This window comes from Esox lucius, chromosome 12 (assembly GCF_011004845.1).
Source record: "Esox lucius isolate fEsoLuc1 chromosome 12, fEsoLuc1.pri, whole genome shotgun sequence".
Taxonomy (NCBI): domain Eukaryota; kingdom Metazoa; phylum Chordata; class Actinopteri; order Esociformes; family Esocidae; genus Esox; species Esox lucius.
Genome location: NC_047580.1, coordinates 29484432 through 29546367, shown reverse-complemented (window position 1 = coordinate 29546367; position 61936 = coordinate 29484432). Strand labels below are relative to the sequence as shown.

Genomic DNA, 61936 nt, shown 5'->3' with positions numbered 1-61936 from the left:
CCTTATTGGTCTAGGCAGATTAACAGATGGTTTGAGTACCTAGTGATGCTCTGATATTATACAGACGTGTGTCACAACCACAGACCAGAGTTACATACCAGGTAATAGAAAACACATTTCTCAAATGAACCTTAGTTCAAGAATTTCTATAACATTGCAACTGTTAGACAGGCTACATTAGAGAAAACAAAGCTTTGTATGATAATCAAGGGAAATATGAAGCACTTTTCTTCCATGATTTATCTCAGTTGGAGTGGGAGAAGGTTTAACTTATTCCAGATGTAGAAAGCGCTCAAATAATTTTCTACAATGGTTTTATGGGAATTATTAATAAACATGCCCCCTATAGAAAATACAGGGTTAAAGTAATGACAATGCATGGCTTTAACCCTCATGTCTTCTTTACCGTGACCGTGAGTCAGACTGGCTGTCTTTTAGGAATAAATGCACTATATCTATTTGAAATGCCAAACCATTGCACTTTTTAAATGGAACTGCAAACAATCTAAATGATCCTAGAAAGTTTTGGAAAACCATTATATCTTTCGATGGTCATAACAATCCTTCCTCCATGCATTGTCAAAGACTCAATTCAGATCTCCGACAAAGTTCATAAGCTTGATTGATTTAATGAAAATGTTTAAACAATACCTGCCCAGTACTTGAATATGCTGCTACAGCACGGTTTATAATTAGGTGTAGCCTGGCCCGGGGGCGTGAAGGTGACCAGTAGGCTTGATACTGTCCACCCTTGCTGTCTTGCCAGGTGGGCTCTCGTCGCCACTGGGATGCCCTCCCTCCAATGCCCTTCGGGGGAAGAGTCACTGGCTTGTTGTTGACTCTCTATTGCGCACTTGTGCAGTTGGGCTGTACGCTGCTAGCAATACTCGGCCCTCATTCAGGGGGGTTGCGGTTGGTGGGTGTCCCTTTGGTTGATGCCTGGCAATGTGGTTGGATTGATTTCCTGCCTGTTGGGCCCTGTCCGGGGCCTCCCCCGGGTAGGGCCACAGTGTCACCGGACCCCCCCGTCTCAGTTTCCAAGGTGTTACGCTGCTATATTATTGTGCTGGGGGACATGAGGGATGTACTACTAACTTTTCTCAGTTTCCTCCAATTTAAAATTTTAGAAGGAGATGAGGTCCTGGTCCACACCTGCGGATTACCTGGTTTGGGGGGACCGTTGCTGTTCCTGTCCTTGTCCACCTGGTCATACTTCTGACCTAGTCTAAAATCGAATATACTCTGGATTTAGCCAAGAGAAATTTATTTATTATTCCAATTGGACTCTTAATATCTCACCCGGCACAGCCAGAAGAGGACTGGTCACCCCTCTGAGCCTGGGTCCTCTCTAGGTTTCTTCCTAAAATCCGACCTTCTTAGGGAGTTTTTCCTAGCCACTGAAATTCAACACTGCTGTTGTTTGCTCCTTGGGGTTTAAGGCCGGGTGTCTCTGTAAAGCACTTTGTGACAACTGCTGTTGTAAAAAGCGCTTTATAAATACATTTTGATTGATTTTGATGATCTTAGTGCAGCTTTTGACACTATTGATCACTCACTTCTCTTAGAGATACTGGAAACCCATATTGGGCTACATGGACGTTCTAGCCTGCTTTAAATTGTATTTATCTGAAAACTATCAGTTTGTATGTGTGGATGGCATATCTTCTGACAAATCAAAGGTATGTTTAGGTGTTCCTCAAGGCTCGGTTCTGGGCCCATTATGGTTCTCATATATGCTGCCTCACGTTGATGTTATCCGGAATCACAATGTCACTTTTCACTGTTATGCTGATGACACACAGTTATATATTTCAATGAAGCATGGAGAAGCTCCAAAATTTGCTACTTTGGAAGCATGTGTTTCAGATGTTAGGAAGTGGATCGCAGAGAACGTCTTGCTTTTAAACTCAAGACAAACAGAAATGCTTGTTTTAGGACCCAAGAAACAAAGAACTTTGTTTGCAGATCTCACTTTGAACGTTGACGGCTGCATGGTCGTATCCCAAAAAACTGTAAGAAACCTCAGCGTTACCCTTGACCCTGACCTCTCCTTTGATGAACATATAAAATATGTCTCAAGGGGTGCTTATTTTCATCTTCGAAACATTGCAAAAATCTCTGACTTTCTATCAAAAACGAATGCAGAAAAACAAATCCATGCTTTTGTGACTTATATTAGATTACTGCAATGCTCCTTTTTCCAGTTAACCGGATTAATCAATAAATAAACTTAAATTAGTGCTGCACACGGCTGCTAGAATCCTAACTAGAACAAAATAATTTTACTCCAGTACTAGCCTCTTTACACTGGCTGCCTGTTAGGATTAAGGCTGATTTTAAGGTTTTATTGTTAACCTATAAATCAATACATGGACTTGCTCCTATTAACCTCATTGAAATGATCCAGCCATACATACCTACACGTAACCTTAGATCGCAAGACGCAGGCCTTTTAACCAACAGCCGGAGGCAGGGCCTTCTCTCATAGAGCTCCACTACTGTGGAATGATTTGCCAATTAAGGTTAGAAATGCAAACTCAGTGTAAACTTTCAAGTGTCTACTAAAGACTCATCTCTACAGCATGGTCTATGATGTGTAGTCTGGCCCAGGGGCGTGAAGGTGACCAGAATGGCTTGATACTGCCCAACCTTGCTGTCTTGCCAGGTGGGCTCTCATCGCCACTGCGATGCCCTCCCTCCAATGCCATTCGTTGGGCAGAGTCACTGGCTTTTTGTTTTCTCTCTGTTGCGCACTTGTGCAATTGGGCTGTACTCTGCAGGAAATACTCTGCCCTCATTCAGGGTGGTTGTAGTTTGTGGGGGTGCCTTTGGTTGATGCTTGGCAATGTGGGTGGATTGATTTCCTGCCTGTTTGGCCCTGTCCAGGGCCTCCCCCGGATAGAGCCATAGTGTCACCGGACCCCCCTGTCTCAGCCCCAAGATCATACGCTGCTATATTATTGTGCTGGGGGAGTAGGGTCAGTTCTCCTTCTCCACTATAAATCCTTGTACATCTAAGGAATGCATTTTCTAAACTTTTTTAAACTTCGGAGGACATGAGGTCTTGGGTCAGACCCGAGGAGTACCAGCACCCCTGAGGAGTACCAGGCTTGAAAGACCCGTTGCGGTTCCTGTCCAAAGTCCTCCTGGTTGTGTTGCAGATCAAGATGATACATGACGATTTCAGCTGCCACTGTGCTGACAGCTCCCCCGTGTTGTCCCTGACTTTGTCCATCTGGTCATGCTTCCGACCTGAACTAGGTTTAAATAGATGCCCACAGGCATTTATTAACTATTACAATTTGTACCTTTAATATGTTCACCCAGCACAGCCAGAAGAGGACTCGTCAACCCTCTGAGCCTGGTTCCTCTTTAGGTTTCGTCCTACATTTCGGCCTTCTTAGGGAGTTTTTCCTAGCCACTGAAATTCAACACTACTGTTGTTTGCTCCTTGGGGTTTAAGGCCGGGTGTTTTGTAAAAGCACTTTGTGAAAACTGCTGATGTAAAAAGGGGTTTCTAAATAAATGTGATTGATTGATTGATTGAGCCTTTACACAGATAGAAACACAATTTTCACAATGAAAGTGACATTATACAGAAAGTGATCCTGAAATCTTTAAATGACAAATAAATCAGCCGCTTCCTGATCATTTACATCCATTCTTTTTAAGCTAGCTGCAGATTTTATTGCAACAATCTATCTTATCTTTTGAATCTTTCGTTAAGATTAAATTCCATTAATTTGGAAATCGGCCTTTGTTATTCCCCTGTTAAAAGGAGATCTGTGATGGCAATTTCATCAATCAGAACTTTTAAAGGAGGAAGTACAGAGACAAAATTCTCTTGGCACAATTTAACAGTTTATTTGCAAATAGAAAGATGCTTCTAACGCTTATAAACATAATCATCCAAGCAGTCTCTAACCAAGTACATGAACAGTTCGTATTTATAGAGGAAAAAGGGGTGTGGAAAGTTGCTGGCCATCTGTCTTGTATCACATAGGTTTTACCTATGGGTAACCTTTTGAACTCTGAAGAGCTCTTACAGCACCCGGACAGACAATAGATTGATGGATCATCCATTTCTTATTACATTGCATGGTAATGTAATTGATTCTGTATCTGTATAGAAATATCTTGGGATTTTAATTGATGACACTCCCTCTTTAGGATATATTTTACACTTTTTATTTATCCCACTTGTACATGCATTATACTTAATACTTGTACATTTTCTGCATTGCGTTGTACAGTACTTGTACTTGTTCAGTGACAATAAAGTTTAATCTAATCTAATGAAAACCTCTAGGGCTATTCACACAACATAAATGAAAGCGCAGTACCAGGGGACACGGCAGTGGAGTAGAGGCCTTAGGATTTTGTCCCGGGCCATGAGATTACTGTCAACAACACTGGCATATCCAAATCACAATGCTTCAGCACCACTGACTAATAGTCAAGATTCAATTGACCTTTTCATTGGTGTACCTCCTGTATAGACACGCTCAGTTTGCTCAGTGGTGAAGAGATAAGATACCTATCTTCATTTTGACTCCCATGACCATGTCATGCCACAGTGTGTTTGTCCAGTGACAAGGCATGTACATTTGAAACCACTGGTATCTACTCTCAATACATTACCCAAAGGTTCCCTTTGTCCTGGAAGGTTCTGGAATGAATATGAGTGGAAAAGCCTGCCTTTTGTTCACCAGCCCTGTTGTTCCCAAAGCGGCGGTACCAGCTGTATCAGGAGGGTCTGTCTGCATACAGGATGGTGTTTGGGGATAGGGTCGGAGCTTGGGGACACCTATCGATACCACCAGAGGCTCTCAGATTTGGTAATATTAATTGTTTTTGACAGCAGTGGTCAATGGTCGTCTTTTGGACAGCGTCAGAAGCGTCTCGCCCGGGCTAAAGACAAAAAGGACTGGACTGCTGCTGAGTTATGTTCTCTGATGAAAGTACATTTTGCATTTCCTTTGGAAATCAAGGTCCCAGAGTCTGGAGGTAGAGATGGAATGGAATTACTGAAATAAACTACTTTTTGATGATATTCAAATTTTATGACCAGCCCCTGTACTGTACCACTCAAAGGTTTCCGTAAACCTGAGAAAAGTTTTTAAAGCCTTTGGTCTACAATAAAAATAAATGATTCAATAAGAAATAATCATAATATACTGTGGTGTCAAAAAGGTAATCGATAACTTGTGAGATTGCTAGATATCAATAATTAATATATTTGGACCGCTACAATATGTTGTCTGCACCTGCTGACCTGTGCTTAAAATGCAATTTCACGTGGCAGAGAATTAATCCATTGCTTACTCAGCATCTGGCAGAGATGTTCAGCACCAGAGTCCATGCTGTCCCCAACTATTGTTTTAAACAATGTTTTCTGTGCTTACTCTGACAGACTTTAATGATTTGCCTAGAAACCAGAGTCACGTAAAACATCATGGACAAATTATTGTAGATGACAATGTATAGTGGTCACAACCTTAAGCCATTGTGAGGGCTTCCTGTCTTCACTGGCATTCTAGGAGGATTTTCCTGACATTTTCTTAGTTGTATCTCAGAGCAAAAGCCACGGTCCGCAGAGAGCTTCCTAAGCATCAGAGGGGTCTCATTATAAAAAAATATCAGTCAGGAGAAATGTACAAATTAATCTTCAAAGCATTAGATATACCATGGAAGACAGTCATCATCAAGTGGAGAAAATATGGTACAACAGAGAAATAACCAGAAACTGGACATCCCTCCAAAATTGATGAAAAGACAAGAAGAAAACTGGTCAGGGAGGCTTCTAAGAGGCCTAGAGCAACATTAAAGGAACTGCAGGAATTTCTGGCAAGTACTGGCTTTGTGTTACATGTGACAACAATCTCCCGTATTCTACATATGAATGGGCTAGGGGGTAGGGTGGCAAGACGGAATATCTCCCAAAAGCATGTGGGAAAATGTGTTATGGTCTGATGAAACCAAGGTTGAGCTTTTTTGGCCATCATTTCAAAAGGTAAGTTTAGTGCAAAATCAACACTGCACATGACCTAAAGAACACCATACCCACAGTGAAGCATGGTAATGGCAGCATCATGCTTTGGGGCTGGAACGGGGGCCTTAGTCAGGGTGGAGGGAATTATGAAAAGTTCCAAATACCAGGCAATTTTGACACAAAACCTTCAGGCGTCCGTTAGAAAGCTGAAGATGAAGAGGAAGTTCACCTTTCAGCATGACAACAACCCAAAACACACATCCAAATCCACAAAAGCATTGCTTCATCCACAAAAGCATCTGCTTGATCCACTGTATCAGGCACAGACATAAAGGTGCATTCATATATACACTCACCTAAAAGATTATTAGGAACACCATACTAATACTGTGTTTGACCCCCTTTCGCCTTCAGAACTGCCATAATTCTATGTGGCATTGATTCAACAAGGTGCTGAAAGCATTCTTTAGAAATGTTGGCCCATATTGATAGGATAGCATCTTGCAGTTGATGGAGATTTGTGGGATGCACATCCAGGGCACGAAGCTCCTGTTCCACTACATCCCAAAGATGCTCTATTGGTGACTGGTGACTGTGGGGGCCATTTCAGTACAGTGAACTCATTGTCATGTTCAAGAAACCAATTTGAAGTTATTCAAGCTTTGTGACATGGTGCATTATCCTGCTGGAAGTAGCCATCAGAGGATGGGTACATAGTGGTCATAAAGGGAGGGACATGGTCAGAAACAATGCTCAGGTAGGCCGTGGCATTTAAACGATGTCCAATTGGCACTAAGGGGCCTAAAGAAAACATCCCCCACACCATTACACCACCACCAGCCTGCACAGTGGTAACAAGGCATGATGGATCCATGTTCTCATTCTGTTTATGCCAAATTCTGAATGTACCATCTGAATGTCTCAACAGAAATCGAGACTCATCAGACCAGGGCCCATTCTTCCAGTCTTCAACTGTCCAATTTTGGTGAGCTCGTGCAAATTGTAGCCTCTTTTTCCTATTTGTAGTGGAGATGAGTGGTACCCGGTGGGGTCTTCTGCTGTTGTAGCCCATCCGCCTCAAGGTTGTGCATGTTGTGGCTTCACAAATGCTTTGCTGCATACCTCGGTTGTAACAAGTGGTTATTTCAGTCAAAGTTGCTCTTCTATCAGTTTGAATCAGTCGGCCCATTCTCCTCTGACCTCTAGCATCAACAAGGCATTTTCGCCCACAGGACTTCCACATACTGGATGTTTTTCCCTTTTCACACCATTCTTTGTAAACCCTAGAAATGGTTGTGCGTGAAAATCCCAGTAACTGAGCAGATTGTGAAATACTCAGACCGGCCCGTCTGGCACCAACAACCATGCCACGCTCAAAATTGCATAAATCACATTTCGTTCCCATTCTGACATTCAGTTTGGAGTTCAGGAGATTGTCTTGACCAGGACCACACCCCTAAATGCATTGAAGCAACTGCCATGTGATTGGTTGATTAGATAATTGCATTAATGAGAAATTGAACAGGTGTTCCTAATAATCCTTTAGGTGAGTGTAAGTATAGAACATATATATCCGGAACAGTCTACTTAGGTTAATGTACACAAAATACAGGGAGAAACCAAGAATTTAACTTTGAGGAAACATAGACATGCCTGTTGTGAAGGCCAATCTACCTAATTGATTCAGTTCATGCACCCTTTTGGCACCTGTTTCAACTTTCAAATCACCACTACTCAGCCTTTCTTCACTCCTTTTTAGAATTGAACCACCATGTCACCTCCTAGGACTGAAACTGGTTCTTATGGATATAAGAATGGCAGGGCTTTGCCACTCATTTGCATTGTGTTGTTTGGCCTCACTGCCACAGGGTTAATATGAAATCTGTTGTGAAACATTGTATGATTTTCTCAGTTTTCTAAAGGTGCTTTAACTTCAGCGTGTAAAAGGCCTGATCAACTGGATTCAAATCAATAACACTCTATTTTCACATCTTTGTAGCCCTGACATTTCTCAGTTGATTTTGTTACTTAATGTTTTGACGGCCTTTGATCGATTTATACTGCTTTATTTTGTGTCACGATTATATACATCTGAACTTGCACTCATGCTTATATGGTCCTCATTTTGTTAAACACTGCAACAGACTTGTCTCAGTTTTCTAAAGGTGCTTTAACTTCAGCGTGTAAAAGGCCTGATCAACTGGATTCAAATCAATACTCTATTTTCACATCTTTGTAGCCCAGACATTTCTCAGTTGATTTTGTTACTTAATGTTTTGACGGCCTTTGATCGATTTATACTGCTTTATTTTGTGTCACGATTATATACATCTGAACTTGCACTCATGCTTATATGGTCCTCATTTTGTTAAACACTGCAACAGACTTCTAAAGTAAATGCTAAGCTTAGAATCAATATTAGACATTATCTGCTCTCTTGTGCTTGTACAAACCCAACTGATAAGAAACACGTGGACAAACAATTGTGCAAATTAACCCCCTAAAAGGGTAGGGCTGTATGCAAAGCATGCTGTCAATTATTTCATCCAATATTTAGAAAATTCTCTAGAATTAAACATGACCGCCTGGCCTTTTTCCCCCAAAATCTTTCTTCCTTCAAAGTGTTTGTGAAACCCAATCCAACATATGTCCTGGCCCTGGTTGCAACAACCTTACAACGATAGTTCTAGTTGTATCACACACCAATGCAGTAGTGTCATTAGGCCTGGGCTTCTGCGGCATCATTTAGTAGACTTGTCTCAGGGCTATTGATTCAATTCCATAAATGGACATCTGGGTTTCATTTGTCTGGTGTGTTTGCATTGCCGCGTGCAGAACTGCGCAAAGATGTCTGCTTGTTTTGTAAGCTCATATCAACAGAGCTGTGGTGATGTTATGAAGCGAGCGGCCAGAGAGCAAACAAGTCATTCTTTTCATAGCCTGGGCTTTGTTCAATACAGGAAGGATTGTTTACAGTGGCATGGGCAGACCGATGGCAAAGGGTACTATATAGAAAAGGGGCATGTGCACCACCACACAGATTGAGCATTACCCGTTGTTATTATATTATTATTATTTGTGACTGATTGTGTGTACTATTACCTCTCAGCCCACTGCCAACAACCAGGGCCATTGTCAGGAATCCAGCGACCCCTGATAAGATATACAGTTGAAGTGGTCTCTGTTTTTTTTCTGGAGCTGTGAGCCAGGGCCCCCTTACTTAATGACAACATGTATTTTATTATGATCAGTGGGCCCTGCAAAGCATTGGGCCCTGTGAATCATACCCATCTTTCACCGCATTAGCTACGGCCATGCCCAAGATATCATTGCCTTTGCAAGTCTGGTGACGTCCCAGCTGGTTTTAGGAAATGGAAATGTTTTAAACGTAAACCAGGGTTCATCAACTCTGGTCTTCAAGGCCAGATCCACTCCATGTTTTCATTGTCACCCTCTAATCAGGGACTTATTCAGACCAGACCCACCAGGTGGGTCTAGTGAGGTAGACCAGAAAACCAGCAGGCTTGTAGGGTAAGTGTTGATGATCCCTGATGTAGAATGTACATCAACTGAACTTGGCTCTATATGTTACAGATATTAGTCAACATGCGCTTTTACTTGGATACATGTTTGGCCACTAAATGCCAGCCTAACAAAATAGGTTTCACATTTCTGTGAATAAGCGGAGAGCCTTAACCATCCACAACACTAAAGCATAATTACTAGAATGATATCGCATTTTTCTGCCTTGAGGAATCATGATGTGTGAAGTGATTACATGACATTTTACTGTTACTGTATACTGCACTGTTTTAGTTTAATTTGTCCAACTGTTATTAGGAGTACAGGGGTGGACAGAATTATGCAAATGCCACATATTACTTTGAAGTAACTAAATCACATTTTAAAAATCTTTGAATCTTTTCAGGAAGTTCTGGAGCACAGGGTCCAAAGTAGATTTCCCACCTCTTTCATCCCCCAAAGAACTGGAGGCTTTTCTTCATTAGAAATTGCTAAATTTCAAACTACACACACTTCAGGAATAGTCAGGGCTACATACACTCTTATGACAGCATTCCAAGAAGATGGTGATGTTTTGAAAACAAAGGCTTTCTTACTCCCTATTAGTTTCTTTATACATACTTTGACATAGTCATTCACTTGAATGGGTTTGTTCAAACGTTTGACTGGTAGTGTATATTTAATATATTTTTGTCCAGCCCCTTTATATGTCATCGTGTTTGTAATCTATTAGAAGAAAATCTATAAGAGAAGTACACGAGAGAACAATAGGACAAATGCTTGTATAAAAATGGTGTACATTCAGGAATTCATCAAACCTGCCTTCAGATCTTTAGCTAATATGGAGGGTGCGCTATTGAAACAGCCTTAGAAAAAGAAAAAGAGAAGCACAGTGTACAACCGGTGTACTCAGGAAAAGGAAGGCTATTGGCCAGATTTAGAAGGTTTATGTGCAGCTATTTGCTCACGATCGGTTTTGAAAGGTTGACAAAAAAAATTCAGCTTGCTTGCAATCATTGGACAGGACTGTATGACCGTCCCTTCGCAACCGATGCGCCAGAGGAGCGTGTGGCGTTTTTGGGCTCTGTTAAAGGCAAAAAAAATGCCGATACAATCAAAGGGTATTTACCTTGTTCTCTAATTTTCATCTGGTTTTACTTATATCACGTTCGTCTTCATGGGAACTTTTTGCAAGAGCTATGAACCACCCAGCTTCGAATATTTCACAGAAATTTAAGTTCATACAGGGAGTGGCAGATGATGATGATGATGATGATAAGCTGGCTGATCTCGACAGTGTGAAGTCTGTTCTTCCTCACCGTGTCACGCTGTTTACCTTATCCTGGCCATACCATTCTTGAAAATACAGCAGGTAACAGACCGGAACTGCACTACGCATATAATGGACTATTTTTGACAGGTACGTTTCTGCATAATATACATTATATTATTAGATTATAGGCTTACGCTTAAGCCTTAATTGCCAACTTTAAAAATATATTATTTTCCAACCTTGTTGTTGTCAGCTCAGCAAGTGTATATTATCTTGCAGCAATGAAATGTAATGACGATTTTGGACCTTTGAAGAACCGTGTTAATCAGCAGATGTGCATTGTCAAAAATGTGTACCTTTGATCTTGCAGACTATAACGCTACGCGTTTGTAAATTGTCTGTGTTGGAGAGTGACCTTAAAAACGAAAAATCAAACGTACTGTTTCACACAATGTAATTCCATGTAGCCCCAGTTAAATTACTTTGTACTTTTAAAGTCAGAAAATTTAGTAGTAGGCTACCCGTTGCTACTACGCAATCACATTTAAAACTTGAAACTTCAACTTTGACTGAAGTTGTATTTTGTTGCGTGACTACTATTTACTAGAGTCGTTTTCTTTAACTTTTATTTACTTTTACCTAGAAATCAATAATGTGTCATTCAGTGTGGGAGGAAACGTTGTCAGCTATACGTTTCACTTGAAATGCTCAACTGAACTAACTAGTATTTCTGGCTTTTCCCAATAGTACTAATAGCTTTCATTGAGATTAATGTGAAATGGTTTCTCGATCGTGTGTGTATCTATCTGTGTGAATACACATATAGTCTCTTTTAGTTTAAATACATTTGTATCTGTTTGTAATAGTATTCTGCACTTCTGTTTTCCGTGTTCAATCATGTCAATTTGACACCTCCAAGATGGCATCTTGCATGAGAATAAATAAGCTAAGGAGGAACACAATTAGAATTGCAAGCATTAGTTTGGTCACTGTTATTGTCAGGTGTCATGATTGTGAGATTATCACAAGAAATTATCATAAAATTATCACTTAAAACATTTTTTTTGGCAAGCTGAACAGATTGGCCACGTGCATTCAAAAAACGGTAACCAGGCTATGCTCTCAAGTATTTATAGTCAGTAAGTAGCATTGCACGAGCCTTGGTTGACAATAGTTGAACAAGGCCTATTTTTTATTTTGAACACATGGGCCTATTGTTTAAACAGGTTCGTTCAGAAGAATATTTTAGAAGTGGGGTTTAGTGTTATATTTATCAATACCTGAGACCACTGGTAAACTCTAAAGAGAAAATATGAAACTTATATTGAAATTAAAATGCATCCAAACGAAAACAAATACATGCAATCTGATATAAATCCAATTTCAAAGAGTGTTAAAGTATAATATAGTAGCCTAAGACTTCTGAATGTTAATATTTGAGTATTTAGTTTTTTGAAATAATATCTATTTGGTATTTGGAGACATTTTATTTTGTTTTTCAACCGGTCCGACTCTCATGATCTTCTAGTAGTGTTCACGTTTTGGACATCTCCATTTGCAGGTCCCCTGTGAGACAACATCTGTTGGTCCGTCTTGTCCTTTTTGTTGCATCAATCAGTGTGACTATCCAGAATGCGCTGCTTCTTACCGAAGAAAATATGGATTTTTATTTTCTTATCTGTCCTGTTACTGTTTTCCCTCATCCACTACTGGCCCCCAGAGGGAAACAGTACTGTTGATGTGGGACCGAGTCAGAGCCAAAAGGCATTTAATGTTCTAAAGGAGAGACTACAAGATGTGACGCGTAGTTATGAAAATATACCATATGTACCGAAGGAAAAAGTGGCAGGGTAAGTAACCATAGAGAAATGTTGGATAATTCCTGAATCCTTTCGTTTCAATGCATTACAGCCTTTAATATGATTGCAGTTGGGAGGGAATTACATTTAATCCCGGGAACTGAACAATTGTTCCTCAGTATGTTTCAACCCAGTTTACTGAACCAGCACTGCTTTCATTGAGCTACTGTACAGTAATAGTTACTTGTCCTATGTCTCATTATAAATCTCCTTCAGGCGACTGGCAGTGAATGGGTGTGTGTGTGAGGCAGATAAGAAGCCGGCTATCGACCTACCCTTTGCCCAGGTCCTTTTTCCCCGTGTCTGGGCCCAGGATGATTTTCACACAGCTTTCCAGAGGGCTGAGCTGGCCAAGGTGAAGAATCGCCGAAAGCAGGAGTTTAACAGCTTACTGCAGAGGTAACTGTACAAGTTAAACAACATGTTCTACTGTGCTGATTTGTGCTGGATACTGTGTAGGGGTTGAGAATATGTTTTTTTTTCAGAGCAAATACCAATCTTTAGTGATCAAGGAGGCCAATGACTGATGTTTAGGGCTGATATACTTTTGCTGTAAAAAAAAAAATGTTACCCTCAAAATGTAAAGTAGCACAAACACCAACACAACTTACTTTAAATTCACGTAAAAATATGTCTAATTAAATACTAGAAAACAGAACATTTTAAATACTATATACTGAAGAATAAAGTGCAGAACTGAACAGAATTTGTTTAGAGATGATATAGATTGCTCCCCAAAATAGGGACATTTTACAGTTTTTTTTACAAACAATCTTCTATGGAGGTACATTTGTGTCTAGGCCATCTTTATGTAGAGCAACAATTCTTTTTTCAGATCCCCAGAGAGTTATTTGCCATTAGGTACCATGTTGAACTTCCAGTGACCAGTATGAGGGAGTGTGCGAGCGATAACACCAAATCTAACACACCTGCTCCCCATTCACACCTGAGACCTTGTAACACTAACGAGTCACATGACACCGGGGAGGGAAAATGGCTAATTGGGCCCAATCTGGACATTTTCACTTAGGGGTCTACTCACTTTTGTTGCCAGCGGTTTAGACATTAATGGCTGTGTGTTGAGTTATTTTGAGGGAACAGCAAATTTACACTGTTTTAGAAGCTGTACACTCACTACTTTACATTGTAGAAAAGTGACATTTCCTCAGTGTTGTCACATGAAAGGATATACTCAAATATTTGCAAAAATGTGAGAGGTGTACTCACTTCTGTGAGATACTGTAGGTAGTCAGTTGAGTAAAGTGCAAAAGCTTGGCAACTGAATTTCATCGCAATGGAGGTGCAAGCTTTAACTATGACGTTACTTTTGCTAAACCTAGATACCATAATGTAAAAACATTAAAAAAATATGGGTAAGTAAACTGTTAGATATAAAATTATAATAATGGTGATGGCAAGAGGAAAGTGAAATAAAAGGTGTTGCCAGAGATCAACATCATAAGAGGCTTTCACACCAACAAGCACCAATGCAGCCACCTTAGTTGTTTCCAGTGAACACCTACAGCACTTAGGAAGCTTGCTGCACCTTCTGGGTTGCAAAGACCGAGAAGAGCTTTGATTGGGCTGAATAAAAGTTGGCCTCTTGTTGGGGTGAAAAACAAACACTACTGCCCAGATAAATAGATAGCTTCAAACAATTTTGGTTACACTTTATTTTGACCGTCCCAAATTCCGTCTGTAGACGTTATGGGTGGCTCAAACTTGTGATTGATACTGTTGTTGACAAAGCTACACAAGCCAAAAATAAGATCAGGATTTCTTTCATCACGTCAGATACTCGAGCCTTCATAAATAAGAAAAAAAATATTTTAGCTATTTGACAAGAATGTCGCTTTCAGCTGCCACTTAATGTACTAGGAAGGCTTTAGTGTGCTCGCTAATTTATACAACCCAGCTTAGGTGACTCCATCCAACAGTCGGCTAGCAGCAAGTTATGCTACGTCTTCAGTTCACGGTTAGGCTATTGGAAATATAGAAAGTCCTTTAGTAATGGGCCTAACTAGCAAACTGCGGTACTAGACACCAGTAGATTAGAACAGTAATGTACTTATCACTCCTTAGTAGAGCAGACGTCAGGCTATAAATGGATCACTGCATGAGAGGATGGAAATAGGGACTGCTTTTTTTTTTTATTATACATTAATCACATTTGCTAATTCATCCTGTTTATATGCAATTTTGATCTCATGTTATTTTCTTCATTCTGTAACAAGCTCCTAAAGAAATACCTGAAAATATCAACTGCATTCATTAAAATTTGATGTGTGTTGATAACTCAGTCAATATCCAAAACAACTGTACTGTAGCATCGAGCATCTTCATCCTTTGTCCACTTCACTCGAATTATGAACCCTTTTGAAACCATGCATTTTGATTGCAGGTATCGGACGCCTGCGGATGTCCTTGTCATTGCCGAGGCCAACAGTCCCTTGGAGTACCCAACCCAGGGAGTGGAGGTTCGCCCTCTCAAGACTGTCCTTATCCCTGGTAAGTGAGGATGGGGTACACCCAGCAAAACATTTAAAACTTACCAAGTCCAGTATTGATCCAATTAGTTGAAATAAAAGATCCCTGAAAATGTTTCATATAAAAAAAAAACACAATTTCTCAAATTGTGCAGTCCTCGAGCAATCCTCCTTCACCAAGACAATCGATCACTCAGTGAAGTCTTTGAAATTGTTGCATTCATATTTTTGTTCTGTATAGTTATTATGTAAAAAATACAGAAAAGTATTTACTCTCTGAACAGAAGGCATTTTTTTTTAGCTTTGGCTATAAATTGTTAAACAACTTCACCAACTTGTTGCCATTTTGCTAACCTTGTTATTGATGATCGAATCCTTTTCTGTATTCCAAGGGCTGGGTCTCAAAGAAAAGCCAAGACCGCTTTACACAGTAAGATTACCTACATCAAAGTCATTTGGTCATCAACTGTGAGAAGAATATATGCGTGTGTGTGTGTGTGTGTGTGTGTGTGTGTGTTTACAGCTCTGGAAAAGTGTCCTCTGCACCTTTTTCTTTCCTTTCCAAAGAAGTCGAAATGGAAGGTTTTTAGTGAGGAACAGAAGCGTTGAATTTGCAGTGGTCTCTTCATTTTAACCCTTCTGTTCCTCACTCAATACCTTCCTTTTCAACTTTTTGCCAGACTGCTTAAGCGGAGCCGGCTAAGAAGAGCGAATGTCTCTTACTGAGTGATTGACTGACTATCCCTTGTTAAGTAGCATAGTGGTTAGAGAAGCAGACCTGCAAACTGTAGGTCCCGAGTTCGTATCTCCTCGCAGGCGAAGCGAAGTACGTGTTATGAATTATTCCGTATAGAAGAAAACTTAGCTGGCTAAAACCTCCAGTGACTACATTGTGGAGGTAAACTTAATGATAAACGTTAGTCAGTTTAACACAGCGTTCAATAGTGTTTAGCAACTGGTAAAATGCGTAATGCCGTGTCGTTATGGTTAAAGGCAGTGCCTCTCAAGTGGAAGCCTCAAGTTCGAATATATTGTGAACAACGACATTTATTTATTTTATTTCTATGATTCTCTCGTCAGTTCACTTGATGAAAAAGTTAGTTATCGTCACCTTTCTTGATAGTTATTGTATCAAAGTCATTCACGAATGAAAGAAAAAAGTACATTGTTATGCCATGAAAGAAAAAAATAAGTTCTGATGCCATGAAATGAAATAGCGTTGGCAGACTGGCTAGCAACTGCTCAATTCCTATGACTGTTTCAGTAAGTTACTGGATACTGGTAAATCCTATTACTGGCTAATAAGCTCTTCAAACAGCCAGCGGCAAAAGCTAACAGTTAACCAATGTTATTTGTGGTGGAGGTAAACTTAGTAAGAAACGTTAGTCAGTTTAAATGTATCAATATCATTCACAAATGGCCAATTTGTTGTGTAAACGGCCAGTGACAAAAGAGGATTTGTTCATAGAAATGAGGCTATACTGACACCCATCCTACGTAGTGCTCTGTGGTGTAGTGCTTAACGACACAGCCTTTCATGTGGGCCACCCGGGTTTGAATCTCAAGAGGGCAGTACTTTTTATTGCGGTCCGGCTGAACTAGGCTTGCCTGGTTTCTTGTTTGGAAATGAATGAAAAAGGTGCAGTGGTCTCGTCATTTTTTCCGGAGCTGTGTGTGTTTGTATGTTGTAATGGGGAGAAGCACAGGGAAATGACCAGGGTTTAGGGCCCTCAAGGGCTTTGAATTAACAAAACTGATATAGTGTTATATATCTCATTATTTTATAAAAATGGGGGTAGAACTGAGATACATTTGGAATTAATACATTATAAATCAGTGCATTTACTCCTGCTATGAAGATCTGGTAGTGTTTTGTTGTTACGTACTATCATTTAGTAGGCCTTGATTGTAATCATATTACTGGACAATTTTAGCAGACATGACTGGTTTATTCCTGTTACTATGCAACAAGTTACCCATAGATCCTTGCTCGTGGTAAAAATCTGAGCTGAATGGCATTCTCCCTGTCATGTCTTCGTAGGTGAATCTGACTGCTACCCTCGGGACGTTTGATGTGTCGGCCACCGTGGATGGGGTCTCAGTAGGAGGAGAGGGAGAGATGCATTTGTACCTGTCTAGTGGTGTCCTGTCCGCTCTGAACAGACAGCTGCAGTTTGTCACTTACACCAACACCCTGTTCCACCCCAGGACGGCGGACACAGGTGGGTCAGTCCCTCGGAACGCTTTGATCTGGGTTAACCCCACTGTAGACCTGATACTGGGTTAACCCCACTGTAGACCTGATACTGGGTTAACCCCACTGTAGACCTGATACTGGGTTAACCCCACTGTAGACCTGATACTGGGTTAACCCCACTGTAGACCTGATACTGGGTTGACCCCACTGTAGACCTGATACTGGGTTGACCCCACTGTAGACCTGATACTGGGTTGACCCCACTGTAGACCTGATACTGGGTTAACCCCACTGTAGACCTGATACTGGGTTGACCCCACTGTAGACCTGATACTGGGTTAACCCCACTGTAGACCTGATACTGGGTTAACCCCACTGTAGACCTGATACTGGGTTAACCCCACTGTAGACCTGATACTGGGTTAACCCCACTGTAGACCTGATACTGGGTTAACCCCACTGTAGACCTGATACTGGGTTAACCCCACTGTAGACCTGATACTGGGTTAACCCCACTGTAGACCTGATACTGGGTTAACCCCACTGTAGACCTGATACTGGGTTAACCCCACTGTAGACCTGATACTGGGTTAACCCCACTGTAGACCTGATACTGGGTTAACCCCACTGTAGACCTGATACTGGGTTAACCCAACTGTAGACCTGATACTGGGTTAACCCCACTGTAGACCTGATACTGGGTTAACCCCACTGTAGACCTGATACTGGGTTAACCCCACTGTAGACCTGATACTGGGTTAACCCCACTGTAGACCTGATACTGGGTTAACCCCACTGTAGACCTGATACTGGGTTAACCCCACTGTAGACCTGATACTGAGTTGACCCCACCGAAGTCTTAATAATGTCCATTACCAGTTATAGTGTTAACAGTACCAACGTATCCTACTTTAAACCACTGTTACTAGGTCATATAACAGCGGCCTTTGACCCCTATTTATATACACATACAGCTTATGTGCAAACAGTATTTTCAGATGTTAAATGTGAAGTTTTAAAAATAACTTCAAGCATGTGATCACCTGTTCGACAACTTTGATCTGTTTGGAAAAATTGCTATGCAATTATATATTAGTTCAGTCAGGGCTGAAGCTGACGTGATGGTCAGAGTCTAGAGACAGTAACTAAAATGTTGCTGGTTTGAATCCAGCCAGCTAAAAAAACATGACTTTGTGCCCTTGAGTAAGGCACTTACCCTAATTGCTCATGAGCCGCTCTGGGTGACAGTGTTAAGTGACTGAAATGTAAAAGTAGTATGTGTTGAAATATGTTCCTCTGCCCTCTTCCAGTGCAGTTTGAGACTGATGGGCACCAGGCAGTTTTCACCATCAAGGTTGGACATGCTGTTACTCCCAAGCTCTATTACTCCGGAGTCACTGAAGGTGTGTGTGTGTGTGTGTGTGTGTGTGTGTGTGTGTGTGTGTGTGTGTGTGTGTGTGTGTGTGTGTGTCAAAGATCAAGACATGTTCTCCGTAGCACATCTCGCTAGCTATGTGCTTTTTATCACACTGCACAATTAACCACGGAGTAAATTCCAGCACCTATGCCAAAAATGTTTTGGTAATAAAATTAAAAAAAACAGCTTTTCCAATAGAGATCCCCTTTCACACTTGCAGGTAATGTTAATGTGACTATAGGACCAGCTTGCTGGAGCAGCCTGATCAGTTTGCTGTGAGTGCCTGTACCTATTGACTGAAGCTGACTCCATTGGGCTTCCAGTTCTGTCTACAGAACATAATGTTGAGGCATGTGAGCGGAACCCATAACCCTGGCATTACATGCTCCATGCACCACATACTGAGCTGCAGAGGATCACCATGTGCAACATTAACCTGATTAAGTTTTATGACCGACTCTGGCCTTGTTATGAAGATGTTATCTGAAGCTATTCCAGAGATGTGTATGTTTCAATGGCCACACGCAACATTTCAGCAGGGAACCGGCATAGAAAAGGTCTGTCCACAATGAAGGTCTGTCTTGAGCAGTGGCAGGGCATGCAATTTAACTACAACCCTAGGCAGGTGACTGACTGTCCGAAAGCACAATCAGATTAAAAGGGCAAGCCTTTTTCCACAAACCTTAGCTGGCTAAGCTCATGCACAGAATTTAGTCTAACTAAGCCTCCCTGGAAGTCTTGCAGTGTTGCACCTTCAGGTCTAGAATCTGGGCCTACACACTTGGAGGAGCACTCATTCACCAACCAACTACTGTAATTAAGTTGACAGGAGGCCAACCTACCAATTGGAGACACTTGAGGAGGATTTTTTCCGAAATCTGGATGGTGCAACGCTAATTTACACCTCAACTTGCGATGCCCCCATGGATTGTTAATGTGCCACAACAAAGAGAAACTGCTGGCTGCAACAATGCAGGAGTGCTACTAGGCTGCACCATTCAGGGAGCTCCAAAACTTTGTTCTGTCATTTTAAAAGAGGAAAGCTGCAAGTAATTACAGTGAATTATGTATGTGAATGTTTTTTTCTTCATCATGAATGCAGGTTTCTTTTTTCCTCAGAATACAACATAACTGCACTTGTCACCATAGCTACCAAGACATTTCTGCGTTATGACAAACTACAAGATCTGATTGACAGCATACGGGTGTTCTACCCCACGGTCACCATAGTGATTGCTGATGACAACGAGCACCCCGAGCCAGTGAAGGGACCACATATTGAGCACTACATCATGCCGTTTGCGAAGGTACGACAGCTTCACTTCGGGGAGTCTCATGTTTCATCAAAGCAGCTTTCATCCAAGTTTTTGGGGATCCACTAGCTTTGCTGGATTTTGTATACTCATCCGAGTATTTAATTAACTCATTTTTATGTTTTTTGTGGCAGCAGTGTAGCCTAGTGGTTAAGAACATTGGGCTAGTAAATAAAAGGGTTAGTTATTATCCCTGAGCGAGCTGACAAGGTGAAAAACCCTGTCCTTCTGTCTCTGAGCAAGACCGTTAACCCAATTTACTTCCATGTCATTGCTGCAAATACGAATCTGTTCCTCTTATAATTACTTGGTGAAATGACAGTTAAAAAACCAGTTCCCTTCTACCAGTTCCCAGTTTTCACGTTCAACAATGGCCGTCACACGTTTGGGTATTGACATACTGGTAATGGAGTCTTTGTCTTTTCTATCCACCTCCAGGGCTGGTTTGCAGGGAGAAATCTGGCGGTGTCCCAGGTCTCCACCAAGTATGTGCTATGGGTGGATGATGACTTCATCTTCACTTCCAACACCAGGCTAGAGAAGATGGTGGATGTCCTGGAGAAGACCACCCTGGACCTGGTGAGTGTGCAGACATGATCACAGGGCGTGTTGTCTCAGGAGGCGTGTGCGGACCTGGTACCGGGGGGCGTGTGCGGACCTGGTACCGGGGGGCGTGTGCGGACCTGGTACCGGGGGGCGTGTGCGGACCTGGTACCGGGGGGCGTGTGCGGACCTGGTACCGGGGGGCGCGTGCGGACCTGTTCCCGGGGAGTGATGGGGTGGCACCTGTAAGGGTAGATAATCAAAATAATGCATGCAAGTAATGCCAGAAGCTTTAAAAGCCTGGTGCATTGTGGTTAGTGTGCAAATACCGTAGGCAAATTTTGTACAGTGTCTACACAGCCTTTACCTGGTTTTCATATGTTTTGACAGGGCCCCAGAGTTTCATTTGTGACATTACTGGAAATTGCTTTTTATCAATTCTCCCCAATGAACCTGAAAGAGTGTGCTGTTTTTTGTAAATGGCATCGATCAAAGTTCCTATAAACATGCATGTATAATCGCAGCCAAAGGTGCTTCGACCAATTGTTGACTAGGAAGGATGGAAACCTATTCATAATTGTACCGTGGGAACGGAGAGATGCACAACCAGTTTGTGGCCAGATTGTCACAAGTTGAGACCTGAGAAAATCTACCACTTGATTTGTGTCAGAGCCAGGGCGTTTTTATTAACTGTTTCAGGTAACTCTATTTTTAACATTTATTATATGGCTCCTTAGCCTCCAGTGACAGAGGGCCTCTGATTCCCTCTGATGCTGTGTTGAATCCTAAGCTGGGAGGTGATCCAAGTCTTGATGTGTTGGCTCTGTACCCGAGAACTTTGGAATTGAAATGATACAAAAATTATGATTTCTAAACGATTCGATTCGAATGAACCCCCCACCCCAACCCCCAGCCCCGCCCACCAACTTCCTGCCACTAGTGAGTTGCTACACAGGAAAGACCAGCAGATGGACTGGGTAGGAAGTCACCGCCTTAAAACCAGAAAAGCTTGAAAATAACAAAATGCGTGCAGTGTTCTGGACAAAGGAATTGGGGGTGGTGTAGTAGAATTTAGCCAACTAGAACCCTTCTTAAGACCGATCAAAATACTCTTTAACACAATAACAGTTTATTATATTTGCAGATGGAGACAGAAAGACACTAACACAAGATTAGTGAAAGTCTGTCTGAGGTGCAGTTTAAAAAAATCATTTTTGTACAGGAAAACTCCTTCCTGGGTTTCACACACACATATGTTTCCCACCTGAAAGAGTGTGCTGTTTTTTGTAAATGGCATCGATCAAAGTTCCTATAAACATGCATGTATAATCGCAGCCAAAGGTGCTTCGACCAATTGTTGACTAGGAAGGATGGAAACCTATTCATAATTGTACCGTGGGAACGGAGAGATGCACAACCAGTTTGTGGCCAGATTGTCACAAGTTGAGACCTGAGAAAATCTACCACTTGATTTGTGTCAGAGCCAGGGCGTTTTTATTAACTGTTTCAGGTAACTCTATTTTTAACATTTATTATATGGCTCCTTAGCCTCCAGTGACAGAGGGCCTCTGATTCCCTCTGATGCTGTGTTGAATCCTAAGCTGGGAGGTGATCCAAGTCTTGATGTGTTGGCTCTGTACCCGAGAACTTTGGAATTGAAATGATACAAAAATTATGATTTCTAAACGATTCGATTCGAATGAACCCCCCACCCCAACCCCCAGCCCCGCCCACCAACTTCCTGCCACTAGTGAGTTGCTACACAGGAAAGACCAGCAGATGGACTGGGTAGGAAGTCACCGCCTTAAAACCAGAAAAGCTTGAAAATAACAAAATGCGTGCAGTGTTCTGGACAAAGGAATTGGGGGTGGTGTAGTAGAATTTAGCCAACTAGAACCCTTCTTAAGACCGATCAAAATACTCTTTAACACAATAACAGTTTATTATATTTGCAGATGGAGACAGAAAGACACTAACACAAGATTAGTGAAAGTCTGTCTGAGGTGCAGTTTAAAAAAATCATTTTTGTACAGGAAAACTCCTTCCTGGGTTTCACACACACATATGTTTCCCACCTGCATTTTACCTCTTGACTTTTGTTTTCTTGTTCCTCTCCTGATTATAGCCCCATTAATATATCTTAACATCTTCCTAATGTCTAAGAACAGGCTCAGTACCTTTCCAATCAGCCCAGCACTAAACTAGTAATTCTCTGCTCCCCTATACATTAGTAGAATTCATTCATACATCAGCTCAATACATTTCTACAACAGTGGATAAGGCAGAAGTTAAGATAAAGCAGAGTAATGCAAGAGCACCGTGCAGAGATAAAACAGGAAATAAGGCATGTTTTGTTCTGGGCATGCATGACTGCCAATGGAACTGACCAACCAATGGTGTTAAGAAACACTGGATGGAATTGAAGAATCCCTGTAACTGAACAGGAAGAACAATACAGCGATGGTAGGCAATGTCAGTTTTCACAGTGGTGTATTTTCAGCCCAATGGATGAGCACTGTATCTCAAAATCACTATCTCTGGGCATAGACGACATTCCATGCTCAGTTGTTTGAATAGGAGATCTGCAGGTGACAAATGGTGTAACATTCACAAAAACATGTTTGAACATTCTTAAATGTATTTGTTAATCATCCTTTGTTAACAATTCCACAATTGTTTGGGGATTTTGACATATGTTTTGTGAACCTATATTCATATATTTCTAGACAGTGATTTTTATTTGGCAGTTGCATTATGTTTTTGTGACTCGCTGTGTATATTTGTGACTCGCTGCTTACAAGTCAACAACATTTTGATAGAAATGTATCTCCTTAACCCTGCATGTTGTACTTTGTCAACCCTCCCATTGCCAAGATAACAGCACCAAGTCACATATAATGTCTGATGAGGGTGGAGAACACATGACAAGGGCTCTGAGACCATTCATCCATGCAGATTCTGTCTAGATCCCCTCGAGTGGTTGGTTTTTGCTTGTGGAACCTCCTCCTCAGCTCACTGCATAGCTTGTCAGTGAGCCATTTTTGTTGCGTGGATCTGGAGGAATACTATGAATCCTAACCAGGTTCTGAGTGCCTATTGAAGCAAAACAGCCCCACAACATTAAATCCGCCACCATACGTCATAGTGGGGAGTAGGGGTTTAAATCCACCACAACGCGTCACAGTGGGGAGTAGGGGTTTAAATCCACCACAACGCGTCACAGTGGGGAGTAGGGGTTTAAATCCGCCACAACAGGTCACAGTGGGGAGTAGGGGTTTAAATCCAACGCGTCACAGTGGGGAGTAGGGGTTTAAATCCACCACAACGCGTCACAGTGGGGAGTAGGGGTTTAAATCCAACGCGTCACAGTGGGGAGTAGGGGTTTAAATCCAACGCGTCACAGTGGGGAGTAGGGGTTTAAATCCACCACAACGCGTCACAGTGGGGAGTAGGGGTTTAAATCCACCACAACGCGTCACAGTGGGGAGTAGGGGTTTAAATCCGCCACAACAGGTCACAGTGGGGAGTAGGGGTTTAAATCCGCCACAACGCGTCACAGTGGGGAGTAGGGGTTTAAATCCACCACAACGCGTCACAGTGGGGAGTAGGGGTTTTCCTGCATGACCACCCTTAGTGGTACAACAAACCCACCTCTGGCTTCTGAGGGCTACGCACTCTATTCCTATGTGGGATAAGCGCACTATTCCTTTGTGGGCTAAGCTCTCTATTCCTTTGTGGGCTAAGCGCTCTATTCCATTGTGGGTTAAGCGCTCTATTCTTTTGGTAGTAGTATCTGTTCCTTTTCGGTGACCAGCACACGTGCATGGTGGCTTTTCCGTTACCTGCCCACTTACTTTGTTCCCCCCGTTTGCCCAGGTTGGCGGGGCTGTGAGAGAGGCCACGGGATACACGGCCAGCTATCGCCACACCCTGTCAGTGGAGGACGGAGGCGAGGAGGGGGACTGTCTGCACATCAGACAGGGATTCCATCACGCCGTCCAGGGATTCCCCAACTGTGTCGTGGCCGACGCCGTCATCAACTTCTTCATGGGGAGGACGGACAGGATGCAGCAGGTGGGATTCGACCCTCGTCTGTCCCGGGCAGCTCATCTAGGTCAGTGTTTTTGTCCCATCGCCAGGGCTTTTTTTTTACCATTGTAACGCAGACGGCCACTAAAGGCCAGTCTTCATCTGGACATCTGGTGGGGTGTGATGAAAGGAAACGTTGCAGCCCCTGCCACTTAAAGAGGGACAGCAGTTGTGATGTAAATGTCAACTTTTTTTTATTACGTTCTTGTAGAGTTCTTTATTGACGGGCTCGGATCCCTCCACATTGGTTCCTGTGATGACGTCATCGTAAACCACGCGTCCAAGATCAAGTTGCCATGGGGCAAGTCGGAAAAGGAGAAGGCCTACCAAAACTTCCGATACTACTCGCCGGGCTCTGGCCAAATCAGAAATAGCCTTTTTTTCTTCAAGAACCGATTACAGTGCTTGTCAAGTAACTAATTCAGGCTCTGCATAACTGTCGCTTGAGTGTTTCTCCAGTATTATCCATAAAAGAACACAGTTGTACATCCAACAGGGTGAACTTAAATCCATAATTTTTCAATGTTTAAATGATATCATGACTTTATCATGATACTAGTAACTTATATAAAATCACCAAAATCAATTATTTTGGTGTTTGTATTGTGGTGACCTTGCTCCGAGCGAAGCCCTGCGTCTAAAAATCGAACAACCAAACAGGGAAGCCCGTCAGACAGTGTGAGGCTCGGCTCAGATTTTGTGTTCTATTGCTGCACTGCTCAAAGGAAAATGTACGTCCTGTTGTAACATTTAAAAATAGGTTTGTGTTGAAAGCAACGTTGCACAACAGGTTTTGGTCAGTTTCACCCATCCGCCCAAGCTCTGTCTGATTGGGTGGGGTGCGTCAGTGAACTGCGATCTGCAGGTCTCGCCACAGTTGTTCACAGTTGTTGAGGTTTGGGTTTTGGCTGGGTCACTCAAGGACAACAGGCATTAATGAAGCTAATCCAGCATTATCTTGTTGGTGGGCTTCGTGTCCCAGTAGTGCAGAGTTTTCCTTGGTTGCACTGGGAGATAAGCGATACCTGACCTAGCATTCACCAAGAAGGCCCGATAGTAAAGAAAAAAAGGTTCTAAACTATAACATTAATTGGATCGTCTTCACTCAGTTTTGATCTGATTGTGTTGTAGAGGCAGGAAGTGCAGATCTGTTCTGTAACCGCCTACGCAGTATTTGTTGTGCTTGCACAATCCTCCCCCTCCACCAAATCAAAGTTCAACTGAATCTGGCACACTACTGAGTCTGGTGTTGTGCTCCTCTTCTGTATAGGGAGGAAAAGGCCACCGACTGAGACTGACTTTGCATTATGATGTTCTAGGTGTACAAGGATATACTGTTCGCACTCCCTTTGAACATAATCTTGATCTATGATTTGCATTTACTTGCTCCTCAATTTTCTATACAAGGAACTATGTAAATTATTTCATACAAATTTGTCTGGTTAGCAATAGGAATATAGACTTTAGAATTAGTTATGAATTCAGTAACTTGTACTTTTTTTCTAAATTTTATGTGTCAAATGCTATTTGTCCACAAGATGGAACCAGAGACTTGAAAATTATAACATTTTGGGATACTATTTTGTCCTCACTGTCAAGTTAATGTTTCAACATTTCAAAGATTTCAATCTGCATACACTTTTGATCTTTATAGTTGAATCAGATCATATTTTTCTGTTTCCATTTTATAGTCGCACACTGTATTTCTGCGTTCTTGAATAGTATCAACCGTCAGTGCTTTGCTGTTATTCACTGTTTATAAATAACCAAAACTATCACTTTGGCGTTGTTAGATCTATTTTATTTAAAGCCGTTAGGTTAATAGTTGCTCATGTAGATTGGGTTGTATAGGTGAAAGAATGAATCGTGGCTCGAGGCTCCTTCAGTATTCAGCAGTCATGGTGCATGTCTCCAGATATTACAGTCACAGCTCTCGCCAGTGTTAGCTACTCTGTCTCTGCTGATTCCCACCATCTAGCTGTTGACCTGGGGGTAGCTGCTGTTATAAAGCAATGTCCCAAGATGGTCTGTCGGGCACGTTACCTGTCTCCATGGAAATGGAGGAACAGATATATAGGTACGCCTAAACAAAGAATACCAAGCTCCTAGGAATAGTGACAGTCATAACATGCATACATATTGAACTAACATCCCTGGTCTCTCCACAGGTGCATCTCAAAAACAAATGATATTGTGGAAAAGTTCATTTCCTCCCGTAATTCAAATAAAAAGGTGACACCTTCATATATTCTATATTCATTACACATAAAGTGAAACATTTCAAGCATTTTTTGTTTGTCTTGATGATAATCTTGATGACAGAAATCCAGTGTCTCAAAATATTAGAATAAAAAAGGTTTAATACAGAAACGTAGACCAGAGAAGAGCTCTAATCAGCAATAATCAGTAATACCACGGGCAGCAAACCAGTTACCAGTTCTTTTTTTCCTTCGACCAGGTAAGACACTTCTGACCATGTCTCTGGTTCAGGAGTGGCTTGACACTAGGAATGTGACACTTTGTAGCCCATTTCCTAGACACATCTGTGCGTGGTGGCACTTGATGCACTGACTCACTTGTGAAGCTCCCCCAAGTTCTTGAATCGACTTTGCTTGACAATCCTCTCAAGGCTGCGGTCACCCCTGTTGCTTGTGCTCCTTTTGCTACCACACTTTTCCCTTCCAGTCAACTTTCTACGAATATGCTTTGATACAGCACTCTGCGAACAGCCAGCCCTCTCAGCAATGATCTTCTGTGGGTTACCCTCCTCATGGAGGGTACAACTGTCTTCTGGACAACTGTCAAGTCAGCAGTCTTCCCCATGATTGTGGTTGTGTTTACTAAACCAGACTGATAGACTGAAGGCTCTGGGAGTTAATTAGATTAGAGCTCTTCTCAGGTCGATATTTCTGTATTGTACATTTTTATTCTAATATTTTGAAATACTGGATTATTGATTTCCATGAGCTGTAAGCCGTAGTCATCAAGATTGAAACAAAAAAGGCTTGAAATGTTTCACTATGTTTAATGAATCTAGAATATATGAAGGTGTCACTTTTGAATTTGAATTACAGATTTTTTTTTTAACTTTTCCACGATATTACATTTTTTGAGATGCGTCTGTATGTAACAACTAAGAGTACACCCAGTTCCTACACCTCCCCCCTGTGGACAGGTGGACAGCATTCCAGTGATCACACTGTATTCTAAATAAGTACTGCTCAGAGAACTAGTCATCTTCATATATTAATGCTCCTTAATGTTGCAGCAGCCTACATCACACTGTTGTATATTTTCTTAAAGATGTATTTTATCTGTGCTGATTTTTGTTGTTATTCATGTTGTATGATGAATATTGTATGAACTGAACATTGTCTGATGTATATTGAATATTGATATATTGATGAATGGTTTGGTATGTCTGCTGTGTGATATTTGTTGTGTTTGAGTGAGCCTGCTGTGCATAACCTTTTAGATTAGTCTGATGTGTTCTCTAGTTGGTGTGATATTGCCGTGGTCTACTACAGCTACATCAGCCCTTTAAACACTTGGCCAGAGTGAGTCCTGTGTACCACTATGGACGCTTTAATTGAAGTGGGCTACTTCCTTCCTGCCAATTAGTAAAACACTCCTTGAGCTTTAAAGGAAGAACTGTCTAGAGGGCTCTTTGAAATATGCACAGGATAAAAAATAACCATCCACGGCGTCCAACTAACATCAAGCAAACAAATAATTAGTTCCCTAGGATTTTTTTTACCCCTGTTTTTGAAATCCCACCACAGAGTTTTATCAGGTCAAGGTAATGTGGTTTAGCTGGTAGGCCCTGTTGACCGCTGGCCAGCAGAGGGCAGCACACTATTACATTCAGTACAACTAGTGTCTCAGCAGTGTGATTGCTAAAACTTTATTTTTTGTTAAATAATTAGATTTTTCTTTATAAAAAAACACCAGCAAAATATACACTTTGTGTACACTAATATTATACTACTTTGTTTCAACAACAAAATGCCAGGCCTATTTTAGGCATATGGGTAGTAAACAGCCTTGGAATTGTGTATTGTTGAATTGAATTGTCCATTATTCAAATATTATTTTAAAAAGCAAAAAACGGGATTATTATATTAACCTCAAAATGATTCTTGCAAGATGGAAGTGTTTTTTTGTTTTGAACAAAGATATGTGATGGAGCATACGTGTGCATGGCTTTTTTATGTGGATTGATATATTAGCAACAATATATTACATAGGCCCTTCTGTATTTTTTGTGAACTTTATACCAACAATGTCTGACAGACTAACCTATTTAGTCCCCTGACCAAAATGACGGGAAATTATGGGTATTTCATTAGAGGTGTAGACTACGATTCCACTGCAATCTTACTTTTTTAATCCTTTTTATTTTTAAGTGAAAGAATAATACATATCTGTTTGCGTACAATGTTTGAAAATGAAATTGAAAGGTTGTAATAAATATATTCTCAAAACATTGTGTTGCTTATTTTAATACAATGTTAATTTAACTAATAGGTCATCCAATAGGCAGGGACATTGCTCATAAATGCCACTGCTTAATTACACCACTGTAAAGGTGATACTTCTGAGAATGTTTATTGTAAAATAACGCATTACAAAAACAAAAAAAAAGCTTTACAATTGCAGACAATACAAATATCTCCAGGTAGTATTTAATAATTTTCAGTACACAGAAATATCCATTAACAATACATAGCTATGGTAGTAATATGACAATTACTGTCATTTATTTAGGTAGATTTGTGGTTTAGGACAATGCCTCTGGTACAATGTGCTGCTGCCACATGGTTTCACAACAGGCCATATGGTTTTCTGAAACCATCCTCTCCACTGTCTTTACCTAATGTTTACCGACAGTGTACGAATGCCAGAAAATATCACTATATTCAAAAAAAGCGTTCAGTGCATTTTATTTATTGTAATAATATCCACTTTGGTATTACAGAATGTTGTAAAGAAATACCGGTTATGGTTGGGGTTTATCTCCAGCATTCGGACATGACAGGACGCTTTCCAACAAAAACATTCAATCATTTACATCTTTGGTGTGGGGTTACTGTAGTAGAGACGGCGATAAACGAGTCTCATACTTGGCTGATCGTTGCTACTTCCTAAATCTGGCGGAGGATAACAGGAGTGTTTTGTGTGTCATTTCTTCCACGGCCGCCATGATCATTTGTGCAAGTCTCTTAAGTGTTGTTTTTCAAAAACTTCTACAAAATACTGGGATTGCCACTTAACTTTATAGTGAAATGCTACAATACCGCTGTCCTGAATCCCTGTCATGGCTTACAAGGTACATATGCAATGTACAATGGGGAGAACAAGTATTTGATACACTGACGATTGTGCAGGTTTTCCTCCTTACAAAGCATGTAGAGGTCTGTCATTTTTATCATAGGTACACTTTGACTGTGAGGCGGAATCTAAAACAGAAATCCAGAAAATCACATTGTATGATTTTTAAGTAATTAATCAGAAAAGCAGAACTTAATATTTTTTTACTTAAAAATTAAGACCCTTAGGTATTTCAGAGGTCATTGTACCCAATACTGAATGGACCGTAGGACAATACGAACAAAATCTGTTTCGAACCAAAGACATCTATTGTGATTCATTGTATTGGTTTGGGTACCTGCGGGTACCGTACTCGCAGTGGTGGTGCATAGCATAGGAAGTATGTCACAATCTTCAACTCTCCCAAGCCCCTGGGGAGGAGCTGCAATAACAAAATGTCCTAACCAATCATTAGACACCATTAAAATTGATAGAAAATCTGGGTATAATGTTATACAGAAAAAAACGTGGACGTGTTTTGATTGGGCCAGGTCAGGTTTTGGGTATATAGAGTCCACTCCAAACCTGTAAAGACCTTTAAACTGTACAATCATTGTAGAGGCAAAGACGTTCCTCACTGGTCCTTGCATGTTACTGCATATCAGTTCATCTTGAGCTGTAAAGTGTCTGACCGTCCGTCTCACACCCATATAGTGGTATTGTTTTCTGGAGGTTTTTCCTGTCATGAACAAAAACAAGCAAGTTCACAGATTATGGTTTCTGCAATATGATATTAATACCATAAAATTGAGCTTTGCGATAACCGTTATGAAAAATTCAAATGCAATTATTATTTAGATTTTCTTTTCTGTATATTGACAGGTATGTATTTACTGAGACTAAATTGCACATTTTCAGCTACAACCTGGTTGTTACAGTTAACTGCCTTGCTCAGTGACAGAACGACTGATTTGTTTAAAGCCTTCCCGGCAAGGGGATTTGAGCTAGTAATCTTATTGTAACTAGACAGATGCTCTAACCACTGGGCTACCCTGCCGCCTGTAGTGTTTAAATAGTTCCTGCCAGACATATTACAATAACAGTATTAGTATAAATGGATGCCAGACATGGCTAGTGATTACATGTGATTTATAACAGTATTGGTATAAATGGATGCCAGTCATGGCTAGTGATTACATGTGATTTATAACAGTATTGGTATAAATGGATGCCAGTCATGGCTAGTGATTACATGTGATTTATAACAGTATTGGTATAAATGGATGCCAGTCATGGCTAATGATTACATGTGATTTGTACCGACCTTCTGTTGTTGAATGTACATCACAGCATCATGGACCGTCACAAAGATGTGTTGTGGGTTCATGTAGTTCATCAATCCACTTGAGGTTAGGATCTTTAGAACACTCTCTGTAGGTAAAATGAAATGTTCTGTTTAAAGTTCTAAAAAATGTATCAGTGTTCTAGGCCTGGGTTCCGCAATGAGCGTCCAGAGGTGATTGTATTATGCACCCAAAGTTTTCTTCTATAAAGGGCCAAAAGAGCAGTTTAGAATACTGATGAGAAATAAGTTAACAGAGATCGTTAGTTCTCATAGAGCATTAGTTCACAGAGATCCTTTAGATTGCAGAGATCATTAGCTCACAGAGATTGAATGTGTGTTGATGGATATGGGGGATTTTTTTTGTGCTGATCATGTTAATTGGTAAATTGTTTGCTCTCTGGGATCCTTTGAGAATGAGACACTGGTCTCAGTTGGCTTCCCCTGAATAAATAAAACTTCATAATAACATATCTGTTCCTAATTATTTACACAAAAACAGGGGCATGTGTGATGTTACCAATATTTTAGTGAATTTCCTCCCATCCCATGGTGTTTAATTCACCATTATGGTGTTGCCTCGTCTCCACAACCCCACAGCAGATGTGTGATTGTCAAATACAGAGATTCCCACCAAGCCGTTCTAAATCTTATCGCACTGCTTGCACAAAGGATGACGTTTCCTCTGGCTTGAGAGGGGAACGCATTCCCCAGCTGTAACCACGACTGAGCTTCCCAGCCCTTCCATAAGGAGTCGCTAGAGCGCAATGTGACAAGGACACCCTGTCCAACAATCCACCCCCCGGGGTTAATTTGGGTCCCTCTTTGCTGGACCCTTGAGCATGGTATGCCACAACTACCAATTATTTATAAGTATATACTGCCCCAGTAAATCCCCTCAAAGAAAAAAAACGTCCCACAGCTGATTGTAAACAGTGAGGCTGGTTGTAGAGCTGGCAGTATTCTAGATCTACAATCAAAATATGTAACATAACCTCAGGTCAGACTCCATACATTTACATTACTTATGCTATTTCTATTGAAATTACTGCAAAACATTACTTAGTTGAACTTACCATTGCAATTGGCCAAATATATGCAAACCCCAACTTTCTGGCATTCAATACACATCTGGAAGAAAAGGCATTGCTCATTACACAGATTTTTTTCTTTACAAGTAAGCATAACAGTCTAAGACAACGCATCTAGTAGAAGGTAGTTATACATCAAGTCTAGGAGACGGTACGGACCAGTCTAATAGAAGGTGCTATACAACAAATATAGAAGACGGTACTGTACAACCAAATACCGATATGATTTAATTTGCTCACTTGAATGAACAATCTGGCTCCAGCAACATCTACAAAAATCACACTGCTGCAATCCATTAGTACTGCTTGGACCTCACTCTCTGCCGTTTCTGAAGAGACCACAATACATGCATTAGTTCAGTGTATTTCTGGTGGAGTTCTGTTCTCCCCCTTTATATTTATAACAACTCACCGGATTTAAAGAAGTCATTTTCAGATGAAAACGACGTGTTTGCCACACCTCTCTCCTAAAATCAAAATTCATAACCAGTAAGTTACAGAAGATAACTGAGGACTGTTGTTTAATATATGGTATATATATATATATATATATATATATATATATATATATATATATATATATATACACAGGGACTGTGGGCATATCTATATATATATACAGTGGCAGGGGCGTTGGACTGGGGGGAAAAGGGGTACTAAGTATATAGGGCCCTAATGTGTAGAGGGGCCCTCAAAATTTTTTGCATCTTGAATAAAGTGGGGAGGGGCCCTCAGAGGGCCCAGAATTTTGTGCTACATCCATGTACAGTGGGGAGAACAAGTATTTGATACACTGTCGATTTTGCAGGTTTTCCTACTTACAAAGCATGTAGAGGTCTGTAATTTTCATCATAGGTACATTTAAAAAATCCAGAAAATCACATTGTGTGATTTTTAAATAATTGATTTGCATTTTATTGCATGACATAAGTATTCCAGCTCTCACAGGCCTGTTAGTTTTTCTTTTAGAAGCCCTCCTGTTCTCCACTCATTACCTGTATTAACTGCACCTGTTTGAACTCGTTACCTGTATAAAAGACACCTGTCCACACACTCAATCAAACAGACTCCAACCTCTCCACAATGGCCAAGACCAGAGAGCTGTGTAAGGACATCAGGGATAAAATTGTAGACCTGCACAAGGCTGGGATGGGCTACAGGACAATAGGCAAGCAGCTTGGTGAGAAGGCAACAACTGTTGGAACAATTACTAGAAAATGAAAGAAGTTCAAGATGACGGTCAATCTCCCTCGGTCTGGGGCTCCATGCAAGATCTCACCTCGTGGGGCATCAATGATCATGAGGAAGGTGAGGGATCAGCCCAGAACTACACAGCAGGACCTGGTCAATGACCTGAAGAGAGCTGAGACCACAGTCTCAAAGAAAACCATTAGTAACACACTACGCCGTCATGGATTAAAATCCTGCAGCACACGCAAGGTCCCCCTGCTCAAGCCAGCGCATGTCCAGGCCCGTCTGAAGTTTGCCAATGACCATCTGGATGATCCAGAGGAGGAATGGGAGAAGGTCATGTGTTCTGATGAGACTTTTTGGTCTAAACTCCATTCGCAGTGTTTTTGGAGGAAGAAGAAGATGAGTACAACCCCAAGAACAACATCCCAACCGTGAAGCATGGAGGTGGAAACATCATTCTTTGGGGATGATTTTCTGCAAAGGGGACAGGATGACTGCACCGTATTGAGGGGAGAATGGATGGGGCCATGTATCACGAGATCTTGGCCAACAACCTCCTTCCCTCAGTAAGAGCATTGAAGATGGGTCGTGGCTGGGTCTTCCAGCATGACAACGACCTGAAACACACAGCCAGGGCAACTAAGAAGTGGCTCCGTAAGAAGCATCTCAAGGTCCTGGAGTGGCCTAGCCAGTCTCCAGACCTGAACCCAATAGAAAATCTTTGGAGGGAGCTGAAAGTCCGTATTGCCCAGCGACAGCCTCGAAACCTGAAGGATCTGGAGATGGTCTGTATGGAGGAGTGGGCCAAAATCCCTGCTGCAGTGTGTGCAAACCTGGTCAAGAACTACAGGAAACGTATGATCTCTGTAATTGCAAACAAAGGTTTCTGGACCAAATATTAAGTTCTGCTTTTCTGATTAATTACTTAAAAATCATACAATGTGATTTTATGGATTTTTGTTATTAATTCCGTCATTCACAGTTGAAGAGTACCTCTGATAAAAATGACAGACTTCTACATGCTTTGTAAGTGGGAAAACCTGCAAAATCGGCATATATATATATATATATATGTGTATAGTAGTGTATATATATACATTTGTGCATTTTATGGTTTATCAGATGAAGACAATCATAGAGACGAAAGACTGAACTGAAGTAGCAGTGGGACCAATAAACCCAAAGGTGCTGCCTTACCACAGTGTCGACCGCTTCTCTCTCCCTCTTCGCCTGGGCCTTCCTGGCCTTCTCTCTGCTGCGGATCCTCTCCGGGGACAGGCCCAGCAGACGACTCATGTCTTCCCTGAAGAAGCTGCGGTTGCCATAGTAGATGGGCCCGTTGTAGGTCAGGATCTTCACCCCCGGCACCTCGGAGCACTACGGGTGGGTAGAGCAAGAGACACAGGTAGGTCAATAGGGCAGCCAGACTTCCCTTGACCCCTTTTTTCAGGGAGGGGGGGGGGTTTGGCACACGCGCGCTGGAAGAGAGTGTTTTCCCTAACCAAAAACCAACAGTGGACCTTACAAAAACTCAAATTAGGGTTTTCTCACAATTGCCTTCTTCTGACTCATTTTTTCTTTACATCTGCATTCACTGAAACAATTCACTGGAAGTAACAGTATTGCGATGTCTGGTGTCCTGTCACCTTGTTGTGGTTCTCCAGAGGTTTGTAGATCTCGGTGTTGCTCGCCCTGCCCAGCACCGAACACCCTGCCCTGGGTAAAACAACCACAGCACAGCCGGTATAACACCACATCATGTCATGCCCTTTATAAAGCCCCTTATCACATCAGCAGTTGCTTATAGAGACAATCTGCATGAAGCGCAAACACTAAAACACGGAAGTCTACCGCCATACTTATGTTTGCACACAGTTTATGGGAAGTTTACTTGGATTTATTGTGTGTGTGTGTGTGTGTGTGCCTGCGTGTGTGTGTGTTTATAGGCATCTATTTATGGCAGTGGTTATATCAGTTCTGTCTATCCCTTTGGTGAGTGCATCAAGGTTATATCATCCTACAGGACCAGCCATGCAATGAGGACTACTAATTCCTCCCCATGAGGGATGTAAATACACTGGTCTCTACACTGGGGGCCTTCATTCAGACTCACGGCGGTCTCCATGGTGTTACATCACACTGTTGGAATGTACAGAGCACAGCGATGTTGCTGGTAAATCTAGTAATATAATCAATTATTGATGAGTGCAAGAACATGTGACTAACGTACCTTTGCGTGCGACAGATGACTGTCATCATGGAGAAGACTACTCCGATGGCCAGACCCATGTCGACATTTAGGACCACAACAGACAACCAGGTCACCAGCCAGACTACCTGAACAACATGCAGAACAACCCTTCCAGTCACTAATACACAGCCCTTCGAGTCACTAATACACAGCCCTTACAGTCACTAATACACAGACCTTAAATTCACTAATACACAGCCCATACAGTCACTAATACACAGCCCTAACAGTCACTAATACACAGACCTTAAATTCACTAATACACAGTCCATACAGTCACTATTACATAGCCCATACCATCACTAACACACAGCCCTTACAATCACCAATACACAGCCCTTACAGTCAGTAAAACACAGTCCATACAGTCACTATTACACAGTCCATACCATCACTAATACACAGCCCTTACAGTCACTAATACACAGTCCATATATTCACTAATACACAGTCCATACATTCACTAATACACAGTCCATACATTCACTAATACACAGCCCTTACTGTCACTAATACACAGTCCATACAGTCAATAATACACAGTCCATACATTCATACAGTGATTTACGTTACATCTACTCATTGGACTGTGTGGTGATAGAAACATTGTTATCTCAGAGGAACTCACAAAGTCTATCCGGCTGACCCTCCAGAGGTCTGGCAGGTCCTGGAACTGTAGAAACATCTGCCTGAGGCTGGTGACATTGATGCAGGCTAGCACAGCCTAAGGGGAGGCACAGAGGAGGAGATAGACAGGGGTGGGTAGAACCACATCCAACCTACACACAGCATCCGGGTTTGTACTGCAATACGCCCTAATGAAGATGCCTGGCCTGTTGAGATGTTGGCGAAGGTAAGCACTGAGGTGGTGTGGTATATGGCAACATACCAAGGATGACCTGAATATAGCCCTTAGTCGTGGTATATTACCATGAACCCTGACATGTTATTGCTATTACAGACACACACACACACACTCACACACACACACACACTGCACCCCCATTCCTTCATGAAATACCCATCACTCACCTTGGGCAGGAAGTAGAACAGAGGTCCAATCAGTAGCAGGACGACCAGAACCACAAGGCTGGTGAACAAACCAGATAGCTGTACGGACAGAGACAAACAGAGTAAACCACAAGCCCTGTGTACACATATTCTTTGCACCTGTGAAGTTTATGAAGTTAATTTGGATCCCAAGTAGCTTGCGTTAAAAAAGACAGAGTCTCATCAGAGAATCAGAGTCAGCGAAACACACAGACATGACAACAGCAACACCACGTTTAAAAACAACAGTCTCATCAGAGAATTAGAGTCCACAACAAACAGACCAGAGACATGACACAACACATTTAAAAACGACAGAGTCTCAGCAGAGAATCAGAGTCCGCGAAACACACAGACATGACAGGAACAACATTACGTTTAAAAAACGACAGTCTCATCAGAGTCACAGCTGGATGTTGTGCATTCAGCCCTCTGCATCTGCAAAGAACAAGGATCGGGGAAATTGTGTGAGTGGCCTTGGGAGGTCCCATGGTCTGACCTATTGCCTACAGTCCATGTACTGCTGCAGTATGAATTCAGCTTATTTCTCTTTCATCTAAAACTCTCCTCTATATCTCACCGCTTTCCGGTTGAATAAAGCATGACGTGGCTGAAAACAAATCTATGAATCTTCGTCAAAGACATTGGTTAGGCATTTGGAAAGTGGAAGAGCAGGGAATGGATTTACCTGGGTAAACCCACCAGCACTCTCCAGGATGTTCGTGGTGGCGAGCGTGGCAGAGCTGGGGAAGCAGGTAAATAGAGAAGACACCGTGTTGGAGACACCGTGGGCGAGGAGCTCCTGCAGGGAAGCAGGAATGAAAACGTGCATAACTCAGCATAGCCTGGGCTGTGTCTCCTTCCATCAGCCCACGTCAGAGGACCAGGCAGGTGCCTGACGGACTCAACACTGAGGTCGCAGCGTGGAATCGTACTGTGGCGACTTTACCTGGTTGGGATGGATGGAGTATCCGTGTTTGTCTGCGTAGATCATCGCCAGAGAGACGGACACGGCGTAGCCCACGAACGTAATGGCAACGGTGTCTCCGGCCACCTCAGGCAACACGTGCAAGGATGGCGTGCGCGGACCAGGGAAGCTAAAATGACGTACACATGTGAACAGTCAGGTCCGCGGTGAAGTCGTTAAAAGCAAAGCGACCTCTGTGCCATCCAGTGATAATTGATCAAGTACAATAAAGTCAGTAAGATCCAGATATGATATCAGTCTAGAGGTGGCGGAGTCATATTTACCCAGCTGGGATGTGACCAACTATCTGAATGTCATAGGTGGAGTCCAGAGAGGAAGCATAGGTAACTCCTGTGGCTATAATAACCTGAGAAAGACAAATTGATCAGTACATACCTCTATAAACACTACTTTGGGCGTTGTAGCAGCTAATAACTGCTTGTGACTGACCATGAGGATCTCAACAGAAATCTGTGTGTGTGTTTTTTTTTTGTGACTGACCCACAGGATCACAAAAGGGATTGGTGTTTGTGAGCTTCCTTGTTTTCACTGCGACTGACCCACGGGATCACAAAAGGGATTGGTGTTTGTGCGCTTCCTTGTTTTCACTGCGACTGACCGTGAGGATTTCGACAGGGATCGGTGTGCGTAGGCGATGTCGGAACCTCATGTTGACCTCCTTGACCGGCACCAGGATGGCCAGGCACACCAGGGAGATCAGAAACTCCGCCATGTTGGTGTGAGGGAGATTTTCAATGACCGATGCCAGGGTCTGGGGGGGGGACACAGTGGAAAAGGCATTACAGTGAAGCGTAGAGCTGTGTCTTAAAACAGCCAAGTATCTATGATGGTCAAGTGGCTTTTTAACAGTTGGAATATAAGCTATTGGGTTGTGGAGAGCTCTCTCAGTCCAGTTTCATTTTAATCTTGTCCTCCCCGTCACAGAACCTGGCCTGTTATGACAGCTAACCATTTTATGCCAACCTTGTACTACCACAAAATGCCGTGTTTGTAAACTTTACACTGTATGCAGTGTAATGTTTTCCCCAACTGCTTTCCCCTACTGAATTTCATTACATTGCTGACCTTGAAAAGGGAGAAAGGGCCTGTGTGGCGGGGGAGCCGCAGTCCCAGCATGCTTTGCAGCTGGGAAATGGTGACGTGGAAGGCGGCAGCGCTGGTGAATGCCTTCACAATGGGCTCAGACAGGTATGTAGAGAGAAATCCCAGCTGTAGCCCAAACATGCAGAGCTGGGGAACAGACAACATTGAGACACGGCTATAAAGTCTCAGCATCATAGACATATGATCTAGATAGAGCACAGGCCCCTGGCTAGTTTGAGAGAACAAGCCCAATATATTTTCTGAATTATTATGAGATGGTAGATATTACAATGGACCTACATTCAAATAGAATACGATCAGGATTGGGTAAATTGTGTGAGTAGCACTAGCAATTGTCCAAACTATGGACAGATATTAATATGTTGCCAGCAAGACATTTTCAGTCAGGACCATGCTGAAGGAAAAATGTGGCTGTGAGGGAAAAATGAGTTTGATAATACTGATGTATTTAGGGTCATGACATCTTTTCCATCAATTCCTAGTGCCCTTTCTCTTTGGCTTCCTGTTTAAAGTGTCATAGAGTAGTGTGGATAGCAGCTTTTCAGATCATGTATTCCAATGTTCTGCCGCTTTCCTCTGTTGTGTTGTGATGGAGATGGGGGGGCAGGCATTAGTGAAGGGTAGGGGAAAGGCTTATTTTCTTTTCATTTCGGTTTTGTCTGTGCTGTTTTTATTAATCTTGTCTTGGGATTATTTTCTTGTCCTTTCTCTACAGTGGCTGTTCTATAGTGGCCACATTACTATTGTCTGGTGGTTTGCTTCCAAAGGAGCACACATCACATAATGTCAAGCTATGCATATATTCCTCACCATCATGATGCCCGAGAGCAGGGCAACAGCAGAGGCTACACCAATCCTCTGGGCCTCAAACTCGGCAGCCTCCGGACTGGACGTGTTGAGCTGTAAAGGTGTGGGCACCAGCTGCTCCACCACCGAGCCTGTCATCAGGCTGACCACGGCAAAGGTACCTGGGACACGCGGACACGGTAATGGGTCAATTCTATTTATAATTCCGGTCGACTCAAAAAGGTAAAACAAACTCCCAACCTAAGGTCCAACGTTTTCCTTGTCGAACAGCATTGTGGAATTTGAGGCTAATTTCTAATTGACTGGAATTTAATTGTAATTGGCTACTCAGACAGACAAAGGGGGTCCAGTCATTCACCACACAGCAACACAAAGCTTTAACGCCGCTGCTCAACAACAGTGTCAGCACAGGTGCAACATACGTAGTTTCGGTTAAAGCAACACACGTGATGAACGCATTTGCCTTCAACTCAGGAGGCTCTAAGAATGTTATCCACGCATAGAGGAGACCCTGGTTCAAAACCCAGTTTGTCACACATTCCTGGATTAACGACCGTTGGGTATTACCAGTTGAGACATGGCGTCCTGTGCCAAACAGCATGTAGAGGACCACAGGAAAGAAAGAGGTGTAGAGGCCATAGATGGGCGCCACTGATGTCAGTAATGCGAAGGCCATGCCTGTGCTCAGGAAGAGAAAACAATATTGGTTCCCATCACATGCATGGCTATAGTTGTAATTTCTACATTTTTTCAGTTAAAAACCTTTTATATTGCAGGAAATAATGCTGCTAAAAAATGCAATGGAATAACAGCTGTTATTTCTGTATTGCAACTTTCAGTACTGGTGTTTTCTTGACTATATTGTCCGAAAAGGTTTGAGGTACATTATATCCATTGAGAGTACATTTTTGCGTGCTTTTGTTCTGTCAAGGTCAGCAAAGAATCACTTTTTTATAAATGTTGTACATATTTTATATTACTGGTGGTTAAAATACAGGCTACATTCAATCTCAATATAAAGCTTGAATGGTCCGTGGTGTATATTTAGTTAACGTTACCAAAATAACTTTGCTGTCTTACATAACATAACCTAAATGACCATAACATCATTGAATAATAAAATTGAGAGAAAAAAACGTAATCACAGATAAAGGGTAAAGGTTAGTAGTAGCAAAATTATTTCTGAAGACAACAAGTCAATATCAGTAGGTAAAATCATATTAAATTAATTCACTTCTTAATACACTCACCTTGTGGAATGTGAAGAATTCCAACTGTTAGTCCTGCTACTGTATCTCCTAATATCCATTTTTTCAGCTTGTACTTCGGCAGCCAGTTGAGAATGGGCACACGTTGCTTCAACAGGTGGACGCATGCTGCGCCCGAACACCTGCACCGTTCCGCGAGCTTCTGGCGAAACCCTTCACCACGCCGACGGGGCTTGTCCTCAGTACCGAACGACTGCCTGAACCGGTCCTCGGTGTAAATATTCCGGTACACAGCCACTGAAGTGCTCATCACTTCTACCCAGGTGAGTTTTTATTGTCCGGTTAAAACTTTAAAATAAAGTTCAAGTAGTATCTCTTCAGACGAGGCTAAAATATGCTGCCTCTACCGCCTATCATATATATAGTACGATTCTGTCTCTGTAGTGTCATCACGAACCGTAGTATTTCCCTGTCTGGTCAGCCAATGACTCGATGCTCGATGACATTTTTTTGCTATTGCATTAATCTTTTTTTTTCTTCGCGTCTTGGCTCTGGCAGAGAATCCAATAGGTATGCTTGTGTCCCTGTACAACGTTTCTTAACTAATGGATGTGTGGTCCAGAACAATCCGCAGGGTCCTACTGCTGCAATTATTTTAATTTAGAGATAAATAAAAATATTACTAATAAACAGACATGCTAATCAACTCCTACACCCGCCCCCCACCACTCCCCCAATCATACGCACACACACACACACACACACACACACACACACACACACACACACACACACACACACACACACACACACACAGAGTAGTTGACTATTCATAAAAAAATATATATATTCCTCTCCTGATATCTCATACAAAGTACAGCTCTGTTTAAGCCCCCGCTGAGATCAAAGGCGGTATTGTTGCTGGAGTAGAGGTATAGTGTAACTTCTAACCATATCACTTAACAATTATTTAAGGTCATTTCCGTGATGGATGGATTTCTGTATAATAGCTCTTCTCTTCGTGTTTAAATCGACCCATAGGAAATAAGCCTGGTGATTGTCATTGCTCACAGAAAATTGGTCTTCAAGGTAAAAAGGAGAAATGAGAGATCTGTTCTCTAAAACGTAATCAGACACTCTGAGCTGCCTCGCTTCATTGATCAAAACACCCCTAGACTCCGAGGAAGAGTGAGAATTTCTGTCTTCTGATGTTCTTTTCTGAATCTCACAGGGAGAACAGAAGAGATTTTAGAAGGCGTGGGAACAGGTAGCAGGTCAAAGATCAAAGATATATAAACTGTAATTTTCACAAAAGTTTGTTTCCCATTTTCCCATAGTTCATTACACATTGCTGTTAAGTGAACAAGTCGTTGGCAGTTTTATGTGTATGAAGGTTAGAACCTATGGTTATGGTTTTCTAGCACGTGGAGATTGTTAATATTATATATTAATGATATATATTATATATTAATATTAATAACCTGATGTGGTTGAGTGATGGGAGGGGTTAGGCAGTTTTCTGCTGTCCAGTGGTCATAGAGAGGGAACCTGATGCTGGTCATTTTGTTTCTCAAAAGAAATATTACAACTGGCCTCTAAAATCCCACCAATTAGAGACTATTGTTTTCAATGAGGCAGCGGGAGATTGCAATCTAGTAAGAGGTTAAAATTAACAATGATACAATGCAAAACAAAGGGAGAATTTGTTTGGTTTCTAGTTGAGTGTTGGTCTCCATCAGTGCTCCGCCCTGCCCTGTGGTACGAAGCGGATCTGGGCCCCGTGCAGAGCTCCACGAGTCCAGGGCAGAACTGCAGACACACACCACGTCTTCCCCTGGGCCTACGTGCACACCGACCCGGCTGGCACGGCAAAAAAATACATCTTGGAAAAAAAAACTTTTGTCTTAGTGCTGGAAAGACGTTCAGCCGTGGTGGTTTGACCATGCTAACAAGCATGTTTGGGCAACCCAAGTCACACATCCGTAAAGTTTTTTTTAGATTTTATTAGATTAGTTTACATTCAACGTTAGTGTAATTGAACAGTATGAGTAGAGTACAAAGAAATGCAGTTAGCATCTAACATGCAAATAGAAGAGGGCAGGACATTTTAGTATTAAGTAAAGTGTGTGTTACAAGTTGAATGTATAGTTATGCAGTGAAGGCAAATAGAGTGCAAAATGACAATTCTAAATGAGCAATAGAGACAAATAGGGGAGGGCAGAAAATTGAAACATTTTATTACAGTACAGTGGGGAGAACAAGTATTTGATACACTGCCGAATTTGCAGGTTTTCCCACTTACAAAGCAAGTAGAAGTCTGTCATTTTTTATCATAGGTACACTTCAACTGTGAGTGACAGAATCTAAAACAAAAATCCAGAAAATCACATTGTATGATTTTTAAGTAATTAATTTGCATTTTATTGCATGACATAAGTATTGGATACATCAGAAAAGCAGAACTTATTATTTGGTACCGAAACCTTTGTTTGCAATTACAGAGATCATACGTTTCCTGTAGTTCTTGACCAGGTTTGCACACACTGCAGCAGGGATTTTGGCCCACTCCTCCATACAGACCATCTCCAGATCCTTCAGGTTTCGGGGCTGTCGCTGGGCAATATGGACTTTCAGCTCCCTCCAAAGATTTTCTATTGGGTTCAGGTCTGGAGACTGGCTAAGCCACTCCAGATGCTTCTTACGGAGCCACTCCTTAGTTTCCCTGGCTGTGTGTTTCGGGTCGTTGTCATGCTGGACCCAGCCACGACCCATCTTCAATGCTCTTACTGAGGGAAGGAGGTTGTTGGCCAAGATCTCGCGATACATGGCCCCATCCATCCTCCCCTCAATACAGTGCAGTCGTCCTGTCCCCTTTGCAGAAAATCATCCCCAAAGAATGATGTTTCCACCTCCATGCTTCACGGTTGGGATGTTGTTCTTGGGGTTGTACTCATCCTTCTTCTTCCTCCAAACACGGCGAGTGGAGTTTAGACCAAAAAGCTCTATTTTTGGTCTAAACTTTTCTTTCAGTTAACTTCAGGGACTACCAAGTGGCGCAGCGTTCTGAGACTGACCCAGAGGTGGATGGGGGCATTGGGCTCTGCCTCCCCAAAGAGAACGCTTTGCCCCCAGAAATAGTTTGGGTAAGGTGTTTCCCAATACTGTTCTTCACTAATTACTGTTGGGAATGTAGCTCTCTCGCCTTCATCTGCAAAGGCGATCGAAGATTTGTGCTTTGTTAAGTGATGTGTTCACTAAGCTACAAAGAATGTGTAACTACTGCAGTTAATAAAGGCTTTCCAATTTGATTGAAAACTGTTTATTTTGCTATTATGTAGCCTCAGTAAGCCATGCATGCTATCATTTTGTGCTCTCCGTCCCTCATGAAGTTATTATTCTACATTGGTATGTGCCCGTAGAAATGAAATGCCTGTCGAACATGTTTGTTCCGGCGACGGGCCCGGTCTGAGACACTCATCCATAATGCTAAGTTGACCACCTAGGTCTTGGTGTAACTGCACAACCCGCTGCCAAGTGGCTGGGAAGCCCCATGGGCAATGCGAGTTGACCAGCAGCGACTGAAGAGAGAGGACGGATCATCGTCAGAGATTTCCCGGTCTACTGAATTCTCATTCAGGTAAATCCCTGACATGGCATGGGTGGCTGCAGGACTAATCTAGGTTGTGTGAGGATGCTTTCCCAACTCCATTGGCGGTTGGTGCAACGATGCAAGGCAGAAATTGGGGAAGGGAGATTGAGGCGCTATAACATTTTAACAACAAGGCTTACAACCCATTCCCCAGTTCAAAAATATTGGTTGTTTTCTGGTAAACTTGGAAGGTTACCAGTTATATACTCTCCCTTCGCAATACAAAGCAATGCAGGAAACATAAACTCTGAAGCAAAAATGAAGACATTCACCGCTACACACTGATTGGGAAAGTCCAAGAGAGATATTTGAGAGATCCTCTGAGAGGTCAAATTTGGTGGTCCCCCAGAAACATCTCAATTTTTTTTTGCAGCGATGTTATTAACATTGATGCCTCATAAATGGAGCAAAAGACCATGTTATTTACTTTCCTCTACCTTGTTATCATTACATGGGTGAGACCAAATTGCTCAATAAGCTGAGTGGAGCTTTGGAGAGACATGGTGTGTGGGTGTCTCCACTTTAAATTAACCAAATAAACAGCAAAGTGGTGCCGTGAAGTAAAATTGTTGTTTTCATTTGTCGTGTGTGTGTGTGTGTGTGTGCAAGTGTGTGTGTGTGTGTGTGAGGAATGTGTCCATTGTGTAGATCAGCTCTAGAGAATTTGTGAACGCGCTGATGGCGTGGTGTTGTCTGGTGGCTGTTTAAACAAGATATTTATCAGCAGTGGAAAGGAACAATGCGATGAATGGAAGAGGAAACGGAGTCTGGTCTGGATATTAACCTTCAACGCCAGACTGCTTTCCAAGACACGGCTTGTAGACAGCTCACAATAAAACTTAAACAATGACAACGAAAATGCCAGGGTGAGCCTCAGGAATTCATATATGTCTTTTAATGAACAGTATGCTCAGTTGCTGATTGCCCGCTGTCAAGCGATGGAAAAGGAGACTGTGTTTTTTACTCAATGACAGGCTGTGTGAACGATGTGTAAAGCATTTGTTCTGGGGTTATAATCAGGGATTATGAATGGCATGTGTTCACGAAGCTCAGGTAGTGGATAGCTTGATTCCCGGGATCATCAATATATCTGAAAATCTACAGAGCGTGTATGGAAAGGATACACCCCTGAGACCCATACAGGCCTGAGTTGTGGAGTGCTTTGGACGTTTATCTCACGTGCACACTTTGATCAGTCTTGGACTTAAAGGTCTGTAGTTCGGTTGTAGTTGTCACTGGCTTCTTGGTAGCCTCTCCGGAGAGATGTCCTGGTCGAGGCCATCTTGTTCCCCTGCACGCCTCACTTCTTAATTATGGCCTAGACCATGTTCTAAGGGATATTCATAGCCTTTCAGATCGTTTTTTCCTTTGGTGCTCCTGGCTGGGTATTTGGATAACACACTGAAGGGCCCATGGCTGTGTATTTGTGTAAAACACTGAGGGGCCCATGGCTGGGTATTTGAATAACACACTGAGGGGCTGTTTTTCTCCTGAAATCAGGTGTGAAATCTCCTGAAATCAGGTGAAACGTGGTGTGTTTTTTAAGATAACTGGTTACAACTAAGGTGATTTAGGATAATTTCTATAATAATGAGATGGAACACTTGTACAATTGTGATATTTCAGTTCTGTATTTTTTATGTATAATACAATTTTTCAATAATAAAAATATAAAATATGGAGTTTAGATAAATGAGGGAAAGAAATTCTAAGTCCTTATCCTATAAATGCATGAAACCTTTTAGTTCAGTTACACAGCAAAATGTATAAGTTCAAAGCATGTGGACTACAGGCTCTGTAAAGGCCCTCATGGCTGTTAAGTTGCGTTAGATATAAGATTAGTTTTTTATGATATACTGAATCTAGACCTAAAATCAAAGAACCCAGATATTTTTCCATTTGCACAAAAAGCGTAATTCTCTGTATTCGTGTCCACAAATGTTTTTACATCCCTTTAAGGGTACATTTCTTGGCTTGATCATTATACAGGTTCACCATATGCCAGGGACGGTACAGAGCCAGTTCTGTCACACAAGACAATGTCACCGCTGTTCCAATTTGTCAGCGAGCATTGGAATTGGCATGCTAACTGCAGTAATTTCCACCAGAGCTGTTGCCAGACATCTGAACGTTCATTTCTCCCCCACAGCGCATCTCCAACGTGGTTTTAGAGATGTGGTCCGTACATCCACCTCCAGCGCAACAGCTGGCTACGTTTAGTTGGTCTGAGACCAGCGATCCCTTTTCACAGCTAAATAGTTTCTCGACAAACTTTCAGAAATGGCCTCAGGGAAACTCGTCCGGTTGGTGGTCATCCTCAGATCGTGGTCATCCTCAGCCAACGGCCAACTCCTGTGGTGGCGAGGTTCACCTTTGATGGCCCTTGGAATGCTGGGGAAGTGTGCTCTTCACAGATGAACCCTGATTCCATTTGTGCCTGGCAGGTTCTTTGTATAATCTTAGAAAATTGTTTGCGTGTTGGATTTGTATTTTTGTTCAGTACATATTATAATTGTATTGTTATTATTTGTATGAAACCAAGTCTAAGGACAGCAACAAAAAAGGCCTGGTGTGGGATGTTCTAAGGGTCGTACAAAAATAGTATCCGATGAGCAAATGTAGTTATGCTTGGCAGAGTCTCCTGTTATGATTCCACTTTACTTGTTGCATAAACATTAATTACATTATATAAATAACTTATTAAATATCTCATCCACCCCCTGTCTTCCTCATGCTTCATACATACTGTGGGTGGAGTGTGTATATGTATGTGCCCGTGTTATTGTGTGTCTGGGTCTACAGTATGCGTGTGTTGGTTCTGTACGTGTGAGCTTTTGAGTTAGTGTGTGCGTGCTCTTGAATCAGTTTGTGAGTGTGTGTTGGTTCTGTGTGTGCATGCTTTTGAATCAGTGTGTGTGTGTGTGTTGGTTGTATGTGTGTGCTTGTGTGTCCGTGAGTGTGTGTGTGTGTGTTGGTTGTGTGTGTGTGTGTGTGTGTCCGTGTGTGTGTGTGTTGGTTGTGTGTGTGTGTGCATGCTTGTGTATCAGTGTGTGTGTGCTTAGCGTGTCTCCTTATTCTTGGTCCACAGAGTGGACAGGGGATTGTTATTTGCCCTCGTTGTTCCATTCTCCTCTGCCTGGGAGTGGTTGCCAGGGATTCTGGGTGCTATAGTTCCTCCTATTGTTTCTTATCAGCTTTATGGGATGCTGCTCGTGACCCCCTGGTAACCCCCCTCCCAGTGGCTGTCCTTTGGATCTGACCTTGTCTATGGGGATGCTTGTCGGCGGATGTTGGGAGGGGACACACCTCTCTTCTCCTTGCACTCTTGTCCTCATCTCCTTGCATCCTGTCCTTACATCCTTGTCTCCTGTCCTTACCTTCTGTCCTGATCCTGTCACCTTGTCACCTTTTCTTCCTTTTGTTCTGTCCTTGTCTCGCCTGTTCCACGTACTGACTCCACAAGCAGTTGGGGTATTTCTTCACCCGTCATCTGACTGTACATCTTCATTGTTCTGCTGATTTCTGCTAATGTGTAACAGCAGAGATGGTTGAGGCTAAGGTTTACTACATTTGTTCATGGTTTAAATGATGTGCATTCAGTACTAGCAGTACATGCTGTTCGGGTGTTCCCCTAAAACCTGAAACATTGTCGATTCAAATAACAAGCCGTCTTGGCTTGTCAGTCCCACTATAACATTACACTCCTACCAGAGTGACATTTTAGCTGAATTGACCCAATTTACCAGCTTCTGCATCAGTTTAGTTCCAAGCTTGTTGTGTAAAGTACACCACACACAATGAGTCATTTTGAAAATGATTACACCACTTACCATTGTATAGAACATTTCACTGCGTGTGTAATGAGGTAGATATATTTTGTTACTTCTCATACAGATTTCAGTGAGTATCAGACATTATTATTATTTTTGTCTATCTAACGTGTGTGTATGTGTGTGTGTCTGAATGTAGGTGTTTCTTTGGTTAATTAAGCGTGTCTGTAGTTCCCCAGATGATCAGCCTGTGGTCTAATTACTCCTTGTCAGATCTCCTTGGAACCATTCCTCCCCAAATCCCTTACCCACCGCCTCCTACGACCTTCCAGTTAACAAGTAACATGTTGAGGTTTCCTTCCTCACTCACGCGTAGACATCTTCAAATGCCAACAAAAGTGATGCCTAAAAGTCAGGCCATTCACTTACAATGATTAATGTCTTTCCCCTAGTCCACACTAACCTTTCCCTAGTCCACCCTTATCTTCTCCCTAGTCCACCCCTAAACCTCTCTTAGTCCACCCTAACCTTCTCCATAGTCCACCCTAAACCTCTCTTAGTCCATCCTAACCCTCCGCTTGTCCACCCTAACCCTCCGCTAGTCCACCCTTATCTTCTCCCTAGTCCACCCTAAACCTCTCTTAGTCCACCCTAACCCTCCGCTTGTCCACCCTAACCCTCCGCTAGTCCACCCTTATCTTCTCCCTAGTCCACCCTAAACCTCTCTTAGTCCACCCTAATATTCCCCCTAGTCCACCCTAAACCTCTCTTAGTCCACCCTAACCTTCCCCCTTTTCTGCCATAAACCTCCCCTAGTCCACCCTAAACCTCCCCTAGTCCACCCTAACCCTCTCTTAGTCCACCCTAAACCTCCCCTAGTCCACCCTAGCCTCCCCACGCATCCACTGACCTTTGACCCTATCCTTTCTTCTTGTCCACTGTCAGAAATCCATGTTCCCTTTTCTCTGGCTCAGAACGTAACACTTAGCCTAACTCTAACCCTAACCTTAAAAACCTAATATGTGTGCCTGAACCTAACCCACCCTTACTCACAAACATTTACCCTAACCCTGACCACTATAACCTAACCATCATACCTAAACTTAACCTAACCCTAATGCCTATCCCTAATTGGAAGTTTCACCCTGAACCTAACCACTGAGCCACTGAACCAAACCACAAATCAAGTTTTTCCTAATGGGTTCATTTTTCATGTTTTACTCATCTTCTGTGGACTGTAGCTGACCTCCCCAGAAGGTAATTAAAGCTTGCCCCACATCTGCAAACACATATATAAAGTTTTATACACACACACTTTCCAGGGGAAAAAATGGTCAGCCCTGGTTCCTCTTCTTTCCTTGACCCCTGACCCCTACCCTCCTCTGTTCCATAATCCTCTAAAGAATGGTAATGGTGCCATTGATGGAACAATACCATACCATATGGTGCCACTTATGCTAGAAGATCCCAGCTGGGTTCAAATAGAATCGGTTTTCTTTAGAAGACCGAGTGAGAAAAGGGCGCTTTGGCTGTTCCTGTATTGGTGCCTTTTGGTTGCAGAAAAATTCCGTTACAGTTCTAACTAGGGTCTAGGTTCTACATTGAATCCAAAAGTGCTTTACCAAAAAACCAAATGTCTCTTCTCAAAACCAAAATTTTTAAGCTGAGACAAGAATGGGTTCCGCCTGGAATCTGTAAAGCGTTCTTCAACAAGGACTGGCAATGGCACGCTTTTGGAAGCCTTTTTGTTTTGTCCGTCGTGGGTCTCCTGCTGGTTTTGTCTTCATGTATGTGTCACATCCTGAACCGTGCCAGAGCATAGCGTGGCTGAAGTGCAGCGGGTGTCGTTGTCCGCTGTCTACCGACCCCACCTCCACCTCCGCTCCCATAACACACGGAGCCGGGGGCAAATCCACCGGCATCAGAAAAAGGAAGCACACACGGCCGCGTCACATGCAGTCAGGGCCATGGAATGTTTTTACACAGCAATAGTTTTGCTCAGATGAACAATACTTGTTGCCAGATTTGCATCAGTTATCTAAACAAAAGTGGGTGAACGTGTCAGTTGACTCACGTCACCATCCCGAGACAACATGGGGCTCTTACCCGACCGATACTTCCTGCATCAGTGGGTTCCAGTGTTGTATTTACACAACAGTAGTTTTATTTAGATTCACAAGATTCGATGCCAGATGTGTCTTGAGATATTTTTTTTATAGTGTAAACGGGTGAAATGGCCTTTGTTGCGCGGCACATTTTCACCGATATAACCCGTGTTGACTGAGGCCTAAAGACGACATCTCGCTCAGTGTGTATTGGAGTGGAATGAGTGGTGACGTTTGAACGTCTGGTTCTGTCCTGCCAGCTCTGTAAACAGAATCGGGGGGGGGGGGGGGAGCAGAAGCACGTATTTGATGTGCGGAGCCACGTTCTTTACCAGGTAAAGTCATCATGTTTATACTCCTGCCAGTCTTTCAACAGACCCGGATGCCTGCGAAGGCATGGCAACGAATTCTGCTTGTCGCCTCACACACCGCAGTTTCATGACAGATCTACACTGGCTGTTTGTGTTGTGTGTCTGTGAGAGGGTTTAGATCAACCCTGAAGTTGAAGGGCTCTTGGCTGGTGAATGGAGGAGAACTTACACCAATGGGAGTTGAGGTCAATGGAGCTTTCTGACTGAGGTTGCTTGTGTTGGTATGTTATTAAACTGCGGTTGTTGTTTGACCAGCTCTTCCAGACACACGTGTGTACATTAAAACGTCGTGTGGGTGACGTGGCGTCTAGAGGAGTGCTATGCCAGAACCTCTGTCTATGTTTTTCAATGGGGCAGAAATGGCGTGGGATAGCCTTGAGCAGCTTCGGCACTTTCTGCTGTCTTGTGCCCCAGGTTGTCGTTGAGTAGGCCCTTGACTTGCATCACTGCAGTCAGGTCTGCCTCACCTGCAGTTCAAGGCAGGTCAGGCCACAAACTTCACGCGGCGTTGTTGCTTTGACTGGACGTCTCATTCGAGCCCACTGGATTGTTAGCCAAGTATAGCCAAGCCCGTCAGCCACGCTCCTGCTAAAACGTCACGCAGGTCCCCCTGCGCTCCACGGCAGTGACGAGGGGCGGCCAAGCTTCAAAGCAATATTGTGTATGCCTCTGAGATATCCTCAGGAAATAAACGGCTGTGATCCCATCCATTGAGAATGTCCTATATAATCCCGAAGGCGTATGAATCAGTCACCGCTATGGTCTTTCTCCTTGAACCTCTCCCACTGCTAGGACCCAATGGACCTCCTTGGAGACTGGCTTTGGGCTGCGTGTCTTAGCTGGGCTCTCTCTGGCTTCCTGCCCCCTCATTCACGGAGCTGCTGAGTGCTGTGGAGGCCTTCTCCGGCACGTCTACAGGCTGACACCTCAGCAGGCCCAGGCCAGGGTGGCGGGCCGGAAGAGGGGAGCCCCGCGGCTTAGCACCACCACCAGAGAACCAAAGCCGGACTGGAAAACTATAGGCAAGCAAGTTTACTTATATAGAACAATTCATACATGGAAGCAATTGAATGTGCTTTACAAAGAAAAATTATATAAAAAATATATAATATGTCTTTGTCAACTGGTCAGCAAAAGAAACGTTTGCTCTCTGGTCTCTGGGGCCCCAAACACAAGCCGTTTCCATGAAAACCTGAACACACAGCGAATCACAGGGAGGAAGGGAGGCTAAAAATGAGCACGAGGCAGGAGGTGATTTTTATCAAGACAGGACGGTCGTCTGGGTTCTAGATCTGTTTTTGGATCAGGAGAGCACAGGGGGGACAACATGTCAGGACAATACGGGGCTGGAATGAATGTTCAGTCCTGTGCCAGCCTTCATCCCAGCCTTCATCCCAGCCCGGGCCGTTTCTGCCGCACCTTCAAAGGGGCATCCACAGCTCCAACTGGGTGGTCAGTCAAAGGGCTTCTCATTTCCTCTTTCTCCCTGGCTGTGCTCCCCTCTCCTTCCAACCATTCAGGCAGCCCGGCGTTGCGCTCCGCCGGGTCGGGGCTGAGCAGACCCTGGGGATCCCGATTCTGCCTGCTCTTCGCTCACCACCGACCTGCTACTTCCTGGCTCATTTCAGGGACCTCAGCTCGGAATGGAGCTCCATTGTCCTGCCCTGGCCGTTATCTGATGCCCCCACCACAAGCCCCCCCACCCTGTGCCTCCGCTCCCCCCCCCCAACCACCCCCCCGCCCTGCACCCCCCCTCCCCCCGCCCGCCCAGCCATGCTAATGAGTTGGCTGGGTTAAGGCTCTCTCTCACTCTCTCTCTGTGTTTTTACTTCTCTCTCATTTTTTGGTTTGACATAGCAGTGACCTTGCCAAAAGAAATGAAAACACAGATTGATGCGTTAAGGGGGAGATGTTGTTTCCGAATATTTACTTGGCAGTGGTGGAAGATTGCATAGAGGGACTTGATAAGAGCCTGATAAATACTTTCTATAGGCAGCGCGTTATAACATGGGCCCATTTGAGTGACTGATTTCTCACAAGTGCACAGTCTGTGGCTGTCTGTTATACAAGCAAATGCCTTGGCATCACCTAAGCAGTTAACCCGGTCTTGTGAAACACGGGAGACCTGAGTTGGGGGAACAGGTATGGATTGGGGCCAGTACCTGAAATGTTGCTGGGTTAAATCCCTGAGCCAAAAAAAGGGAAAATAAATCTATTGATGTGCCTTTGAGGAAGGCCCTTGATCCTAATAGCTGCCGTGTTGCTGTTGAGGTGGGATTTGTGATTGGGGAAGAATCGTGTTCACACATACACATGCATGTGACGGTGACACGGGTAATGCAGAGTCACCTACATAAGCCAAAAGCCCATGTTAAAAAAAAACTTATTATCAGAGAGCAAGCAGTGCCCCCTTGTGGCCAAGGAGAAGACCCATCCAGGAGGACATTAAAACCTTTATCCAAGTCCTCCTCACAATACCCACCTCACCCTGTCGTAACACCAGACTGTGTGTTTTTGGGGTTGTCTTTGCTAGTCTTGCACCTTAAAGGCTTGCCCACGGGTGCTCCAGACAAGGCCTGGTAAGATGAGGTGGTCAGACAAGGCCTGGTAAGATGAGGTGGTCAGACATGGCCTGGTAAGACGAGGTGGTCAGACATGGCCTGGTGAGACGAGGTGGTCAGACATGGCCTGGTAAGACAAGGTGGTCCAATGCGGCCTGGTAAGATGAGGTGGTCAGACATGGCCTGGTAAGACGAGGTGGTCAGACATGGCCTGGTAAGACGAGGTGGTCAGACATGGCCTGGTAAGACGAGGTGGTCAGATATGGCCTGGTAAGACGAGGTGGTCAGACATGGCCTGGTAAGACGAGGTGGTCAGACATGGCCTGGTAAGATGAGGTGGTCAGACATGGCCTGGTAAGACGAGAGAGTCAGACATGGCCTGGTAAGACGAGGGGGTCGATGCGGCACAGAGGCTGCATTGTGTGGCGCCACATGAAAGGGGGATTTGTTAAAGAGAGCTTTGCCGGGCTGCTGCTGTATCAGTCACATCAGTCAGAAGCTGGCTGTGCAGGTGCCTGCTCCGAGTCCGGGGGCTAGGCAGGTGGGGGTGGTCTGGCCTGCTCCTATTTCACACAGCTTTTCTGAGACTTCAGGTCAACCGCAGCACAGTTTTATTCCTGCAGGCTTAAGGGGCCGAGCTGTAGTTGGAATGAAGAATGAGTTGTGTTATGAGCTAGCCAGGTTGGAAGTAAGAAAACGTCTGATATGCATAACGAAATATATGGCAGTAATTTTTTGTTCAGTTACACTGTAAAATACATTATCATGTTCATTTGAATTAATTACAGTCTCACTGTTAACCAGACTATGGTGCATTGTTTTCCTATTTGAAATGAGTGAATTAATGTAAAAAGTAAATGTACTACTGAAATAACTAATGCTGTCCTGGTAGACCTATTGCAGTCTCGAGAGCTCCCCCTGGTGGTCAGAAATACTACGTTTAGATCCTCTTCCACAGAAACACTGCACTGAGGAGAAATCATTTAAATAACCTTACATCTGGACAAACATATTTAAATCTATACTCTTCTTCTGAGAGTCTGGTGTGCTGTATTATGTTTCAGTTCCTTATTTTTGTATTCTCAAAATAAAATAAGAATTAATAAAATGTAATGTTTGTGTATTACAAATGTGCTAAAATTTTATTTTGCTCAAGTTGAAGTAACGTAATATTTCCCATTATAAATTCAGATGAAAATGGTAACCTATGGAACTATAAATAAAATGCCCAAAAGATTAGTATCAGTGTCTTGGTATTTGGCTTTGACGGCTCACTCTCATTCAATACCCATATCCCCCACCTGCTGTCTAAATTTAAATCAAGAATTGGTTTCTGGTCCAATATAAGGCATCGTTCACTGCCAAATATCCACTTGTAGAAATTTCCATCCTGCCGATCCTTCGTTATTAGTCATTAGGTGTGTGGCTCAAAAGCTCCTACAGTGAATCATCACTGTGACCTTTGCCCTCTGGTTATTTCGCCCTTGCATCACACTCAACACCAGACTCATTGGTATCAACTTACTTATAAGTCACTTTGAGGTCAACGCCCTCTGTACCTCAGCTCACCTCGTCACATCTTCCACTGTAACAGTGATCTGCACTCCAGTCGATCAAGTTCATCCCTCGGGTCACTATGAAGTATAAAGCCTGGACTTTCTTTGGTTTTCATTTTAATCACTGGCAGCGGGGTCAACCAAAGGAAGTCCAGGCTTTATGCTGAACCCAGTCTCAGGTGCACCCTTAAGAATGACACTTGTTTCAGCATCAGAAAGTGAATCCTTGAGCTTGCTATTTGACAGCTGTATTTGCTGAATCCCCTATTCCTGTTTCTATATTTATCCCACTTTGTTTATTTTAATATTATATTTATCGGATTGCATGTGTACATATCTTCTGTATTTTTTTTTATTTGCACTGTCTTGAATTGCAGTGGAGTGCCTTTGTCCAGGGTGTCCTTGAAGATAATGTTAAATGTATACTCTGGTTAAGTAACGGTTATATAAAGGTACCTACTGGGAAATTGGCATTGGCATTAAACTAAAGGTGAATGATGTGTCTTGTCATGGAGCTCAGATTTTCTGGTATATAAAATGTAAATTTTGTATATACCCCCTCACTCAACTTGATGTCATGACGTTTGGTCTATAGGTCTGTCTCCTCACAAGGAACACGTGCCTCAGTGTCCACCATTTCTGAATTAATTTTTATTTTGTCCATGCTATTCCTCTGGCACTGAAGGACTAATCTGATCAAAACTTGATATGCATCTTGTATGGACAAAGGTCGCAATATTTTTCAGATTAGTTCCTAAAAGAAAATAGTTGCTATTGACCAATGAACATTTCCCTGGGCATGGTCTGACACAAATGTATGCAAATCAGTCAAGTGACACATTACTAACACTGTAATGACTCCACACATGCAAGAATATTTACATGAACCACATGGTGGCACTGTAACAGACACATATTTATAGCTATGCTTGACTAAGAGTGATGGTTTGGCACACATGCTCAGGGATTTGAGTCTCGTTTATCAACTTGATTTCTCTGACACAACTTGCATGGTTTGAATAATGTCGGATGAATGCATCTTGTCGAAGAGATTCAGTGTTTACAAAATAAACGTGATTGGCCCTGAGTTTTAGCACTTAACTCGAAGGGATGACACGTTTGCCCAGATATATTTGTTACTTTTCTTTTCAAAACTTTCTTCATGAGCCCTGTACAATGTGTCATGGTACGGTGAGCAGCAGCGCCACCGTTCCGTACATTCTCAGTTTCCATCATCACATGAATGCATCCCGGACTTGTTGTGTCACATGTCTACAATAATCGTTCACACCAGGTCCCTGTTTGCTAATTTGAATGTGTTTAAATGTTTCCCCTCTGCTCCCCACAGTGTGGATCATTGTTGTTGTCATTTTGTTTGTTGGCGAGTGTTACGTTATATTGACTGTTTGAATATTGTATGTGTAAGACGCGGTGTCGCACACTTTTATTTCTATCAGTTAATAGTTATAGTTTTCCGTTCGTTGTTCGGTTTGCTTTCATTGTTTAATAAACCCACGAACGTGAGATATGCCTGCGCCTGGTTCCTTGCTCATGCAACACCACACTAGTGACAGAATGAGCCACCAAAACCGGAACCAGCAGCCAGTCCCTCCAGAGAGGGTTTATACCTGGAGGGGCGATTGGGGGTCTGACTCCCTCTCCTCTGACGACGAGGAGACAGTGTACGGGAGAGTGGAGGAGGATCCCCTTGAGGAGCCCCAAGATGAGTTTGAGGGGTTGCTGTGGGGCATGGACCAGTGGGGTGTGGTCAAACCCCTTACCAAGCAGCAAGAGGAGCTGGTTATGGGCCTCCTGCAGGACTTGCAGGAGGCAGGAAGGACGAGACGCAGGAGGGGAGAACGGAGGAAGAGGAGGGCGAGGTGCCCAACGCCCGGTCCGCGGTCCCCTCCTGAACCGAGGTCCCCCCAGGAGATTTTTAGGGGGGGGGCTGAGTGGGTGCCCGAGGGAAGTCCCGACCGCGCCCCCTCTAAGTCCGGTGCCTGCGCCACGGCGCCGACTGTTCCCTGCTGCCCGGGAGCTGCAGCCAGCGCCCCCTGCTGCCAGAAGCGGCAGCCAGCGCCCCCTACCTGCCAGAAGCGGCAGCCCGCGCCTCCTGAGCCTGAGGAGGAGTGGCCTCAGCCGCCTGAGCCTGAGGAGGAGTGGCCTCAGCCGCCTGAGCCTGAGGAGGAGTGGCCTCAGCCGCCTGAGCCTGAGGAGGAGTGGCCTCAGCCGCCTGAGCCTGAGGAGGAGTGGCCTCAGCTGCCTGAGCCTGAGGAGGAGTGGCCTGCACCGCCTGAGCTTGCCGGGGTCTGGCTGCCCCGGAGCCCTCTACCGGCCCGGCCGCCCCAGCGCCCTCCACTAGCCCGGCAGCCCCGGCGCCCTCTCCAGTCCCGGTCGCCAAGGGGTCCTCTACTGGCCCGGCTCTCCCGGTTCCTGACCCCCCGCCGGCTACCGATTATTTCTATCAGTTAATAGTTATAGTTTTCCGTTCGTTGTTTGGTTTGCTTTCATTGTTTAATAAACCCACGAACCGGAGATATGCCTGCGCCTGGTTCCTTGCTCACGCAACACCACACTAGTGACAAAATGAAATAGTCATACATTCAAACATAGAACTAACAGATGGGTCAATTTTGTCAATATTCCACAATGATAAAATTTTACCTACATGAAAAACCCCAAAACCCTTGAAACTAAAACTGATTCATCCATTCAGATTCATCCCCTACTTTTTCCTTCTTTTTTGAAGATCACGCAATGGCAAGAAGTTGAATAATTCTGTTTCTTTGATCTGCACACACAAGTGAGGGTTCATTTTCATTTTTGATTTTTTTTCTCTCTCTCTCTTCCTCCTTTCTGTAAGAGTGCCAACATCAAGATTTACCTTGGTGTGCAAATGTGCTGGAATAGGTTAAAAGGAAAGCACGCTGCCTCTCTCAAAGGCAGCACAAGTGCAGATGTTATGAAGTTAATTAAAAATGTAGCTATTCGTTTCTCCCTGTCCCAATTTAGGTTGCATCAAATGAAAAAAAACAGAAGGAAAAAGGAGTTATGAGAGAAGTCCATGATGAACGATGATAATAATATTATATTTTATATGTAGGTGCGTCATATCTAAATAAAATGCCCCTATAATGTAAAGAATTGGTAGGAAAAAAAACTCTTTAGACACTTGTTTTAAGGAAACAGATTAGTATCAGTGTCTATGATATATTTTAGTTTCATAAAGGCTTTACTTAAAAATATGTGTATTCACCCATTTGGATCTATTAAATTATTTTCCCATTTAGTAATAGTTAAAGATTATATTATTTTCATCTGAATGTTCTCTGATCGGTGTGCCATGGCAGTTTAATGTTCTTTTCAATGGAGCTTTTACATTCTTATCTTTGTTTCACCTGTTTGTCTTTTGACCAGTCAGATCTGCTCCAACTAAATATACGATGTTAAAAGATCCAACGTGATTGACCAACAGACCAGTTAGCGGAAAAACAATCGGCATTGGGCCCTTCTGACAGAGAGTGAATGGATGATACACTGCTTTGACAGTCCAGTTGGGAATCAGATGGTCTGTAATTGTGATGGCAGACCTTTTACACCTCTCGGTGTCTAACTGGGAAGACAACAGAGATATACACATTCAAGGCCCCGCCCACCCCCAACACCTAGCAACCGAGCCCGATCTAATAGTGTAATATGTTTACTGAAATTGCATCAGTATGTTGATTGTTGACACAAGCCTTGTGTATCGCTTTACTGCCTCTTCAATCTCCTCCCAAATAATGGTGTCATCCGTCAGAAGGGTGACATGTCTCAAGGTGCCGCCCACCCCGTCTCCTCCCCTCCTCCTCCGTAACCCCTCCTACCAAGCTGACGATTCGACGCGTGTGCGGGGGGGGTGCGGGGGGGGTGCGGGGGGAGTGTGTGGGGGGTGTGTGTGGGGGGGGGTTATCATTTCCCCTGCACAGGTGTTGCAGGTATGTTCTGCGATTCAAAACTGTTCCCCTCTCCACCGCCTACCGCTGCTCGGCTGTAGCCTCTCTGGGCTGCGGCTACCCCCCCCCACCCCCCGCAGCGGGGCCCACTCCTCCGCTGAGCGATATTGCTCGCGGCAGCCGTGTCTCTGTGATCTGCATGCACCGGGCTCCTGTGCGGTCCTGGGTGAATAGCGCTTGACTTGTTCAATTTGTTTAGACGGCTTGTTCAGCGCTTTGAAGCCACGCGTTTTAGCATAAATCATAACCTGTCTCCTTCCTCACAACCGCTTTGAAATGCAACATCTGCTTTTGGGGTCCCTGCTATACCGCTAGTTGGGCAGCATCAGTAGATTGACTCCCCATTTTTGGGGTGCGTAAAGTGAGTGTAAATTGTAACCCCCGGTCGTCATTTTATCAAAGAAAAATGACCTAATGTATTATCAATAATGTCCTGGGAGAGAGTACATTTTCCAAAGTTCTGTCCTAACCTGTTTTGGCGAGATCAGAGAGGAATGGTAAATTGGGTTACCCATGATAACCTACTTAGGGAGGAGGAAGTGTCATGGTTTTGGGGCATGTTTGTTATCGGGCCATGTTGTTTACTCTTTCCTCAGATGTGTTCATCCTTTCTGTTTGTTTGTGGGTTTGTTTTGCAAAGCCGCAGCCTTCTGTTCGCCTCAGTTCAGCTGTGGGGATGGGAGACCCAGGGAATGGAAGTTAGTTAGTTAGTTGGATACACAGGGAAACGTTGACGGTAAGAGGAGACACTGTCACTACCACTTTCTGTGAGTGGCACTGAGGCTGAGGTTAGACCTCAGGAGGATGGAGCACAATGACACAACACAGGAAAGGGGGTAGCTTACGGGTGCTATTGGAGCATTAAAGAATGATTGTTAACACTGACTATGTGGAAGAACGTGAATGCTGGATCTATATAGAATCTGTGAATGGACTTCTGAATCTATAAGTATCTCACAAAAGTGAGGACACCCCTCACATTTCTGTAAATATTTGATTATATCTTTTCATGTGACAACATTGAAGAAATGACACTTTGCTACAATATAAAGTAGCGAGTGTTCAGCTTGTATAACAGTGTAAATTTCAAAATAACACAACACTCATCTCATCTTCATCCGCTTATCCGTATCGGGTCGCTGGGGCAGCAGCTCCTCCACCCTCCGTTTGGGGATGCCCCACAAATGATCAATAGGGTTTAGGTCTGGAGACATGCTTGGCCAGACCTAAACCCTCAGCTTCTTTAACAAGGCAGTGGTCATCTTGGAGGTGTTATCATGTTGGAATACTGCCCTGAGGCCCAGTCTCCAAAGGGAGGGGATCATGCTCTGCTTCAGTATGTCACAGTACATGTTGGCATTCATGGTTCCCTCAATGAACTGTAGCTCCCCAGTCCCGGCAGCACTCATGCAGCCCCAGACCATGACACTCCCATCACCATGCTTGACTGTAGGCAAGACACACTTGTCTCCTCACCTGGTTGCCGACACACACGCTTGACACCATCTGAAACAAATAAGTTTATCTTGGGCTCATCAGACCACAGGACATGGTTCCAGTAATCTATATCCTTAGTCTGCTTGTCTTCAGCAAACTCTTTTTTCTTGTGAATCATCTTTAGAAGAGGCTTCCTTCTGGGACGACAGCCATGCAGACCAATTTGATGCAGTGTGTGGTGTATGGTCTGAGCACTGACAGGCTGACACCCCAACCCTTCAACCTCTGCAGCAATGCTGGCAGCACTCATGCATCTATTTCCCAAAGACAACCTCTGGATATGACGCTGAGCACGTGCACTCAACATCTTTGGTTGACCATGGCGAGGCCTGCTCTGAGTGGAACCTGTCCTGTTAAACCGCTGTATGGTCTTGGCCACCGTGCTGCAGCTCAGTTTCAGGGTCTTGGCAAAATTATCATAGCCTAGGCCATCTTTATGTAGAGCATTCTTTTTTTCAGATCCTCAGAGAGTTCTTTGCCATTTGGTGCCATGTTGAACTTCCAGTGACCAGTATAAGGGAGTGTGAGAGCGATGACACCAAATTTAACACACCTGCTCCCCATTCACACCTGAGACCTTGTAACACTAACGAGTCACATGACACCGGGGAGGGAAAATTGTTAATTGGGCCCAATTTGGACATTTTCACATTTTCATTTGCCAGCGGTTTAGACATTAATGGCTGTGTGTTGAGTTATTTTGAGGGGACAGCAAATTTACACTGTTATACAAGCTGTACACTCACTACTTTCCATTGTAGCAAAGTGTCATTTCTTCAGTGTTGTCACATGAAAGGATATACTCAAATATTTACAAAAATGTGAGGGGTGTACTCACTTTTGTGAGATACTGTATATAGACTATAAATGATCTTCTGAATTTACATAGTATTTATATATGATCTTCTGAATTTACATAGTATCTATAAATGATCTTCTGTTCAATTGTTGGCCATGTTTGGGTTGTGGTTGCGTTTTTTTGTACAAAGTTGCTGTTTCCACATATTGTTATGATATAGCAGCATTTGAATATTCAGTAAATGTGTTACAATCAGATTTATCATAATGGACTTTGTCTAATACCCCTCTGAGGAGTTGGCCTTTTTACATCAAGCATTTGGGAAATATTCCAAAAAAACAACGACATTTTTATTTTACTAGATGGGTTCAGTTTCTGACTTTGTGTCCTCTTTCTATTACTTTAAATAATAAAGCTCCTCCAAAACTCATCTTTGCACATTGACTTCACCGAACGTTCACCTCCTCATCAGGAACATTAACAATTCCTTTTACCTTAAGTGAGAGAAAAAGAACAATCCCCAAATATTTTTTATTTTCAAAGGAACTCATTTTGATCAGTAGTCGTCAATTAAATGTACCGAGGTGCAAATTACGC

General features: G+C 43.0%; 2 protein-coding genes across 2 annotated transcripts; one reads left to right on the top strand and one right to left on the bottom strand.

Annotated features, from left to right (window-relative positions):
• The first annotated feature begins 10487 nt into the window (after window positions 1-10487).
• On the top strand, window positions 10488-27649 carry b4galnt1a (beta-1,4-N-acetyl-galactosaminyl transferase 1a). Its single transcript, XM_010875112.3, has 11 exons — window positions 10488-10934; window positions 12349-12637; window positions 12863-13045; window positions 15048-15154; window positions 15525-15562; window positions 17174-17354; window positions 18640-18732; window positions 19866-20053; window positions 20498-20638; window positions 24479-24716; window positions 24903-27649. The coding sequence occupies exons 2-11, from the start codon at window positions 12420-12422 to the stop codon at window positions 25109-25111; spliced, it is 1596 nt and encodes a 531-aa protein (XP_010873414.1). The 5' UTR covers window positions 10488-10934; window positions 12349-12419; the 3' UTR covers window positions 25112-27649.
• Window positions 27650-30170: 2521 nt separating this feature from the next.
• slc26a10 (solute carrier family 26 member 10) lies at window positions 30171-41672 on the bottom strand. Its single transcript, XM_010875114.3, has 18 exons — window positions 41079-41672; window positions 40396-40506; window positions 39832-39989; window positions 38983-39147; window positions 38516-38668; window positions 38181-38263; window positions 37879-38026; window positions 37618-37731; window positions 36912-36989; window positions 36508-36603; window positions 35859-35965; window positions 35275-35344; window positions 34826-35005; window positions 32847-32901; window positions 32675-32763; window positions 32420-32474; window positions 31326-31432; window positions 30171-30740 (listed from the first exon to the last, which is right to left on the bottom strand). The coding sequence occupies exons 1-18, from the start codon at window positions 41344-41346 to the stop codon at window positions 30702-30704; spliced, it is 2076 nt and encodes a 691-aa protein (XP_010873416.1). The 5' UTR covers window positions 41347-41672; the 3' UTR covers window positions 30171-30701.
• Between the last annotated feature and the right edge of the window lie 20264 nt (window positions 41673-61936).

Coding starts and splice junctions, on each gene's coding strand:
- b4galnt1a (XM_010875112.3), top strand. CDS start 12,420: ATGCGCTGCTTCTTACCGAAGAAAATATGGATTTTTATTTTCTTATCT. Junction 13,046..15,047: donor TTTAACAGCTTACTGCAGAG/GTAACTGTACAA, acceptor TTTTGATTGCAG/GTATCGGACGCCTGCGGATG. Junction 24,717..24,902: donor GTCCCGGGCAGCTCATCTAG/GTCAGTGTTTTT, acceptor ACGTTCTTGTAG/AGTTCTTTATTGACGGGCTC.
- slc26a10 (XM_010875114.3), bottom strand. CDS start 41,346: ATGAGCACTTCAGTGGCTGTGTACCGGAATATTTACACCGAGGACCGG. Junction 38,669..38,982: donor GCCCTTTCTCCCTTTTCAAG/GTCAGCAATGTA, acceptor TCCCCCCCCCAG/ACCCTGGCATCGGTCATTGA. Junction 37,732..37,878: donor ACTCCATCCATCCCAACCAG/GTAAAGTCGCCA, acceptor GCTTCCCTGCAG/GAGCTCCTCGCCCACGGTGT.